This window comes from Pelecanus crispus, chromosome Z (assembly GCF_030463565.1).
Source record: "Pelecanus crispus isolate bPelCri1 chromosome Z, bPelCri1.pri, whole genome shotgun sequence".
In the NCBI taxonomy this organism is placed as follows: Eukaryota; Metazoa; Chordata; class Aves; order Pelecaniformes; family Pelecanidae; genus Pelecanus; species Pelecanus crispus.
In genome coordinates this window covers 32,022,147-32,092,832 of record NC_134676.1, presented here as the reverse complement: position 1 = coordinate 32,092,832, position 70,686 = coordinate 32,022,147, and the positions used below count along the sequence as shown (strand labels likewise).

The 70,686-nt window shown below is 45.1% G+C and overlaps 2 protein-coding genes across 5 annotated transcripts; one reads left to right on the top strand and one right to left on the bottom strand.

The window, feature by feature from the left end:
- Positions 1-23,316: 23,316 nt before the first annotated feature.
- On the top strand, positions 23,317-36,777 carry AK3 (adenylate kinase 3). 4 transcript variants are annotated; one of them, XR_012831848.1, is made up of 7 exons: positions 23,317-23,464; positions 27,753-27,872; positions 31,009-31,181; positions 33,512-33,630; positions 35,025-35,144; positions 35,424-35,519; positions 36,146-36,777. XR_012831848.1 is itself a non-coding variant. In XM_075725964.1 (6 exons), the coding sequence occupies exons 1-6, from the start codon at positions 23,317-23,319 to the stop codon at positions 35,428-35,430; spliced, it is 687 nt and encodes a 228-aa protein (XP_075582079.1). In that variant the 3' UTR covers positions 35,431-36,777. The 4 variants fall into 4 exon arrangements, 3 of the variants coding, with proteins under 3 accessions (XP_075582079.1, XP_075582081.1, XP_075582080.1); XM_075725964.1 differs by having other exon boundaries at positions 35,424-36,777; XM_075725966.1 differs by lacking the exon at positions 23,317-23,464 and adding an exon at positions 25,039-25,077 and having other exon boundaries at positions 35,424-36,777.
- A 2,413-nt stretch (positions 36,778-39,190) lies between these two features.
- Positions 39,191-47,927, bottom strand: CDC37L1 (cell division cycle 37 like 1, HSP90 cochaperone). Its single transcript, XM_075726864.1, has 7 exons — positions 47,823-47,927; positions 46,099-46,380; positions 44,604-44,694; positions 41,927-42,042; positions 41,516-41,638; positions 40,464-40,619; positions 39,191-39,609 (listed from the first exon to the last, which is right to left on the bottom strand). The coding sequence occupies exons 1-7, from the start codon at positions 47,925-47,927 to the stop codon at positions 39,508-39,510; spliced, it is 975 nt and encodes a 324-aa protein (XP_075582979.1). The 3' UTR covers positions 39,191-39,507.
- Positions 47,928-70,686: the final 22,759 nt, after the last annotated feature.

Sequence of the window (70,686 nt, the reverse complement as noted above, 5' to 3'; positions counted from 1 at the left end):
TTTGGGAAAGAGGGCTGGGAGGAGCAGGGCCCCACACAAGGCCCTTCCTGGGCCACTCGGTGGGCTTTTCCTGCTCAGCCCACACACCCATCCCTTGCCAGGGGCTGCTGGGAGAGCTGCTCCGCTGTAAAGCCCCTTCTGCTGGCCAGGTCTGACGTGGTCGTTTCCCCTGTTCCTTTGCGTCTTTCCCAGGAAGTTCAGCAAACCAGAGAGGCCATGGCTGCAACCACACAGATGTCTGACTGGGCTCTGAAAAGCGCAGGTACGGACAGAGCTCACGTCCAGGCAGGCAGGTCTCATCGCACTGGGCTCGCGCTTGGTGTTCCCGAAAGCAGGCTGTGCTGCAAACTCTGCTCTCCGAGGCAGAGGGAGGTGGGACCAAATCACGGGGCCCAAGAGCATGACTGTGGCAGAGCAGCTCCCCTGGGCTCCTGGGGAATGCAAGCGTACGGCTGGGTCATCCTCTGCTCTTCAGGCAGCGGGCCCTTGGCTTGGGTCTGCTGCCCTTCCCATGGGGGCTTGCTGTCTCCCAGCAGCCGCACACCTTCTCTTTGTGCGGCTGGGAGAGAGACGCCATGGCCGGGCATGGGGATCCCCTCCTTTGCTGGGGCGCCTGCGAAGGTGCGGTGCAGCGTGCGGGGCTGGCAGGCAGCCTTAGAAGTCGCCTGCAGCCACCAGGTCCTCCGAGCCTGGGGCCTCCTCCCGTCAGCTGCTCTCTTCTCCCTTCAGGGGCTGCCATCGACCTGCAGAGATCATCCAGCAGCTCTGCGTGGCCCTGCAGGGTGTTCTGGTTCCTGTGTGCTCCACTCCTGGATACCTTTGTGCAGGTACAGCAGCAGAAGCCATCAGTGCTGCTTCTCGTGCCTCTTGTAGGCCTGGGGGCGAGCCCTGGGGCGTCCCCCCTCAGGCCAGCGGTATTGCTGAAGGCCAGGGCACTGGTCCCGTGCCTCACGCCTGAGGTCTCACACAGGGCTTGGCTCCCTAGAAAAGAGCAGTTGCCCTCAGAAGGGGCCTGAGCTGAGCTGAGCCGAGCTGAGCTTCCTGCCCACCATCCCCGGTCAGCGCTGGGTGAAGGAGCTTCTCGCTCGGGACCCTGTTGCCTGACTGTCGCTTTCCCGATGGGGCCGTGGAGGGTCGGGGGGGAGGCTGCAGAGCTGCTGGGCAAAGAGAGGGGTTTCTTGAAAGGCCTGACTGCGGTGCGGGGTATCAGATGTTTCCCACTGGCCGGCTCTTTTCCTCTCTCCCAGGCCAAGAAGGCGTCCGGGCGCTTCTGCCCGCTTCCCAACACGCCATTCATTTTGAGCACAAGCACAGCCCACAGGCGCAGTGCCACCTGTGCTTCTGGCTGCACGGGAGCGCAGCGGCCCCCATCACACCCTGGCCTTCATCGCTCTTGCCCTCTGCTTTCAGCCGGATGCTTCCCCGGGATACTGCTGGCCTTTCCAAGGGTCTCGGAGCGAGGTGCTAATCCGGTTGCCCGCACAAATACGACCGACGGCCGTCACCATACAGCACACCTCAAAGGCAGCCTCTCCGCTGGGGACCGTCAGTAGTGCCCCCCAAGATTTCACTGTGTCTGTAAGTCTCTGCTGGGCACTGGGGGCTGGGACCTGGCCACGGGGAAGAACTGGAACAGGGACGTGCCGCTCTCTGTGCATCTGCCGAGATTCGTGTGCTCCCAAGCACCGCCGTTCCTTGAGGGGACATTTGAAGGGACACGCGGGGTGGCGTCAGCCCTCCTAAGTCTTGCTCAGCGCATTTTGGCCCAGCACCTCCGGGCCCCCGAGCAACGCGCAAGGAGGAGACGCAGCCCCACCTCGTCCTGCACCAGACGGCGTTGGAGCTGCGGGACCTGGGTGTGGATGGCGGGCCGGATCTGGCATGAGTGTTTCCTTGTGGCTGGGTCGAGCCTGACCTGCTCCCCCGTGCTTTATCTCCAAGGGACTGGATGATGAAGGCGAGGACGAAACTCTGCTGGGGACATTCACCTACGGCGTGCTGAAAGAGCCGGCCCAGAACTTCCCTCTGCAGGTACAGGGAGTGCATTGGGCAAGAGGCCAGGGCAGAAACGCCATTTTGCCAGCAAGTCGCTTGCAGAAGGAGTGTGGACGGTCCCTGCCGGGGCAGAGGCCTGACCCGGGCCGAGAGAAACGTTGGCGGGATCGGGAGGGAGAGCGGCATCCGGCAGGGTGGCAAAAGCAGAACAAAGGCCGCGTTGGCTCCCTAGCCATGTGGGTCCCCAGAGCTGCCTGGCTGCACCCGCTGGGCAGGCGGTGGCAGGGAGGATGCCCACCACCTTGCCCCGGCAGCAGGACTTTCCCCGGGCCCCGCTTCCCCGGCACCAGCAAGCCTCAGCTTTCCACAGCCGCCCGGCACACTCTCTGAGGCTGGGCGCGTGCTCTGCAGGGGCACAGGGGTCCTCTGCCGCCTGGGTGGGAGAAGGGAAGGAGGGAGAAGCTGCCTCTCCGGCCAGGGCAGGAGCCGGTCCTGGAGCAGGGGCTGGGCCGGCAGAGGAAGACGCGCGGAGCCTGCTCTCACTCTTTACACCCCAGCAGTGACGCTGCTTTTTGCCGTGGTTTCTTTGCAGAATGGGATCCGCAAAGCCTTTCGGTTTTTGAAACTTGGCATACAGAGCAACTGGGGAAAACCGGGATACACCTGCATTTATCGAGTGCAGGTGCATGGGAAGACGGTGGGAACGGATGCCATCGGCCAGACACCTGTGGAGAGCTCCCCTCAATAAGAATGAAAGAGGAAAATGGAGAAACATGCCAGAGGGATGTGGCTGTTATTGTGGTGCAGAGCAATGTTGTTTCAGAGGTCCTCTCAAAGCAGGCACCTTCTGCCTTTTGCAGGCTGAGGCCTTCCTCAGCCTTTCCGCTTCACCGCAGCACGGGCATGTCTCCTAACCGAGCAAAAGGAGACGATGCTCCCGTAGACCTCCTCGCCTAAGGTCCTCGACAAAATCCTTTGGCCTGAGGGCCGCTCCCCCATCTTGCCCCAGGAAGGAGTCACCGGAACCTGGCAGCGTTTGGCAGTCATGATCCCCAAAGCACGTGCCCATTCCATTCAGGGGACACCTTGGCTCTGGGGACTGGGTCTAGTGGGGGCCCACATGAGGTGCAGCCACGTCTGGGACCCATGAGAGCTCTCCGAGGCGTGTGAGGGGCCGAGCAGCCCAGCTGCCGGGGAGGGGACAGATCCTGGCTCAGCTCCCCCGTGCCCATGTGCGCTCCCAGGCACAGCCCTCCACTTCTGCCTTCTGCTTCTCTTTAAGAGAGCCACCGCTCCCGCAGCCTGAAGTGTAAAAAACCAGCCAGCTCCCAGCTGAATGCTGTGCACGCCAACATCTGTCTTTGTCACTGGGGATTTGCCCAGTTCGGCTCTGCATCTTCAATAGCCAGTACGCAAGCGTATGGACCTCCACCCATTCATCGCAGACTGGTGTCAACTCTGACGCCTCAAGCTGACAGTTCCACCGTCACCCCTGTTACTCTGCTCAGGATAGCAATAGGGAGGCCTGAAGACCAGCGTAATGTCCCTCTCCCTTCAGCGGGTGCAGCTCTGCGGGGAAAGCTTGGACACCTCTGCTCTCCTTCCAGGTTGCTTTCCTCATTTGCCTTTGGATCGTAGAATCGTTTAGGTTGGAAAAGACCTTTCAGATCATCCAGTCCAACCATTAACCTAACCTTACCAAGTCCACCACTAAACCAAGTAAGGGTAGAGTAGTAATTTCAGGTTTCCTGGCTTGGTGGCTGGATTACTTACAATGCAAGTGAAAACTAGGACTCATTAAGATAGGAAAGGACCTCTAAGATCATCAGTCCAATCATCAACCCAACACCACCATGCCCACTAAACCATGTCCCAAAGGGCCACATCTACCCGTTTTTTGAACCCTTCCAGGGATGGGGACTTCACCACCTCTCTGGGCAGCCTGTTCCCATGCTTGACTACCCTTTCCGTGAAGAAATTTTTCCTAATGTCCAATCTAAACCTCCCCTGATGCAGCTTGAGCCCATTTCCTCTCGTCCTAGCGCAAACTACTTGCGAGAAGAGACCAACACCCACCTCAAGACAACCTCCTTTCAGGTAGTTGTAGAGAGCCATAAGGTCTCCCCTCAGCCTTCTCTTCTCCACACTAAACAACCCCAGTTCCCTCAGCCGCTCCTCATAAGACCTGTGCTCCAGACCCTTCACCAGCTTCGTTGCCCTTCTCTGGGCACACTCCAGCACCTCAATGTCTTTCTTGTAGTGAGGGGCCCAAAACTGGACACAGTATTCCAGGTGCGGCCTCACCAGCGCCGAGTACAGGGGAACAATCACAATCACCTCCCTGCTCCTGCCGGCCACGCTCTTCCTGATACCAGCCAGGGTGCTGTTGGCCTTCTTGGCCACCTGGGCACACTGCTGGCTCATGTTCAGTCGGCTGTCAACCAACACCCCTAGGTGCTTTTTGGCCAGGCAGCTTTCCAGACATTCCTCCCCAAGGCTGTAGCGTTGCATGGGGTTGTTGTGACCCACGTGCAGGACCCAGCACTTGGCCCTGTGGAACCTCATACAGTTGGCCTCGGCCCATCCGACCAGCCTGTCCAGGTCCCTCTGCAGGGCCATCCTACCCTCCAGCAGATCGACACTCCCACCCAGTTTGGCGTCATCTGCAAACTTACTGAGGGCGCACTCAATCCCCTCATCCAGGTCGTTGATAAAGATGTGAAACAAGACTGGGCCCAAAACAGAGTCCTGGGGAACACCGCTCGTCACCGGCCGCCAGCTGGACTTCACTCCATTCGCCACAACTCTCTGGGCTCGGCCACCCAACCACTGGGTTGGGTGCAACCCACAAGAGTGCGCCCATCCAAGCCATGAGCTGCCCGCCTCCTAAGGAGAACGCTATGGGAGACGGTGTCAAAGGCTCTGCTGAAGTCCAGGTAGAAGACGTCCACAGCCTTTCCTTCATCCACCAGGCGGGTCACCAGGTCATAGAAGGAGATCAGGCTGCTCAAGCAGGACCTGCCTTTCATGAACCCACGCTGGCTGGGCCCGATGCCCTGGTGGGCCTGCACATGCCTGCTGAGCGCACTCAATATGAACCGCTCCATAATCTTTCCCGGCACCGAGGTCAGGCTGACAGGCCTGTAGTTCCCCGGATCCTCCTTCCGGCCCTTCTTGTAGATGCGCGTCACGCTGGCAAGCCTCCAGTCATCAGGGACCTCCCCTGTTAACCAGCACTGCTGATAGATGATGGAAAGTGGCTTGGCAAGCTCCTCCGCCAGCTCCCTCAGTACTCTCGGGTGGATCCCATCTGGCCCCATAGACTTGTGAGCGTCCAGGTAGGGTAGCAGGTCATTAACTGCTTCCTCCTGGACTATGGGGGCTCCATTCTGCTCCCCGTCCCCGTCTTCCAGCTCAGGGGGCTGAATAGCCTGGGGATAACTGGTCTGGCTATTAAAGACAGAGGCAAAGGCGGCATTAGGTGCCTCAGCCTTTTCCTCCTCCTTGGTGACAATGTTCCCCCACACACGTCCAATAAAGGATGGAGATAATAGGCAAGTTCAGGTGCACAGCTACGTTGTCGCAGGACAGGGTGGGGGAGGTTAGTGGGCTGCTGCCCCACACTCCCACTTCCACTGTCCTCTCTTGGCAGGGAAGTGGGATGGCATTGATACAAACACCGTTCGCCACGGAAGTCTCTGTAAGAAATGCTTGGAAGAAGAGCACCTACTCAGCTGCCTGCAAGAGGGCAGCTGTAGGCTTAGAAACATACAGTGACTGCGGTTGGAAGGGACCTGGGCGCAGCAGCCGCGGGCACCTGCCTGGGGCCACGCTGGTGGCCAGAGCTCCCCATGACGACGTGCAGCCAGAGGGGCTGAGCAAGCCAAAGCGCCACGCAGCCCCAGCCCCCAGCCCAGTGTCGCCCAGAGCCAGCGCCCCCTCCTTGCCCCGTGGGGACCCCCCAGCCGCCAGGGTTGGCCCTGCCCGGGCAGGGGGAAGGCACGGAGCCCTGCCCCAGCATCCTCCCTAAGCCTGTGCTGCTATCCCAGATGCCCAGTGCCTCGGGGCACCCTGTGCCCCTGTGCAGGGCCCTTCCTGCTCCCCCAGGAGACTACAAAACGCACAGCAAACCACCCTCCTTTCTCAAAACAGGCTGTGGCGGGTTGACCCCAGCAGACCGATGCCCAGCCAGTCCCCAAGCAATGGCCACTTTGGAAAGACCAAAGGCCCAGGCTTTATTGCGCAGCGTGACGCTACGTGGCATGGAACAGCCCTGTGCTGAGTCTGGGTCGGCTGGCCCTGCCGTGTCCCCTCCCAGCCTCTCGCCCAGCCTCGGCCTACTCGCTCGGGGACACACGGAGACAAACGGAGGAAGCCTTGGCGCTCTGCAAGCACTGTTCAGCAGCAGCTAAAACGCTGGCACGTTTTCAAAACGCTGTCTAGTCACAAATGCCAAACAGAGCGCCAGGTGGGCGGCGGGGTCGCCCCCTGCACCCCGGTAGCTCCCTCTGTGATGTCACAGCCATGATCTCACACCGTGCGGGGCCAGGCCTCTGTGAAGCCAAGGGTGGCCACCCTGCATGACGGCACTGTGGGCCACAACCTCCCGCCTGGAAGGAGCTCGCCGTGTCCTGGTGGCTGCGTGCCCGAGGCAGGCGTTCTCCTCCCAGCAGTGGGTTCGGGGCTCTCGCCCGAGAGGCCTCCCCTGGGCCGGCAACGCTCCCGTGGCGGAAGGAGGACACAGACGCTTGCAGGGGAGCTGCATTTCTCCCCAAGATGAGGAGCGGAAAGGCTCCTGCAAGAGCACAAGGTGCTGCCCTGTCAAGGGGGAAAGCCAGCAGCAAGATGCACAGATGCGCATCTGCGCACAATGAGGTCGTCGAGAACACGTACAAGGGTTTGTTCCTCCTGGAGATGTCGGCTGGCAGGTGGGACACACGGAGCCTAACGGGGGGCTGGGGGGACACGATGGAGAAGCCGGCGAGCGCTGTGGGCAGCGCCACAGTGCCAGGGCTCGGGGAACCCGCCGTGGGTGGGGAAGAGGCTCAGCTGAAAGCCCCTCTGAGCCCCCGGGCCAAACCCCGCGGTCCTGCTGCTCGGGGTCCCTCCGGGAGGCTCAGAAGTTCCCGCTGCTCTCCAGCACAAGCCATTTATGGGCGCCTGGGGCAAGCGCCATGCGGGTGTGTCTGGGCAGCCTCTGGCAGAGCCGCGGCAGAGCTCAGCCCTCACCCCGCCGGGCCTGCCCAGCAAAGCGCTGCTGCGGCTGAAAGGTCCTGGTGGGTGTCCGCTGAGGGAGAGGAGCCTTGCGGGTGTTTGGGAGAGGTCTCTGGCCCTCGTTGCCGCAGAGGCCCTGGGAAGAGGTGGGGGCTTTGGAGGAGGGCAGCTGCTCCCCTCTCCCCAGAGAGCGCCAGGCCTGAGACGCCTGCCCAGGGGCAGGTGGGTTGTACGGGGGCCGGGGGGCAGTCGGGGTCAGAAGCGGCTGTGCCGCCCCGCTCTGCTGCTGCTTCTGCCCTGTGTGGCCATGGCCGGACGTCTCCTGGGAGGCTTGCCAAAGCCTGTCTTCTGGCCAGGGCCTTGGCGTGGAGGTGGTGCAAAACAGCGCTCCTTTTTTTTCCTCCCACAGGTGCACCCCCTGTCAGGAGGACCAGGGCACCCGCCGGACAGGGCCAGCACGCTGCAGCTGCGGTGCGGGAGAAAACGAGCGTAAGTTGAGCGCTGCCTTTCACCCCGTGTTTGCACCAAGGCTGCCTGGCTCGGCCAGGACCCGCGGCCCTGCAGAACCAGCGCCACTGCCCCGCTGGAGGCCTGGGGCCACCTGCCCTACGCGACCGTGTGGAGCTGGCTAACACGTCCGTGTCTCTGTGGGGTAGTGCAGTAACCACGGGGTACCCCAGGAGGCTAGAGGCCGAGAGGCCAAAGCCTCCTCCACCCTCCCTCCCCAGGCACGCCGTCAGTGCCCTGCCCTGCCTGCGAGGGGATCCTGCCCGGCCCTCTGCCCCCCGCTCCCAGGGAGCAACCAGCTGCCCCTCTCTCCAGGGCATAACCCTGCCCCTGCCCCTGCCCCTGCCCCTGCCCCACGGGGAGGGAGTGCGTAGGACCAGCGCCCACCTCCCTGCAGGGGTCTGGCACACGCCCTGACGGGCGTCCTCAGGAACGCTCCTCAGGCTTTTCTCCCATTTCTCTGCCCAGAGCTGGTCTTCAGCATTGCTTACAGCCTGGCAATGGCCGTGCTCTCCCTCCAGAGATGGCTCAACACAGGCATCTCCAGCCTGTGAGTACAACGCGCGGTCCCGTGTGGACGGGGAGAGGGGGGTGCCCGTGGGTCAGGGTGAGCGGGGAGGAGGCTGGAGGTGCTCCCTAGCAGGAGACCCCCTGGCTCCCCTCTAAATTGCTGCTCCTCAGCTTGTAAGAGAAAATCCCCCTGCGCAGGGCGCTGCCCTGGAGCACTGCTAACAGCAGGACTTCCTCTGTTTCAGGAAAGAGATTGTTGCGCTGAAAACGGAGAGGCTCTTCACGATCCTCATCTTGATGAGCCTAGCTGCTCTCGGTGAGTATTTGCCCGCTGCCAGCAGAGGCACGGAGACGCCGGGAGTGAGCTTCAGCGTGAGGGAGAGGCACTGGAGCGCCCGTGGGGCCCTTCCGACCTCCCCCTTCTGGGGCTCAGGGATGCTCGCTGCGTGCAGGGGAAATGGGGCGTAGCTGTGGGGTGCAAAGCATGCTGTGCAGAGCCCCGAGGCCCGAGGAAAGAGTCGCTGCTTGGCGCTGCAACCGCTCTCTGGACCCCTTTGCCATGGCCTCAGCCAACATCTTGCCACCCTGGTGTGGGAGGAGACCGCCTGACTACAGGGTTTCTTAGAAACTCTAGTCAAGTGACTCTCCCTCGGTGATGCGGATTACAGCTGGTGCCTGCTGCGGGACCTGGCTGCTCCTGTGGATGCTGTGGGCGAACAACGGGTCACAGGTCAGTGCAGTGGGACAGGAAAGTTCTGCAGCGGAGCAGTGCTGGCGGTGGGTGGGCGGGTGGGTGCCCCATGTCCCAGTCCTCCGGTTCGAGGCAGTGACCCGCAGAAGCGGCAGCAGCTTCTGCTGCGCCTTCCTAGAGCCGCTGGCTCTGGAAAGCGCCGGCAGCTCTGGGACTCAGAGGCAGAGCCTTTCTTTCCCTTTCAGGTGCTGCTGGGGCAGCCTGCAGCTGAGCTGAGGTCCCTGCGGTAAGAGCCCTCTTCTCTCCCCTGACCCGCAGCACGTTTGGTGGGGTTGCGGCAGGCGCGCCCATGCTTTCGCTCCTGCCTGGGCCTTTTGCTAAACCTGGAGGGGGAGGGAAGGCCTGGCAAAGCAGGGAAAGAAAACGGGGCTCGAGCACCTCTGTCTCGGCTCCTCCTGAGCTTGGAGGCTCCAGGAGGGGCTGGGCAGCTCTCTGACAAGATCTGCTTTCCTGGCGACTGCAGGAACACACTTGCTGCGTGGCGGGAACAATCCCAAGAGATGCAGCAGCTGAGGGCTGAGGTGGCGCGGCTGGCTGCAGAGATGAGCGCTATGAAGGAGGTGATCCCGCGCTTTGGGAAAGAGGGCTGGGAGGAGCAGGGCCCCACACAAGGCCCTTCCTGGGCCACTCGGTGGGCTTTTCCTGCTCAGCCCACACACCCATCCCTTGCCAGGGGCTGCTGGGAGAGCTGCTCCGCTGTAAAGCCCCTTCTGCTGGCCAGGTCTGACGTGGTCGTTTCCCCTGTTCCTTTGCGTCTTTCCCAGGAAGTTCAGCAAACCAGAGAGGCCATGGCTGCAACCACACAGATGTCTGACTGGGCTCTGAAAAGCGCAGGTACGGACAGAGCTCACGTCCAGGCAGGCAGGTCTCATCGCACTGGGCTCGCGCTTGGTGTTCCCGAAAGCAGGCTGTGCTGCAAACTCTGCTCTCCGAGGCAGAGGGAGGTGGGACCAAATCACGGGGCCCAAGAGCATGACTGTGGCAGAGCAGCTCCCCTGGGCTCCTGGGGAATGCAAGCGTACGGCTGGGTCATCCTCTGCTCTTCAGGCAGCGGGCCCTTGGCTTGGGTCTGCTGCCCTTCCCATGGGGGCTTGCTGTCTCCCAGCAGCCGCACACCTTCTCTTTGTGCGGCTGGGAGAGAGACGCCATGGCCGGGCATGGGGATCCCCTCCTTTGCTGGGGCGCCTGCGAAGGTGCGGTGCAGCGTGCGGGGCTGGCAGGCAGCCTTAGAAGTCGCCTGCAGCCACCAGGTCCTCCGAGCCTGGGGCCTCCTCCCGTCAGCTGCTCTCTTCTCCCTTCAGGGGCTGCCATCGACCTGCAGAGATCATCCAGCAGCTCTGCGTGGCCCTGCAGGGTGTTCTGGTTCCTGTGTGCTCCACTCCTGGATACCTTTGTGCAGGTACAGCAGCAGAAGCCATCAGTGCTGCTTCTCGTGCCTCTTGTAGGCCTGGGGGCGAGCCCTGGGGCGTCCCCCCTCAGGCCAGCGGTATTGCTGAAGGCCAGGGCACTGGTCCCGTGCCCACGCCTGAGGTCTCACACAGGGCTTGGCTCCCTAGAAAAGAGCAGTTGCCCTCAGAAGGGGCCTGAGCTGAGCTGAGCCGAGCTGAGCTTCCTGCCCGCACTGGAGCGCCCGTGGGGCCCTTCCGACCTCCCCCTTCTGGGGCTCAGGGATGCTCGCTGCGTGCAGGGGAAATGGGGCGTAGCTGTGGGGTGCAAAGCATGCTGTGCAGAGCCCCGAGGTCCAAGGAAAGAGTCGCTGCTTGGCGCTGCAACCGCTCTCTGGACGCCTTTGCCATGGCCTCAGCCAACATCTTGCCACCCTGGTGTGGGAGGAGACCGCCTGACTACAGGGTTTCTTAGAAACTCTAGTCAAGTGACTCTCAAGTGACAGGTCTTATGAGGAATGGCTGAAGAAACTGGGGTTGTTTAGCCTAGAGAAGAGGAGGCTTAGGGGAGACCTTATCGCTCTCTATAACTACATGAAAGGAGGTTGTAGTGACGTGGGTGTTGGTCTCTTCTCGCAAGTAGTTAGCAATAGGATGAGAGGAAATGGGCTCAAGCTGCGCCAGGGGAGGTTTAGATTGGACATTAGGAAAAATTTCTTCACAGAAAGGGTAGTCAAGCATTGGAACAGGCTGCCCAGAGTGGTGGTGGAGTCACCATCCCTGGAAGTGTTGAAAAAAGGGGTAGATGTGGCACTTCGGGACATGGTTTAGTCTAGTCTATCCTCGATTGGCTTAGAGTAGACTTGGTAATGTAGGTCAATGGTTGGACTGGATGATCTTAATGGTCTTTTCCAACCTAAACGATTCTATGATTCTATACTATGATTTGTATGTCAAGTGGCAATAGGCAAGTTCAGGTTTTTGAGTTTTTCCCAGGTGGGAGTCTCTATGTCTCTGTGCCGTCTATGTCTCATGGTAAAAAAGTGTTTCCTGATGGTCAGAGTGGGCCTCCTGTGTTTCAGTCTGTGCCCATTGCCTCTGGCCCTGTCACTGGGCTCCACTGAAAACAGCCTGGTTCTGTCTTTTTTGCACCCTCTCTTCCAGTATTTATATATATGGATGAGGTCTCCGCTGTGCCTTCTCTTCCCTAGGCTGAACTGTCCCTGCTCTCTCAGCCTTTCCCCACAGGAGAGATGCTCCAGTCTCTTCAACATCTTACCGGACCTTTGCTGGACCCTCTCCAGTATGACCATATCTCTTTTGTACTTGGGAGCCCAGAACTGGACACAGTACTCCAGGTGTGGCCTCACCAGTGCTGAGGAGAGGGCAAGGATCACCTCCATTGACCTGCTGGCAGCACTATTATCGCAGTGCAGGATACCATCCACTGCCTTTCCTGCAAGGGCACATTGCTGGCTCATGTGCAACTTGGTGGTCACCAGGACCCTAGCGTTCTTTTTGGCAAAGCTGCTTTCCAGTGGGGTGGTCTCCAGCATGTACTGGTGCATGGGACTGTTCCTCCCCAGGTGCAGGACTTTGCATTTGCACTTGTTGAACTTCATGATGTTGAGTGTGTGTTTGTGTGTGGGATTGTGTGTGCATGCACACACATACCAATTAAAAAAGAAATCATTCCTGTCCTGTTCCTGAGGTTGGATATTTCTAGGAGTTAATGGGGAATTTCTATCTTCTAGGTCTTGTCCTAAATGCTTATATTCGAAATACAGGTGCATGAAGTACCCTGAGCAGGTAACCTCTTGCATTACCAGTCTGTTCTTTTTCTCAGTTTGCTGGCACATTGGTGAGGGACAGTGCCCTGAGTGGAACTGAGTAAAGATCAGTTGCTTATAACCTGGGGATAAAAAAGTCTCTGGGTATTCTACCTCCCCAGTGAGGGTTCAGTCATATAAGTGTTTACATTGTTTCTTGATTTGGTACTTTTGTTTATCCAGTGAATTGTGTTTTACAATTATCAGTCACCTCTGTGGGCCAGCTAACATGAAATGTCAGCTAACATGTCTCAGTTATATGTGGTGTATGAGAGAAAACCCTAAGTAATCACAATGAAAGGCTGGAGAGCAGCTTACCTTCGTTCATAATTTGTAGAACTGTAGCTGCAGTATATGCGAAATGACTGGCGCTCTTTGCTACTAAACAAGTGCAGTATCTCATGAGTCTCTCAGCTGAGCTTCAGGGGATGTCTGTGCCATGAGTTCATATTCTGCTGAATGAAAACCAGTATGTGGCTTTGATTTACGGATTTAATTTATAGAACTTTTAAGTTTCTTTGTACCCAATGTGACATCAGTGCATGGATGTTTAGGACTTTATGTTGAAAATACAGTGATTTTGACAGCCTTAAAATCTCTAGCTACGGTAAGTTGTTCAAAGCTGGAGTGATAGCTAAAAAAACAAACTGAAACCTGAGATGTGTTTGCAATTTTGAAAAAGCTATTGAAAAAAAATCATTTGCCTATAGCAATAAAACCTCTCCTCTTTCTGCAAGCCTAAAATAGAACCCATTTTGACTTCAGTACAGAACTTCAGTACTGTGGCATACTTTTTAACTACTTTTATTCTTTTTCTGTTTTTATTCCTGTTTTCAAATATTGCTGTCCAGGTCAAGAGATCTGAGAAATTTACAATCTACTATTATTATTCTTAACGAAGATGAAACCTATGTTTCAAGTGTATCCGTACTACCTAGATGACAGCCTATCTTTCTACAATATTCATATGCTTCTCAGAAATCTGTTCCTTGATGTGCCTTGAAGTGCTGATGGTTTCACTATCTACATATATTTTCCTGCTCTTCACAAATTGTCTCTACAGGCAGTGAAGAATGACTAGGACTTGCAATACTGTATCACCTTCCATAAATAAATCACAGCTTCTTTGAAAGGAGTTATAGCAGAAAGGAAAAGCCTGTCATTATATCATACAAGCTCTGTTAAGGGATGTTAAAGCTGAGAAGGTTGATAGTTCAGAAAACAAGCACTTAACATAGTACTTTAATATTGGTGTAAATTTGAAAGACAAGAAAATAAGGCAGTATGTTTTATACACAGTTCTGATTCAGGTATTTTCCTTTAAGTTCAGTCCATTATAATTTGGTTGGTTTACATCAGCTGTTCAACTGTCTGGATAGTTGCCTTTTGAAATAAGTAGTAAATGATGCTAGCTGTAAAGCACATGAAATGAACATTTGAGAATTTGGGGAAAGTTTTATGTAGCAGTCTGTCAAAATGTTTCAAGTCATTAACATGGAAGGGAGGAATACTGTAAATATAATTTTTGAGATTTTTGTACAAAAATAATGTTGTATACTAGTGCAAATTGCTTAAACCACACTCATGTGCATCCCCACATGTATACTGACCCTTGCTGAGTGATCCTCAGAGGAACACCTGAGTAATATGGCCCTGCATATTTGTTACTTACAGTAACAAACTCCAGGGAAGCACAAAAGAAGGACATCTTGGTCAGCAGAAAATTCAGAAAGATGTATGAAAATACATATCTTTACAAAAGAGAATGGACCACAATCCATACAGTTTGTCTTGAGCTAGGACATACTCAAGGTAAGTCATCTACCCAAAGTTTAGAAGTCAGTTTCCCCAAAATGTAAGTGGATGATCCTGGAGAATCCATGTAATTGCCAGTCTGAAGTACTAAATTGTCTTGGTTTTCCTCAGTTCTGTAATAAGCTTATGAAAGATGCCTTCTAAAAGGGCCTTAACTGTATAGCTTTGAAAGTTCCTGGAAAAATTACATTCTTGCTAAGGATATGAAAAAGATATCAAGGGATCAGAGGTACAGTCTTTGTGTAGCTGACAGTCACAAATTATTCCTGATATTCTGCACGTGTGGACATGTCAGCTCTGTTCTACTTGGAAAACTCAATTATACATAAGAAATTCAATTTAGTGTAACCAGAACCTCTGTCCTATAGGTAGACTACCCTCCAATACAAATACAAATGCACACTGCATACTTCTCAATGTAGAAAGTAGAAAATGTCAGGTTTTAAACTACTTGTATGCCTGCGCAAACCATGCCTAAACAATAATACTAGGTGCAGCTCTGTAGTATATTTAGGCAGAGGTTACTATGTACAAGTTACTCCTGGCATCTGGGATATTTACTGAACCAGGTTTTTCACATGGGCTCATGGCTGCCATAGAACAACACTCTTCAGCTCATTCGAATCTGGCTGCCACAGACCCTTGTGTCTGTGCTATCAGCAGCACAGAGTACTGGTTCAGGGAGCAGCTGCTGAATATTTCCTTTTTTGGAGAGTTAGTTTTCACCTGATTCAGCTCCCTGAACAAGCTTCCCATGAACTGCTGGTGCAAGAAAAGCGTTAGAGATATGTTGATGGGGTTAGGGAGAAGGATGTGACTTAGCGGTATAAGCCACTGTGGAAAAATACCTGAGTCTGAAGAACTGACATCAACGCAATTGAAAGGCTACTTTACGCTTTCCTGCAAGTACCTTCCCTGAAGTTCAGTGTGCTTTGTGGTTTTCCTGTGTAGCCATAACTTCAGGCTATGTTTCACAGTATGAAGTACTGGATGGCAACACTAGTTAAAGGTATTCCTGCCCCTCTGCCGTGGCCTCTTGCCCTCCCAGTCTTGCCAGCACAGCTATTTCTGGAGCCATGTTACAAACTCAGTGTTGAACTGATCTGCTTTGAAGTGAAGAAGGAGCATGAACAAGTCAACCTAGTATTCATGCTGATCTTTTCATGCTGTGAAGCTGTGTCCTAAAGGCAACTCCTACCAGTGTGGCTCTTGCATTCTCCCTTCTTCTTGACTTATCCTTTGCTGAGGATACAGCTAAAGCATATCGTTAGATAAATGCTGATGCCCAAGACAGTGATCCCATTCTTCTTCCATTCATTCTTCTGCTGCTCCCATCCTTCTCTTCTGTTGGTTCTGATGCTTATTTCCCCCCTTCCTTTTCATTTTTTTTCCTTTGAGTTAACTTTTTTTGCCTTCATAAGATGAACTCTTCAGCAGATCAGGTGAGTACCAGAGTTGGTACCACCTCTCTCATGAGCTATTTGACTAGGGCCAGGGCAGCCATTCTCATCAGGTACGCTTGCTTCCTGTTTTCACTGGCTACAGCCGAAATGTAGCTGTTAACCCTAAAAAAAAATTAATCCCAAGCTCCTTTATTTTTCTTCTGTATTTTCTTAACTTTGAAGTCTTATATTCTTAATTTTGAAGACATTTTAAAAGCCAAGGAGTTCCCAGGTTGGAAATCATTGCTTACTTTGCCTGAGAGATAGGGAGTGGATGGTTAAGGAAATCTATGGTTGATCTTCTTCCTTGGGGAACCAGGTGGAGAAGGCAGTGTCTTCCTTGTTCTGTGCATGTGTGGAACCTAAGTGACATACTGGCTACCCAAAACGACAGGCTGTCAATCATAGTAACAATGAAGAATATTTTATTGTAATTTTTCCTTCCCAACTTGCTGTTAAACATATAAAATCTGATTAGGCAAACAAAGAAACACCAAAGCTTAGAGAGGACGATGTATTATATGAAAAATTCAAACTTAACCTAGATGGGGATACTGGCTGCCTACATAGTGTCTGGACAGGTCAAAGAAACTGTCTCAGACAGAGCTTGGAGAATTGCTGGGAAAGGCTGGCTTTCTGGGCTGTGAGTGCACATTGCTGGCTGATGTCCAATTTTTCATATACCAGTATCTGCAAGTTGTTCTCCACTCAATCCATTCACCACCTAGTCTGTACTGATATTGCGGATTTCCCAAACCCAGGTGCAAAGGCAAAAAATCAAAACCAGAAAATTATACATTCAAATCAAAAGAACATATCTGTGCTGAAACAAAGCATAAGAAATTTTATTAACGGAAGCAGGCTGAGAAATTTGTGAAAAATGAGGATCAAAAAATGACAGCTGGAATACAGCCTTAGCTCACATGCGCAATGCCCAAGATTTCTGAGATATGGGTGAAAATGTGTAGAGCTATTCATGTACAGATGAACACATCTGTATTTTTAGAGTTTCCTGTCATGTTTTTGAGGAATCAGAGGAATGTAGCTTTCTCTGTGTGAGAAATTTGTTGCCAATTGCAGCCCTGATCTAGCACACAAAAGAAAAGAAAGTGGGTCCTGCACAGCTGAAATTCTGTTCTGCACTGAGAACTACTAAAGGAAAACTGTGAGTGGGAGGAAGGCAAAGAACATACATGTCGCACCATATCCCCTTCCACCTAATAAATCTATTTATTTATTTGTTGATAGTCCAAACTTCTCTGCACAAAAATTCTTAAAACATTCTTGATAAATCAGTGTTTGCTTTCCTGATTGCAAACAATTAAATTCAGCCAAATCTCTGCACAGTTCCTTTGGTTTTCAGAATTCGGAGGGTATTTTGGAATTCCAGAACAAACAGTGCCAAATTCATAGTAATATTTAATGGAAAAGAAGTCTGACAGTTACTGTTCCTGATTTTCAGGGAAAAATTTTGTCTCCTTTAATTTCCTTCATTCAGAGGCCTTTTAGACATAATTACAGGATAGTAGTCAAATAAGAGCTTGCTGTGAGGTTGCGGATATGGGATGTGATAGAGGATGGATGCTCCCACTGAAATCAAGAGGGTCTTATTCTGTGAAGACAACTGTGTAAAATGCTTCCAGGTGCTGCTACTGGAGCTATGTAAGTTTTCCACTGCATTGTCTGAACTCTATATCAGTGAACCCTTTGATTTGCGCAGAAAATATCTAGTCCAGTAAGTCTAGTTCAAATGAACTCTCTGCTCTGGTTCATTTCTCTTCCTTTGTGTACTCCCCTGCTCTCCCATACACTTATTTTTAGTTCTGCCTGTCTCATCCTTCTGCTGTAACTTCCGATGACTTCCTATCATCTGTTAACAATTCACAAGTATCTGTTTCAGGTCGAGGCATGTGAAAACAAAATCGGGAAAACAGTCTTCATCAAAACTGACTCACCCCATCGGCAGCCAGAATGTCCTCGTGTAACTGAGGTAAGATACTTCAGAAAAGAATTGCTAACAGATAGACTGAAAAACAGGAATTGGCTGGTATAATGTAAGTATAGATTAAGTATACAAGTAAGTATACAATGAGAGCTGTATCTGTCATAAAAGTATCTAATGACATAGAAGAGGGATTTCCTTCCCCTGGGAATGCTGACAGCTTGTTGTCCTAGGAGTTCAGGGATTTCTGGAGTCAGGACAAAGATTTTTATTAACTGCCCAGAGGTGCCACAGAAAGGCTGAATGGCAGGTTGCAGATATATAAATGTCGTGATCTGGACAGTCATTACAGTTTAATCTGATAATGTAAAGCTATTACTGGGGTGCCTTTAATACTTAGGAAAGATGTTTATTTTCATGAAATTAATGGTCGGAGAACATGACAGTCTCCTGATATTTTAATTGCTTGTTGGGATAAATAATCCAGAAAAGGTCATTACAGAAATTTCTCAGAGAGCTCTGCTTTCTGCTAATGTATGAGCCTCCAAGTGTCCAAAAAGATAACGCCGTTTTCTAAATTTCTGTTGGTTCACATATCTCCCAAGTGTTTTCACACAGGCTCAGTGTCACAATCCAAACTGGGCTGCCCAGGGAGAATCGTGGTAGTTCTGTGATTCCCTTGGGCTAAATTAAGGTGAAACGACACCAAATGATCGATTAAATACTTCATTGATGGTAGAAACAACCTGAACTTGGCAAGCATAACGGTAGGCAACCTGAACTAGGAAAGCGTAACGGTGGGCAACATGGGTTCTAACTGAAATACTTATAAGAGGAATGGAAAAAAGAGGCGGGGGGCACGGAGAGAGAGAGATCACCACTCTTGGATCCCATGATGTCGATGGCAAACATGGCAATCCTCCGGTGGTGGGCGCGCACGCGGCTCCTTGGAGTTATGTCTTTTATAGCCTAGTCCCTGCCCCTAGTTCTTGCACCCTTGAGGACTTATATGGTTCTTGTTCCAGAATGTTCTTCATCTTCTGCCCAGGCACCATTGCGGGGGGTGGTCGTGAGGGGTCTTTCGGGTGGTCGTGAGCCCCTTCCTCAAATGAACTCTGTATGACCTCTGGCCATATGTGGTGAGTTGTAAGGCACATCAGAAGGCGGGACTGCGCATCCTCCAACACACCTTCCCCGCTCTGTGCCAATCGGCTTCTCACCTGTGGCTCAGTGGTGCTATGCAGACCCGAATGTGTCGCTATGGAGACCTTAACTTGTCTCTATGCAGACCTTAACTTGTCTCTATGCAGACCTTAACTTGTCTGCCACAATGTTTGAGACATCATCGTACATTAACTCTTTCAGTCTCTCACACAGAAACACAGCTCTGTAACCTCTGTTTAACTTACTGTCTTTTCCTATTAGCTGTATTTTGAGGCATGTCTGAACAATCTGTGATGAGCGTTTTTTATAGGATGAAAGCAGGACTCCTTCATTACAGACAATAAATATATCTCAAAAGAAAGACTGGGAAGACGGAAATGTTTTGCAAACAACTAAAATACTGTATTTGATCATTATCAACTTGTAACTGTGTAGCCTTTAATAAAGTAATAAAGTATTGCCATTGCTCGTACCAGGCCGTAAGCCTTGTACTGAGCTTCCAAGGCCTCAGGACTGAAGCTTGTCAGACTTGCTCTGCCTGAACATTTTTTGGTCTGCTTGCAGCTTTACTTTGCTTCATTTAACTGTGACAGCAGTTTCCCCAGTTGATGAGTTTTCTATGGCTAATGAATTTTTCTTTTTTACCTTTTCATGGTATGATGATAGTTTTAAATAGGGAACAGTAACAAGTAGTTATGCTGTGTAGAATGGTATTTATGACTCTAATATGATGAGGTAATGTAGAGAAATGCAGCTCTGGTACAATACCAGAGCCTTGAGAAGTGGAGACATGGGATACAGCGTACATAGGCTGGTAAGAGATGGAGCATGGGTTTGGCACTGGAGACCTCACAGCTACAAACAAATTCACCAGCGGTCAGTTAGAGAAGTCATGCATTTGCTACTTTAACTATAAGGCAAACAAGTAAAGCTAACATTTCACACTACATATTTCAACCTATATGTAATTAAAAAAAGAAAAATTTGCCCCTCAAATGTTTTTCATGGTATACATTTTTGAGGGAGAATTTGCAACTCTGTTGTGTATGTACGCTAGCCTTTGTTGGATAAGTACCTGATGCCTCTTTGTTTTAAACATGATTAATGGGGTACCTTGTTTAAAAAATATAACATCACAACCTAACTCAGGTTGGGACCCAAATGTCTAGTCCAACCTGTGGCCCAAAGCAGGGTCAGACTGGGTTGCCCGGGCTTTATACAGCTGGGTCTTAAAAACCTCGAAGACTGAGACTACTACTACTTTGGCTCCGCAGCCTGACTCCATGAGTCCTGCCACACACCTTAGTAAAGAGCCTGGCCCTGCCTTCTCAGTGAACTCCCCATAGGTGTTAGAACGCTGCTATTAGGCACCCCTGAACCCTTCTCTCTCCAGGATGAACAAGCAGTGGTTCCCTCAGCCTCTGGCAGAGCCTCTTCTCCAGTCTCTGACCACTTTGGTCACTTCCTGCTAAACCTGCTCCAACAAATCAATGTCTGTCTTGTACTGGAGGGCCCAAAACTGGCCATAGTATCCATATGTGGTCTAAGGACTGCCTAATAAAGGGGGATTAATTGTTTCCCTGATGTAGTGGCTACCCTCCTGCTAGTATAGCCCAGGATGCTGCTGGCCGCCTTTGCTGCCAGGGCACGCGCTGGGTTGTGTTTAGCTTGCTGTCCGCCAGTGCCTCAGACTTCTTCAGCAGAGCTGCTACCTTGCTGATCAGTCCCCAGCCTGTACTGTTGCAAGTAGTTAGCATGTCCTGGGTGCAGGACTTTGCACCTGCCTTTGTCAAATTTTCTCAGGTTCCTGCTTGGCCCATTTCCCTACCTGACCCTACTGAACTGCAGTCTTGCCCTTGGGCCTGCCCACTAAGGTCTCACGGTTTGGTGTTACCTGTGAAGTTGATGATGGTGCACTCTGTCTCCTCCCTGCGGTTATTCACGGCTACTAACAGGACAAGGTCCCCAGGGTAGGCCCTCACAAATTACAGTCCTTAATGGCTTCTCAGTAGGGTACAAAACTTTAACTGCTACACTTTGACTTTGATTCCAGCCAGGTGTTCATCCATCTAATTGTCCACCCATCCACCCACATGAGGCACAAAAATTATGTGGGAGACCATGTCAGAAGCTCTACCAAAGTCAGTAAAATACTGTAACTTCTTTCTCACGTAAGAAACCATTTTGGTATAAAATAGAACACTTGGGAAGTAGTTACCTGACAGTACTGAAGGAATTCTGTATCAAACTCAAAAGAAAGGATTTAGATCTCCAAGGAGAAGACATGACAGGAACTCTTTTGACAATTCAAGTCTTAACAAGCCTCTTTAAGGAATTCCTTATGCTTGAAAAAATGCTGAGAAATCTGAAAAACTCCGTACTGGAAAGAACATTTGGACTTGTTTGAAACAAGATTTCAATTACTGTTCAGCCACCATGAGGGCCACTTCAATAAGCTCACTGAGCAAGAGTCAGTATTTTAACTTACACCTATATGCTACTTGTGTGAATAAGACATCTGGTCTGTAAGAAGAAAAAGGTTAATTCAGAATACAATGCAAGTTGTATTGCTGAAAAATTGGTTACTGTGCTAAGATATGAATAATTAAGTCTGAATGATGATAATCAAATGTCATGTTCCAAACATCAAAATGATGGCTGCAGAAAAAAATCATGTGCATATTTTTAAATACAAAATAGCTGTGTAAAACATTGTATATGAAGTAATGAACCAATGACCTATTTCAGTACTACAAATACTCCCATGATTTCCTTTTACACTTCTGATTATATCACAAATATTGTACAAAACCACTAGGACAAAGTTTGGACTCCAGCAAAGATGGCCAAGGAGAGGGGAACAATCATTTATTTTACTACACAATTTTTATAATGTAAGTACCCAGTTTTGTTCTGCAAAGGCCATATACTAGTAAGTGTGTGTGTGTGTGAGAAGTGCTTTTCTATCCATCCCTTTGTGTATCCTTTATGAAGTTCAGACTGGTTTCTAAGCAGTCGTCAACAGTGGGATTATTTTAGAGGTCCTCTGTGGAGTTTTTCTGAGCTGCTCAATAGGGCCTGTAGAGAAGCTCAGCCTCAGGCTCCCTCTTTAACAGGCAGATAAATTATTTCTGCTTTTTGTACATGGTGACTTTGGAGATAAGGGTTAATGATCTCTCTGACAAATCTAGTTATTTGTTGTATATTTATTTCATATAATACATTCCATTTTTCCACAGATTTGCTTTAGCAACACTCAGATGTTGTCTACACACTTTGTGGACTTCCACCTTTCAGAAGTCTGTGAACTGTGGAGCTTAAAACGAACAGCATGGCTTCTAACATTTAAATGGCTTTTTGTTGCCAAATGTTGTTTAAGGCTGTGGTGCTTTGGCTGACTGAGATGTTGCCCTGGGAACATTGATAAAACCCTGAATGTTTCACTCTTTCTGTCCTACTGCATTCTAGAATAAAGGTATTACTAGGTTCAGTTATGGAGGTTCACATTGCTCAGTGTAGTAAGATTCATGCTCATACTAAGATTTCTGTGCTAAGCCAGTGCCTTCCTACTTAATTGTTAAGGCAATTTATTTTGTTGACTGGGCAGTGTGGGGGCTACATTCCTCCCATTTTCATTCTGTTGTTGAGTACCACATGTCCATTTGAATGCTTTCTTGTTGCTGTTGCAAATCTCTTGAAAACCATTGCAATTAAACAAGGTTTTAAAATGGCATGCTGAATTTCATTAACATTTTGGCTTTAGCTCTGCTTTCTGTCAGATCACGTTTTCACTGCGGCCCTTCTAGCTCACAGTGGTTGAGATCCGCCAGCATCTCCAGAACCTTTAGCAGGAAGACTTGCTTCTGCTGCTGTGGACATGACTGTGAATTCTCAGTAAGTGGTACAATCTTCTGTTTTGGTGAAAACACTGTGTCCTGCTGCAGCTGAGAATCGCTGAATCATACCTGTGGGAAGGGACCTCTCATTTGGAAGAACACTGCTCAAAACAAGGCTGACCTGCAGCAGTTCACATTCAAGTACCTTAAACAAAGCTCAGACCCAGCTTTTTAAAAATGTAGCTGCCTGCTACCATGCAGTTGGAGCTTATTTGTCAGAGACCAGCAAGAGCAGGGCTGCTGCATGGGGGGTGGGGTGGGGTGGATGAGCCAGGAGCAGAGCACAGCGGAGTCCTCACCCGACACCCACGGCCTCAGCACCCCGGCAGGCAGTGACAGCAACAGGATGTGTCAACAGCCCAGCAGCCATCAGGTGACAGCCAGGTAAGGAGCCACGTCCCGGGTCCGTCTGGGAAATCCTCACGATAGTTCAGGACCGAGAGTGGGAAGAGGCTCGGGCAGGGGCAGCCGAAATGGGCAGGAGGGTGCGGGGAGGTTGGTCAGGGCCACTTAGGGCAGCGGCGCGCTAATGCTCGCTGCTGCTTTACTTTCTAAAATGCGATTTGCTTTAGTTATATATATATTTTTTTTTCCCCTCCCCGGTGCTTATACGTAAAGGATCTTTCCTTCCTGCCCCTGACTGACAGCCAGAAAAGCTGCCACTGTTTTTCCCTCGGAGGACCGGCCTCGGCTTCCCACTCCCCCCCCCTCCCCGCCTCCCCGGTCCTACGGAGGGCGGCCGAGGCGGTGCTCCCCGGGAAGGCGGTGCTCCTCCCGAGCGGCCCGCGGCCCCTGCCCGTCCCCTTTCCCGTCCCCTGCCCGTCCCTGGTCCGTCGCCTGCCCGTCTCTTTGCCCGCAGCAGCAGCATGGTGGTGCCGCCGCTGCTGCGCGCCGTCATCATGGGCCCCCCGGGCTCCGGGAAAGGCACCGTCTCCGCTCGGATTATCAAACATTTCGGGATGAAGCACCTCTCCAGCGGCGACCTACTGAGGGAAAACATGCAGAAGAAGACAGGTGGGAACGGCGACGGTCCAAGGTTGGGGGGGAGGAGGGGCGGCCCCACCGCCCCCCCCCTCCCCGCGGGAACCGGCCCCACGCAGCTCGGCAGGAAGCTCTCGCGTGACACAGCCCCGCTCCGCCGGGGTGGGGGGGTGGGGGCGCTCCTTCCCCCGCCCCGTTCCTTCCCTTTCTCCCACCCACCCACCGCTCCCCGTCCAGGAAGCCCCTGGAGGCTTCTTGAAGGGCGCTTGCTCCCCCCCCCTCCCCTCCCCCCCCCCGGTTGGGCGTCTTCTGGCAGCTTTTCCTGCAGGCCAGAGGCCACCGAAGTGGGCCTCAAGGCTTCAGCCGAGGATCCTCTAAAAGCTGTCACTTGGCATCCTCTTTGTAAGAGTGAACGGGGCATACCTGGGGGTTATCCCGTTTTCCTTGTTTGGTTAACACCTAATTGTTTCTTCGTCTTGGTGCTTTTCATAAGCACCCAGCGTTTTCTGTGGTGTGCCTGATAGTCTTCCAGCTGAAACATCTTGGAAGGGAAAAACACATTTTTAACAGACGGGGCAAGAGTAGGAGTTCTGGGCAATCAGACTTTTTCAGATCTCTGTTAGATTGCTAGAAGTAGTGGCACCTAGAATTACCAGCTATTGCGAAATTAGGCGGCCTTGTCCCAGGCTGCCAGGCGTAACTGTAGTGGTGCTTTCCAAAAACAATGGGCAAAATTTTCAAACGGCTTACTGTGTGCTTTTTAAATTGTTATCTTACAACAAGTTCACATCATGCTTAGGTTCCAGCATGGTCTCCGTTCGCATACAGAGTCGCTTGTATTAGTTAATGAATTATACTTACTATATAGTCCTAGCTTGACTTCTGGCTCTCTGTTGAGGTGCCACAACCCCTCTCTCCGGTGGATTTTTGTAATGATGAAAGGTCCCCTCCTGACTTCCTCATCTGCTTTTCTTCATGGTGGGGTCGAAAACCTGGTAAGAACCATTTCAGGTTGCATGTGACAAACTGAGAGTATTGTTATTTCCAGCACTTTGAAGCTGCGGAGGACTACATTCACTTGCAAGTATCACTGCAACATTATGGTTAGGTAAATGGCAGGCCTGGTTTTGGAAGCTTAGAAGCATGTTTGAAGGTGAAAAATTATCTGTATTATGAAATCAGTTGTGATGTGATTTCCACAGCTCTTTTCACATAAATTCTGTTTGCTCTGTAAGAACAACGACTTCGGGTTAGTTGACTGACTTATGACAGTTGATATCTACAAGTTAAACATTTGCTAGGAGCACCGCCTGTGCAGGCGTATCTGATCACATTCAGGCTTTTTCTGTTTGGTTGCACAAGCCTGACTTTTCATTTACAGAGGGTCACAAACCCAAAATTGTTGCTCTTAAGAACTTTCAGTGTAAGTGACACCTAGTGAGAAAGGAAGGCATTCCAGAAGATGAAGGAAATACTTTAGGCTTTCTGCTCTTTCTGTATGTCTTGGAAGCAATATCAAAGAGCACCAGAATCAAGCTGAAGGGTGTGTGAGAAGAGGAAATTGCAAGTGGAAATACCCCATTGCTTGATTTGAAGAGGGAGCCATGAAGTAGTGGAAAGAAAAGTGATTCGGCAAAGTGTTCTAGGTGGGTTGGACAGATGAAAGAATGTGAAGGAGAACAAAGATGTGAAATGAAAGTGTAGCAGACACGTTAAAACCCTGGATGTGAGGAGAGAAGCCACTGGAGGGGGTAAGAGATGATGAAGTTGCTCTGAATTAGCTAGTGTAGAACTTACAGGAATCTGCTACAGAGTTTTTCATTCACTAATTAACCCAGATGAAGCTCTGTTTTAATTTTATTGCAAGTGAATCACTCATTGCAGAAATGGCCTCCAAAGGTTTGAGAGGCTACTGAGGTAGCAAGAGTAAGCAGTACACTGAAGATGGGGGCGGGACTGAGAGGCAACTCAGCGAGATTTGACAGGTTTAGTCGAGGCAGAGTTTATGAGTTTTGATTATAATAGAGGAGTCCTGCAATTCCCCATTCCTTGGGAACCATGTTAGGCTAAGTTAGGCCGTTAAAACACTTGGAAAATTAACTATAATTAACAATAGTTACACAGTGCCATTTTTGGCATTTGCTGTCTTTTGAAAATGGACTTTGTTGAAAAGTCCTGTTGAACATGTGAGCGTCCTTAGCAATTTGCAGCTGTTACCATGGTCTGCTGCTTTGGAGATTGGAGAGTCTGTGACCGCCTCTCTAGTGCTAAGCAACCTGTTGTCTGAATATGGCTGGAGCTTGTTTGCTGTAATGTGGTTAGGACATGCCAATCTTTTGCAAAACCATGAAACATGGATACCTGTTATCACCTAGGCAGGAAAGAAACCTGTGTTGCCTTTAATTCCAAAGATTGCCATGCCTGTAGTGGTTTCAGATGCAAACTGAAAAAAAAAAGAACAAGGTAAAACCAACAAAACCTCAGGAAATCCCACCCGCAACAACAGGGACGGGGGGTGGGGGGAGGGGAAGGGGAAGCTGTGATCTAGTATGCAACCTTTTTGTCCTAACATATAACTATTTGGTATTTGGGTACAGTTGTGCCTATTTTTTTCTTCTGTAATAGTGACTTCCTAAACGACCTGAGGTTTGTAGAGAGAGGCAGCATGTTTCCAGCTGTGTTGGTCTAGTAATAGGACCTTACAGCTTGCCGTACTCAAAACCTCTCTGGGCCCAAAAGCTCATCTGTCTTTCCAAAGTATCTTAGTACCATTCTCTATCAACTTTGCCTTGTACATATGTGATCATTGTGGCTAGAGCAATGCTGCAGTGTAAATCAGTAACAGATCCAAGCATCAAGTACACATTAAGCTCTCTAGATGTAATTTATTCCTCCTCCCAGCCTCCTTTTGCAGGGTACATAGTTCAAGGTGCACTAGAATAATAAAAGAGGTATGACTTGCTGACCATGAAGAAGGGAGGTAAGGAAAAGAATAGACACTTTGTACCCAGGCAGACTGTCACTTTCTTTCCAGTTTGTGATGTGCTGGAGGACTCAAGCACCAGAGTCTGACTCTTTTCCACATTGTGAGGATTTTTTGAAGTCTGACCAAGGTGCATAGTGCCTATTTCTAAATGGTCTTCAGACTGTTCAAAGCCTGACTATAGATGTGAACACCCAATAAGGGGAAATTTTCCCTTTATTATTTCCCCCCGCCCCCAGCACCAAAGCTACTGTTTGCATTACTTGAGGGCATCTGTTGCTTTTCAGTTGCTTTGTCTGAAGAAGGGCCTCTGTACTATTGGACATTGCAATACTGCATCAAGTGATGGGACTGGCCATTGCTTTCTGCTGGAAGTAGTTATATCTTGTGTTGGTATGTCAGCCCATCCCATTTTCTCTTCTGTTTAGTTTATTGTAACTAGATCTGAATTGGCTGCACGTAAAGGCTTCTGCAGATCCACAGTAAAACCAATCTAGCTGCTATTCTGGGTGACTTACGTAACTGGGTAATTGTTTTATAAACAAAGGCTATGGAGACTTCATGCCTAGGACACAACCCAGGCAAATGAATTTCTTCCTGGCTATAGCCATGCTTTGGGTGAATGACAGCATGCTGCTGCCTGTCATGTAGGAGCGTGGTGTGATATCCGGAACTGTGATGCATGGATGGCATTTTAGTGAGCCAGTGGGCTGAATGACTGGTATCCATGGGAAAATACTGGTGTCTATGTACTCCCATAAATAGTTTACAACATCTATAAACATCCTCTTGTAACTCTAGTAATCATAAAAATACACATCTGGCAAGTGTGTCCCACTGCATACTTCTCTCAATTACCAAAGGCGTTTCTCTTCATAGTGAAGTCATAAGTTAATAACTAGCCACTAAACCGAGAAAATAACTTTCTTGACAGGAAATCTGAGGACTGATATCTTAATGAGCTTGTGTCCTTTACATTTCATCTTTTGAAGACTCCTCTACCTAATGGCCTCTCCTGATTTTAGTTTTTGGAACCTAGTATTTCAAATACTTACTAGTAAAATTATTTGGAGGGTGAGGGGATAGCGGTGTGCTGAATGCCCTGTTGCCATCCTTGGAATTACAGACCAATCAAATCAGTCTGTTACATATTTGCATGATCAGATCCCAGCTGATTGTCTGGTTTTGAATTTCAGCAAGCATACTGTCTGTCTTGTTTACAGCTTTACTGTTCTGCGCCGTCCTGATCAAAACAAATTTTTTGCAGGCTTGTGGGCTTTTTTTTTTCATTTGCTGGAGGTCAGAGATAGTGTAATGCAACTTCTCTTACTTTCGCAGAAGTTGGAATCCTTGCCAAGTCCTACATTGATCAAGGGTGGCTTATTCCAGATGACATCATGACACGACTAATGCTGAATGAGCTAAAAGGTCTAGATCGGTACAACTGGCTATTGGATGGTAAGTTAGCATATTGGATATCACTGCATATGGAGAGAAAATCTGCACTGGAAAGCTTGGAGTGCTTTTGTCACTTGTGGGTAGCTACACTCCAGTAGCCATCCTTGAGTCGTAGTAACTGGACAGTATTTGTTGCCAGCTTGTTGTGAAACCTTCAGCAGCTAGTCTGCCCCAGTTTCTTTGACTGTAACATGCTTTGGGTGCATCCCGCCTTCAAAGTGTTACAGGGATGTTTAATTCATGTTGAAAAGGCTATTTCAACACTCCAGTAAAATTTCAAAATTGGTGTATCTGGTAATCCTTATACTTTATTTCCCCTTTAAAATATGTATTGAAAAGTTTCTGTTTTTAAAGCCTTTTCTTGTTAAAGTCCTTGGGGAATGGAACACTTTTGAAGAACGGGGATGAGGAATTATTTAAATAGAAAGGTAGGTATGTGATGCAGCAACAGGGTAAGTATGGAAAGTGAGTACTGCAGCAGTGCAGTGTGTAATAAATCACTAACAAAACCACTGCTTAAGTACTCTAAAAGGCTTCATTTGCTCTTTGGTTCTGTTCTCTAGAGTGAATTGTTTTGCAATTCTGCAGTGTAAGCTCATTGCTTCAGCATTCACAGTAGAGAGAAAATGCATTTGCTGCTGTCTTCATGAACTGAATGGCTCGTTACCCCACCCATAGGAGTACGGTTGGATGTGCAGCACCAGTTGGATGGCTAGGCTGGATGTGTGTGGTTTTGGATGCTGGTCTCAACATGTCTCAGTAGATAAAACTAAAAAGTTGTTGGTGTGGCTTTTTGTTTAGAGGGAGTGAAAAATCCACAGTGCTCTCTGTCCCTTGGTGCTTTATTATAATTGCTTCTAGTACAGTGATCTGTTCTGGTGGCTTTAGTCACAGTTATATTCCTCTTTAGTGAAGACAAAGGCTTAATTCCCACAGTGAACAGCACAATGAAACCTAATCAACAAAGGAAAGAGCTGCAGACTTTTTTTTCTTTTTCTTTAGTTCCAGCTCCTGTGTACACACAGTTCCAGCCTTGTGGATCTGGATGTGTAGCAGTATAGCTGGGCACACTGGCAACTCTTAACAGGATGGTGTGGAGACTGTAAGAGAATAAATCAATTTCTGCTGCATGTTAACGTGCTGCCTTCTTTAAACTTTTGGAGCAGAAATTTTGTCTGCATCAGCATTTGTAATAATACTCAGTGAATTACACTAGGGATAGCTCTGGCATAATCGGCTGTGTAGGAACAATACTGTTCTGTTGAAATATGTTAACCAGAAAGTCTTTAGTTTGGTAACTGCAACTCAGAACAAACAGCTGAGGTCAGCTAGGTGAAACTAAATTGAGTTGCTTAGCTGCTTGTATGCTCACTTAGCCAAATACCCATTTCCACTCCCTTAGATAGGTTGGTGGTTTCTAGAGTCATAGCAGATGTAGCAGTCTGAGTTGTGTGTGTGTGGGTATGATCTGCTTAGATTTATGTGCTTTATAATTAGGGTACTTTTTTCTGTGTTCCTGGATTATTCATAATTCATCATGTTTTGTCAATTATTTTTTCTGTATCGAGAAAACACTGTATGCAGGAAATGCCGGTTCAGTTTCAATGAAATGCTTTTGTAAAGGCACTTTAATTGGTTGAGGAAGTTTCTCATTACTAAGTCCCAAAGCAAACTAATTTTCCAGCTGCATAACTAAGATGTGTGGTGGCTGAGTAGCTTGTCAATGCTAAGAAGGAACAGCAGTTCTGGAGTCCTGGCTCTCCCTCTGCTCTTAACATTTAGAAGCACTTTCATGAGATAATGTGAATGTGACAGAAATAGGATGAGGGCAGTTGATGACTGTGATGCAAACCAGGTGCATCAGACTTAATGCACAAGCAAGAACTTGGTCTGAGTTAATTAAGTCTTTCCTTTTGTGATGTGTTAGACAAGACACAGGAGCCTTAAGACCATAAAATATTTTTTTTTCTGTGGTAAGGCTAGTTCTTGGCTGGTTCCTTACTCAGGCAATGGACTCATCAACCAATGTTATGCAAAGAGTTTCTTAAGTTTGTACTTGTCAGTACTTGCCTTTATGGAGAAGTTTACTTGTGTAGTATCATGAAAATCTAAAAGCTACTGAAGAACATGAGACTGTGCAAGAGCTTTGTGGTTAGAGGTATTATTCCATTGAACCTGTGGTGCAGTAGCATGTTCTGCAGTAGCTTTGACTGCTAAAGTACTTGTGGTCAATTTCTCATTTTAAATTATTTGTGGAGACTTTGGTTTTCTTGTTCTCTGTTCCCTGCCACCCCCACCCCGCTCCCCCTTCCTTCTTAAGTTCCACTGGATTTCTCTAGTGGTAACATGTGCCTTTGAGGGCATGCTACCGGAACCATAGAGTTCATGGGGCAAAACACAGTGTCTTTTAAGTGAAGAGACAGATTCCTGTTCAGCCTGAGTGTTCTCACAGTCATCATCCCTGAGGATAGTTTGATACATTATACTTTCCAGAACACTTTCTAAAGCTACTCTTTTATGTAAAATTAATCCTGGACTGCCTCTGGTAGATTCACTAGGCTTACTGCAACTGAATAAAATAGGTTTGTAATGGTCACCTCCTTAAGCCAGACTTACACAACTGTGGAAGTAAGATTTGTCACAGATGTTTCTAGGTTGTTCCAGACCTCTGAGTAAACTGCCTGTAGCTTTCATTGTTTGAAATGTATATACAATGCTTTTTCTCAGTATAGTGATACATAGTACATATGAGTATGGGGTCTTTTTGCATTTATTTAGAATCATAGAATCATAGAATGCTTTAGGTTGGAAGGGACCTTGAGAGATCATCAAGCCCAACCCCCCCTGCAGTGAGCAGGGATTGAACCTGTGAACTTGGTGGTGTTAGCACCATGTTCTAACCAACTGAGCTATGATTAACTGAAATGAGGAGATGGAAGCTGGGAGGCGTTTAACAAGTTAAAGTGCCATGACACACTGAAAAGTACTTTGAAAATCCGATGGCTCTTCAACCTTTATAGTATGATGATGTTTTTTTTTCTTCTGTCTGACAATTACTTCCTCTAATGACTGAATCCAGGTAATTCTCGCTATAACTCTGCCTTTGGATTTTTATGGAGTTGTTTCCTTTAAAAAGGTTTCCCCAGAACGGTTGCTCAGGCAGAAGCCCTGGATAAACAATGTCAAATAGACACCGTGATTGACCTAGATGTGCCATTTGAGACCATAAAATGTCGGCTCACAGCACGTTGGATCCACCCTGCTAGTGGCAGAGTCTACAATCTTGAATTCAGTCCTCCCAAAGTGCAGGTAAGCAATACACGTCAGTGTGGGCACTAAATAAATCATAGAATCAGGGAATCGTTTAGGTTGGAAAAGACCTTTAAGATCATCAAGTCCAACCGTTAAATGTTCCATTGCATTTGGTAATTGTAGTAAAATACTGTTTGTGTATGTTGTTGCAAAACACAGTAGCTCAGAAGAAAAAGGCTTGTTTCATCTCTTAGGAGCACAGAACCTTTCTGGTAACACCCTGCCTCTGAGGGTATGTCAGTGACCTAGTAGAAGCTCAAGCTGATGAAAGATGCGTTTGTCCCCTGCAGAATAAAACAACACAGTGTTTTGTAAGCTCTTGTTAAAGCTGTTCACTGCAGCCTGTACAGTCCAAAATGTAGTTTCCTTTTCCTTCCTCCAGAAGACTCATTCTTTGTATCTAGGAAGCACACCAAATCATCAGTCAGAAGAATCCACTTAATGCTTTCCCTGTGATTATATTTAAACAGAACAGGTATTTTCAAGGGAACAGGTGTCATATTGCAAAATTAGATGTAGAAACTTGCCAGTCAGGGAAGCTTCTCAACAGATCAAAGAGGTTATGGCTTGAGATATCCTAAAAAGGAATAGTAAACTTGAAGATAATGGTTGTATATTGTTACCTTGAGATTTCTGAGGAACTCGGATATGCCTCAGTGCAACTCAGCTTAAGTTCTATTTCATTCTTAACTCTAAATAACTTACCTGTTGTGGTATCACATTTCACCTGGAAGCTCTAAGTTACATCAGAAGCATAGCAGGCCTTGTAGTTTTTGGATGTCAGTGTTACAGTAAGAGGCCAGCACTGGAAGTGAGTAACTGGAAATACTGGGTTTGTATTGTTTAAAATGTGGTGTCTTAAGTCATGGTTATTTTTAATTGTAGAAGAGCATAGGCAAGCTGCAACAGAGAATTATCAGACCTACCAAAGAGTGGGCTTCAGCTGCAACAGCTTTGCTATTAGAACACTCCACTCTACCTTCCACTAATTAGCAGGCATGTCACAACATAGTAGATTGCAGTATTTAAGTGAAACCACATAATGGAGCTGAACAGCTGAAATACAGTTCTCTCTGTTATCTAATAGACCTGCAAAATGTTTACTTATTCAACGGAATGAAAAGATTATGGCTTTAAAGTTAATGCAAGGCTGAAGGCTCAGTATTTGATAGGTACAATTTGATAGGTACAATTAAGGCATTGATAGGTACAATTATGGCTGCCTGCACAGATGCTAGAAAGAAACACTTGAGTGTTTTAAATGATTGTATTATGTAAACAAGGTAAGTTTGACCATATAGATCCAGCTCTAATATGATACAGATGTTCTGGAACAGATTTTCTTCACACCTTCATGAACAGAGAAACTTACTGAACAGTAATGGTCGTTGATTTTGTGAAGCTGACTGCCCGAATGCAAGCAGGAAGGGAGAACATTTTTGTGGTCTAATTGGCTTTGAACTTGCAAGATGACTTATGTTTCCACTCCAAATGTCAGATTAAACTTGACTTTAGGGAAAATGAAAATTCTTGAGGATTTAATTAATATGTACAAAGGAGCAAAGAGTCCTTTATATCTGTGGTGGGGTCATGTTCTGTCCTTAGATGCACAATGATTCAGGGCACCTAAGAAGGAGCCAACTTTCATGCCACTAGCTAGTCCCTCATAAGATATGCCAGTGGTCAATAATTTATTCAGTTGTTGCTGGTTTCCAGGCTTTAAAAGCTCCATAATCACTTAAAGCACTTCAGTAAATTGGAGGTGAAATGTGCAGTGAAGTATGAGGTGTCATAGTTCACACATAAGGTCCCTACCTCTGTTTACTGAATCCTAGAAAAACTTCAGCTGGCTTTTATGCCATTTTTTGTACAGCTGTTGCTAAATGATAACTCTTCCACTTTGCAACTTAAAATCAAAGGGTCATTAACTCCTTTCCCCATTTCAGTATTGTCAAACAAAGATCCAATTGGTCTCTTGATTGTTTCCTATTATGCAGGAACATATTACCAACAATATCGTTTTCCCTCATATAAGAGGGTTTTGTCTACATATTTCCCATATTCAATGAATGTTCCAGAGGACAAATTAGCCAAGTTACTATGACCTGATGTTCATTGCCAATACTGAGAAAATATTTTTAACTGATGGACTGTTTTACCGGAAAGCCAACATCTTATATTCCAGATAAAATATGGGCAATAGCCTTTCTCTTTAAAAGCAGAAATCTGCACCTTGACTAACTGGAAACTGATCATAATTTAAATAGAAAATTACACAAAACAGAAATAAGAAATATACACCAGTGTTTGCTTTTAACCATGATTAGGGCATTGATGATATTACTGGAGAGCCACTTGTTCAGCGTGATGATGATAAGCCAGAGACGGTTACCAAGAGGCTGCAGGCTTATGATGCACAAACAAAACCTGTTCTAGAATATTACCGGTAAGTAGTAAAATCTATTCTTCCACATTCTAAAAGCTTATTCCACATTAGCATAGTGAGGAACAGATCTCTTCAGTTATAGAGATACTGCAACAGTGAACGTGGTGTAAGTAGCAGCATATCTTTCATCAACTCAGTAAGGAATCAACCCAGCAAAATGAGTATGTTTTCCGCTGTTGTGTGAAACCTCTTCAGGAGCCTGCTTAGCAAAAGAGCCTTTCACTGCAGTTATATTTAGCTTTAAAAAGAGCGCTGTGCATTATTCAATATGTTACAGTACTGTTCTGAGCAATGTAGCTCTGGTTAGTAAGGTAACAGAGACAGTTCCTTTTTCTGGAAGATTTAACAGTATTTTCTCTTCTGGATGTCTAAGCAGAAGTCCTCCTAACAAGGGCAAGGGGTCAAGAAGTGATACACAAATAGAAAAACTGTTAACTGTTAAAAGTGGCTGTTCTAAGAACAGGACTGTGATGGGCACAGCTAGCAAGACTCTTTGGGAGTAAGTAGGTATTTGGGAATACTGCCATTTGCATTGTGGAATGATAACAAATTATTAGATTGTTTTAAGAGCGAAAAATATACACAAAGTTTCTCTTAATGTAAAGCTGCAAATATCACATTGCTAATGGATAGATAATAGTAGGTCACCATGTAGAGCTTTGTAGCCTTATCTTGCCTAGACAAAGAAATCAGACTCTCTTTGACAACATCCTGAAGTGACTGTCCTTCCTCTGTCTCAATATACGCTACCCTTCATTATACTCTACCAAAACTGTTGAGCTGTTGAGCAGAAGACTAGAAGTCCATCTTTGGGGTGGTTAAGTTTTAAAGAAGGAGCTTTTCTGCATTGACAGTGATTTTCCTGACTTTGGTAGCTTTCTGAAGTGAAAATGCCTCAAAGCGCCACAGTAAGACATAGGCCTAAGCTATTATTATCACTGATAATAACATACTTTACAGATAAAACTAGCTACTAAAACTAATTCAGAATAACATGATTCTGCCTGGTTCACTTGCTTGTTCTGATGCACCTTCTTTGATCCTCAAGGTGTAACTTTACAATACCTGGGCTAGTCACAGTTGTTTGGATGACTGCTGTATGGCATCTGCTGTATCACTGCATTGCTGCTTCTTTTTTTACCCTTCAGTTTGTTATTCAGTACTCTGTGGACAGGTGTCAGTTTTATGAACTGATGTGGCCAATAGCTCACTGTTTGAGGAAGAGAGTAATGCACATCCAACCTGCATTCCCAACATTATGGCTGTTCTTGGTGTTAAATGACTTGCATATTCACACACTCCTGCCAGGTCAATCTTAAAAAAGTGAGGTGGAGATCCTGGAACAATTAAACAATTTGACTTCTGCAATGCTTTCTTCTTTTTTTTTTTCTTAGGAAAAAAGGGTTATTGAAATCCTTCTCTGGAACAGAAACCAATAAGATCTGGCCACAGATCTATGCTTTCCTCCACACCAAGTTGCCAGATGTGAGCCAGAAAGACACTGCCACTCCCAGGTGAAAATAGGTCTAACTTCTGCTCACCTGTCATAGCTCACACTTGATTACGTAAGATTCAGCAAGCAAGGATTTCTCAAAATAGTCTACCAGATTGATCAATAATTAAAGTCTAATGTTTCCTTAACTTACATTATGATAAGACTTAGTTGCCTGTGGTTCTCACTTTAATGCTGTATTTTTTATATTAAATATAACTAATTTTTATAATATATAGTAACCGACTTTAACAAAAGCAGCTACTCTTGTGTCTCTTATTCAGAAAATATTTGTTTGCAGATATTGACTGGTGAAGAAAGCATGTTTCAGAATACAGCTTAATTACAAAACACATTGATTGATTTACTTACTCATGAAATGTAGTGCAAAGCAATGGTAAGGACAGGAAAGCATGTTTCTTGAATGTGTCATTAGTTGGGGCTAGCCAGAAGCTATGGGGAACCATGACCACCATTCTGCAAAAAGCCATTTCAGACCAGAACTGGCATATATATGTATGTTGATCTCATGGAAGACAGTCACCCTCTTTTAGCTTTGCTTGCCCAGATTAACATCACCCAGGTGATTTTCCTGGGCTTAAATTACCCTTAACACTTGCTTGGATGATTGGCCTTATTACTATGTTTATGCTTCTGCCTTCAGAGCAGCTATCTTGCAGGCATGAGAAATGGAGTTTCAATGATGTGTAACACATTTGGTAAAGCCTCTGTCTTTCTGCAGCTGTATAAGACTTTATTAGTAAAAAGACAGCAGATACTGAACAGATTAACTGTAATCTGGTAAAACTGCAGCTAGATGATCTTGACTAGTGAATGTGTCTTTTCTACTGTCTTTGAAAAAACAACTGCTCATTGATGCCAGTGCCAGGATTTCCAGTGGTCAAACTATTAACTTTGTCATATTACTGTAGCAAGTTTTATTGTAGCAATTGGACTGGTTTTCATGAGTTCAGACTACTAATTCATGTCTCTGACCAGCTCTTGTATTTATTTATTCACTAGGTAACTGGAGTTACAAACTTCCACAGGCCACACTTTTTAAACGTCCGAGTAATGCAGACGTTGCTATTTTTCATTGAACTGTCCTAGCCCTTTTTTTATGCTCACCAGATCAAGACTTTCAAGAAGAGTCAGCAAAACCTGAGGAACAAACAAGTCTGTCTAGGCAACGTTGGAAGCAGCGGTGTTCTACTAATACAGGTCCCAATCTCCTTTTGCAGTGATTGTAACAGCTACAGAGCTGTGGTGCTAATGTACCCAGGACTACATTTGCATGTCTAGTTTTAGCATTATCAATATTAAGACACATTTGAGTCTAAAAAAGATGGTCATTGTAGAATTTGTAAAGCTTTCCTATTACTATAAACAAACAATATGGGCAGCAGCTATCACTGCAAGCAGCTTTCCTTACATTTTAAAGAAAACTTGCCAAAGGCTGACCACTTGTGCTTTCATCTTCAGAAATGTCTATATGGAGGCTGTAGACTCGGTGAGTTTAGAGATGCACTTCCTTAAAAAAGCTAGAGTTAGAAAACATTAGCTACCAAATTACAACAAGAAACCCTGATGTGCTGCCTACTTCCATTTACGCATTTTGATTTCAATAAAAAGCAGCTATGCTTGTTTTTTTGCCAGCCTACAGAACTTTCAGTTAGCCAAAGGGGGAGGGAATCTCCTTATGATTTGACACTTATTCCCACACCATCCAATTTTAGCCCCATAGAAATTTTAAAAACAACTTTCAGTATATCACAGGTTGCTAGATCAATGTGGCTCTACTGCTAATGGTAGCAATTGCAAGTCACTGTGCTACACTGCCCTTACTACCCTTGTACGTAACATTCAGTTAAAAAAAACAACCTGAAGTTATTAGTTTCCCTTAATAATTAATTAATTATTGAGGAGGCAGTGTTTACTTATCCTCTCTGGAGTATCTGTCAGACTTTAAAAACCAAGAAAACCCCATCAAACTCTACTACTGAAGCTGGCTATCTCTCATTTGCATCTGGGAAAGAGCTGCTGCTTGCTCCTTTATCCTCAGTCTGTCTGTAAAAGAACTGCTAGAGAACAGAAGGCACATGAAAAGCTACTTCTATCAGTGGATCTGGAGTTCCCACTTTTGCTACTGCATTTCTACTAATACTCAATCTAGTATACACACTGCAGACTTAAGACTTTTCCCTATCTCTGCTATAGCCAAAGCTGAAAATTACTGGATCTCAGCACAGCTTTTGCCTGAATTAGCAACTGCAGGTAGACTCTGTTCATCAAACTACTGAAATCTAGATACCTTCCAGATCTTACATACAATCAGAACAATACAGTAAAGGACCAAGAGTTCCTGCACTTGGGTCACAACAAGCCCATGCAACGCTACAGCCTTGGGGAAGAGTGGCTGGAAAGCTGCCCAGCGGAAAAGGACCTGGGGGTGTTGGTTGACAGGCGGCTGAACATGAGCCAGCAGTGTGCCCAGGTGGCCAAGAAGGCCAACAGCACCCTGGCTTGTATCAGGAATAGTGTGGCCAGCAGGAGCAGGGAAGTGATTGTCCCCCTGTACTCAGCACTGGTGAGGCTGCACCTGGAATACTGTGTCCAGTTTTGGGCCCCTCACTACAAGAAAGACATTGAGGTGCTGGAGCATGTCCATAGAAGGGCAACAAAGCTGGTGAAGGGTCTGGAGCACAGGTCTTATAAGGAGCAGCTGAGGGAACTGGGATTGTTTAGTGTGGAGAAGAATAGGCTGAGGGGAGACCTTATGGCTCCCTACAACTACCTGAAAGGAGATTGTAGTGAGGTGGGTGTTGGTCTGTTCTCCCAAGTAGTTAGCAATAGGTTGAGAGGAAATGGGCTCAAGCTGCATCAGGGGAGGTTTAGATTGGACATTAGGAAAAGTTTCTTCATGGAAAGAGTGGTCAAGTATTGGAACAGGCTGCTCAGAGAGGTGGTGGAGTCAGCATCTCTGGAAGTGTTCAACAAACGGGTAGATGTGGCCTTTTGGGATACGGTTTAGTGGGCATGGTGGTGTTGCGTTGATAACTGGACTGATGATCTTAGAGGTCCTTTCCAATCTGAATGATTCGTAGTTTTTAATTTCATTAAAAAATAATCCAGCCACCAAGCCAGGAAACGTGAAATTGCTAGTCTACCCTTAATTGGTTTAGTGGTGGACTTGGTAATGTTAGGTTAATGGTTGGACTGGATGATTTTAAAGGTCTTTTCCAACCTAAACGATTCTATGATTCTATTCTATGATTCTACCGGTACCATTATTTGAGGTATGAGCTGTCTTCACTAGAGTCTTCCAACTGCAGTATGTGTTATATAGTATATAGAAAAGCACAGTAGAATTTTGGATTGCAGAGGTTCTGTGGAAGGCCTTGTCTATAAATAGTATTTGGATTTTCAGCTCCTCAAACAGGAAGCTTTTAATGATTTTCCACTTGAATTGTTTCAGTTGGCAATGTCAGAACTTTAGTGTAGTAGCATATGAAATACCTTTCAAACCCTGCATGACACCTTGCCCTATATGCACTGTGACAAAGCTTTCTGTTTAAACTTAAGCCTTAGCCTAACCCTTCTACCTCACATTCCCTCCATCCCCTCCATCAAATACTACTCCTCATAATGAGACTTGGTTTAAAAAAAATCTGAAGTTAGCCTTATGAACAAGAAGAGAGTCAGACTTTCAGAAATCATACAATCCAGCACTCATACGTAGACAACTGTTGCCTACATTTTAGGACAAAAACAAGTTATGTTTAATGAAAGCACAATGTAACATTTAAATCCCCTTAGTAGAGGTAGAAAGCCAGTGTTTTAATCTAATCCATTTAGATCTGAAATACTGATACCAGATATTGATTTATTGCTATTAGTGATAATCAAATTTGAGAGCTTATAATGTCAGCAAGGTAGCATGAATACAGTCGTGATCTCCAATATTCAGAGTAAAACATGTCCACATCTGTAGTAAGACAATAGCAGATTCTACCAAGAATCTACCGCTTCTTGTAAACATTGTATTTGTGCAGATTTTTTTTTAGGCAAGGTTAGTAGCAGAAAACACATCCAGTTTCACATTCGGCAATATGAGAACCCTGCTCTTCAAGGACAACCAAAAACCTAGCAGCACATTTTCAAACAATATTACAAGTTTTTCTGAATTACCCACCCTTCAAAATCCCTTCCCCCCTCAACCCAAACAACAACAACAACAAAAATCTGACACCAAAAATAAAGTGCAGTACCCAGAAAAATAAGTGTCAAGAAAATAGCCATGTTTGTTTCTTTGGAGGGGGGGGTGGAACCAAAGAAATAAGAAGAAAAAAAAAGAAAAAGAGTACTTGGCCTCAGTCTTAAGATTACTATACTGTGTCCATCATTTTGGATTCTTCTTCATCTCTTTGTATCACAGAGTTTAAACTGCAGACATTTGTGTTTATGGAACCTTGTAGATCACCTGTGGTCTGCAACAGATGAAAAATTGACAGCTTAATTCTCCATAACTGTATATATGGGGGGGGAGAAAAACACAGATATTTTAGCTTAAGTTGGACTCTTTCTGTTGTGTATCTTAAGATGAGACAAATTTGCAATAGTAAGGAAATAAGCTCTGAAAAATTCATCAACCAATATTATCTCACTGCGTCAAGAATTCTTAAATGGCTGGCATAGCTTGTATTTGGTCTCAATATTTCTAGCACTTGACTGCACACTTACTTAAAATTCAGCTGTTGGATCTTACTTGAGAGGTACTTTAATCAAATTATTTCAAATAAGTAGTTTCAATTGTGACTCCTTCCCTAATACCTAATTTTTGACAATCTTTTAAGTTGCTTCTTCATTCCAGAATGTGGCCATCAACTAGTACTGTAACAAAAGACCTAAGTACCCTCAATTTCCTTTTATCACAACAGGAGACTTTCCTTAGGCTTGACTTACCTGAATGATCCCATGAATAGGATGAGTCATTTTACACTGAAAGCTCGTTTCACTACTTGTGGTAAAGACTGTGAATACAATTCTAGCATCTTGTCAGTTTTATGTTGCAGTGTTTATTTTAAGCATGAAAATGTAAGGGCACTGAACTAACATATGCTTTTGACCTTATGCTGATGCTTTCTGAATTCCAGCAAGTAAAATGAAAGCCCATATATGCCTTGCATATCGGTAATACTGCATGTTATATCCTGAGCACTAGCAGTTCTAGGAATAATCCCCTTTGTATTTCAGAAAGGTACAATTTCAGAAAGGTACAGCTTCTCAAAGCAGGACCTAATCCTACTTCAGTTAAATTAATTTCTAGAAATAATAAACCTACCTGTGAAAAAGATGTCAGCTCTCCTATAAGACCAGGATTGACACTGAGATCATGTAGTAACATAGTTTGAAAGCCATGTGATTGTGACCAGATTCTCACTCTTGTCTTGAATGCCTCAAGTTCATTTTTAAAAGCCTCAAAATAGCCTTCTCCTGTCTGCAAAGAGAAAAATGAGCTATTTGCACTTCAGCCAGATTTACTTTTGAGTTGTAAGCATACAGAATGCTGAAAAAAAACATGCAGTAATGCATATTATACTCTTTGGGGAACAACAACTGTGAACAACTCAAGAATAATATTAGTCAATTTAAAATTAAATTTCAGGTAGATCTCTTTTAGACAATCTGTAGTATTTATACATAGAAGCAAAGTAACTGATTTATCTAAGGACATGTAAAATTAAATCTGATTTTAGCCTTTCCTTTATTCCAACTCAGAAGCCAGTACCCTTAGAAGAACAGGTGCTTGTTGTAGCACTCCGGTTAAAAGTAAAGCACAAGTTGACTTGCACTTCAACTGAACTTTTTTAGGCAATACTGAGAGACATCAGTCTTGAATAACTGAATACAGTCTACAGCAAACCACAGTTTCAGTCTTCCTGCATTCCTTCTGCATAGCTCTGGATTGCTCTGTTTCAGTAATGAGAAAGGGACACTATTTTGGGCCCACTGTGAACTGCAGATGAAATGGAAAGTTGTGACAATACATAGGTACACTGTGAAAACACAAGCGTCATTAGCCAAAATCAGTCTTTAAACTGGTCTATGTTTGCTGCTGTTACTTAGTTTTACTTGTCTGTAGCACCCCTATTGTCTCCCTGCTGTATCTTGCTTTCCCCCTGGGATAAGCAAAATCCACTAAACTTTCATTTTCAGAATTGGAATTACACCAAAACATTCTGTCTAGAAAAGAATTGCTAACAAAACACTCCCATAAGCCTAAGTCAGTCAATAAAATATTTAGCCTCTTACAGTTAGGAAGAAACATTCTCTAAAACATTTGTCCCTTGTACAGCATCAAGAGTTTCGCCATCATTACCCGAGTTGACTTACTTTAGCTTTTTGGAAAAAGAGACGAAAACAACCTCTTGGATCCACATTGCAGCTTCTGGCAATTTCTATAATAAACTGCATTACAACTGCTTGGTGTGCTACTTGCTCCATTAGAGCTCTTTTCTGGAAAAAAGTTAAAGTTATGATTTAAGGGTATTTCCTGTGATTATATTTCTAAAATTTCCTAATTGTTCTACTTCCTAAAGAGATGAGAACTGATGCTTACAGAAGCAAGGGGATTGATAATTAGCTATAACTAAATATACATGTGACAATGCACTACAGTTTTTCTTCAGTAAAGTAGAGAGAGGGTGGGAAGAACAGTTAAATAGCTAATTAAGTTGGTCAGGTTTTCTGCAATGCAAGTGGGAAACTGTATGCTTTCAAGCAATTTAAACATCATCTTCATACCTGTTCAGCTTCTAGATGAAAACACCACAACATTAGATATCTAGATGTTTCTTCACATACAAGATATGGGTGCTCAGACAAAAATCTTTGACTATCATCCCATCTGCTCAGCATACCTAATAAGAGAAACACAGTTAAGATATTCTAAATGGATAAATGATTTAATGCAGCAAGGAACTTACTTGCATTGATATGCCAGTATATATAACATCTTTGCAATTCACTAACCTCGGAATGACAGCACGTGGCTAAATTTGGGGGTTTTATTTATATATTTAACCAACGCTGAAAGAGCATTACCAGAAGGTATAATCAGACTTTGAAGATACTAAAAGTCGATTTTAACAGTCACAATTGCCTATATTTTAATGCATCTCTAGCATCGTTGATAAGTTATTTGTAATCAGTTCTCACATGCACTAACAAAGTGGTGTAGGTATCTATTAGTTACATCATCAAATAGTTTAAAAAGTTGATGCGTAGAGACTTATATTCAGTGATTCTGACAAACACAAATCCTCTAAATGTTTGCAAATAAGAATGCAAAGAAAAGAATGTGTAATCTGTCAAAAATGAAAAGTGCTTCTAACACATGATTTGCTAGGTTTTTAGGAAATTTGAATTTAATTACAGGAATAGCTTGGTCTCAAAAAGCAAACTCTACATTAGTACTGGAAAGTTAACTAGAAGGTTGAATTGTGATAGTGTGAAGCTACCTTCATGTAAAGAGATGAGTTTAAAAATCAGAACTCAATACTCAGACCACTTCTTAAAATTGTCCTTGATGTATCACTGACAGTCAAGTCATCACTGGCAACAGGTACCAGATGTACAGCTTTACCCGTCTATCAGCATATAATTATAACTGGGCTAAAGATAATTCAGTGGTAATGACCTAAGATAATCTTAATTCTAGCAAACAAATGCCTAAAGAGAAAGCAATGGCTAATATTTCTTTTGGCTGTTTTCAAGAGAGCTATTGTGATTAAGTTCTTTATTGCTTGGAAGCCAGAGCAGGATCCAGAAACAGGACTCATGCAATATGGCTAGTGAAGTCCACACTGCCCCCTGGCAGCAGGTAGCACAGAATAAGAGACTTGAAAGAGCATTAAATGTACTGTCCCTTTTTACAATGGACTTAAGTATTTTGAATTACAGTAACAACAGGGCTTTGAATTTCATAGAATCATAGAATTGTTTAGGTTGGAAGAGACCTTTCAGATCATCCAGTCCAACCATTAACCTAACATTACCAAGTCCACACTAAACCAATCAAGGGTAGACTAGACTAAACCATGTCCCAAAGTGCCACATCTACCCGTTTTTTGAACCTTCCAGGGATGGTGACTCCACCACCTCTCTGGGAAGCCTGTTCCAATGCTTGACCACCCTTTCCGTGAAGAAATTTTTCCTAATTTCCAACCTAAACCTCCCCTGGTGCAGCTTGAGGCCATTTCCTCTCATCCTGTTGCTAACTACATGGGAGAAGGGACCAACACCCACCTCACTACAACCTCCTTTCAGACTAAACCTCTTCTCTAGGCTAAACAACTCCAGTTCCCTCAGCTGCTCCTCATAAGGCCTGTGCTTCAGACACAATTTAGGAGATAAGAAAAAAAATTGATGACCTTCTGTAATAAGGTTGTTTCTGTTAGAGGTTAATCTGAATTTAGACAACAAAGGAGTTTCGCCCAGATCTTAACTATGAAGCCTGCAAGAAAGCCTCTTTTTTTTCCTGCTGAAATGCACAACAGGGGAGGCATCTTCTGATTCTGCTATCATTACACTTAGCAGTTAAGGTATTTGAGAGAACCTGTGCCTATCACTGCTATTTGCATACCCTGACAGTGTTGTGCCTCAACTTGGTACTTGCAAGGCTTGCCGAGGCTAACAGGACTAGAAACCCTTTCTTTAAAACAGTTTAAGATCCTTAGAAGCCAAATAGCTTAGTAAAAACGAGTTTATACAAAGAATGGAATTTTGCCAACTCCATCCTGTTCTTGATTGTTCTGGAATTCCACATGTGGCTATACTATACCACAGTCTGAAACCAGCCTGTAACTAAGAATGGAAAGCACTTCAGAGAACCATCAAAATTTCAGTTTACTTTACAAGATCAGTTTTGTGCTTAATTGGGGTCAACAATTATGACAGAGCTAAAGTGACACCTAGTGGATAATGAAATATAATTGTAAGAAACACACCATTCCATGCACACATACTCTCAGTAGGCGTTTACAGACATTTCCCTTTAATCAGTCATTACCCTTGTAGCTTAACAGCCACAGGAAAAATATTTATTAAAAGGAGAGAGCTATGGACAATTCCACGCACTTTTATATGCACGACTTGTATTTCCATGAATGTCCTTGCCCCTTCCCACTGAACAGAAGAAAATGTTGCTAGAACTTTAGTTTTCATGGCTTAAGCTCATTTGAGTATTAATTTTTACTTTTTTAAAAAAAATCTAAGTTCTTATTGGTCACAGGAACTAACAAGCTTCTACAGTTTACACCTTATTTTGCTTTGAAATTATTATCTGTCCTGATAAAATAAAGCTGAAGAGTCTGTTGGCCAGGTCTTGTATTTGTTAGCATTCATTCTGTACAGTAAGAAGCAAACCTACGCAACCTCTGTAGAAGCCTGAACTACAAAATGTTGGAAAAAGCACACTCACCGAAGTGTCTAATCTTTTGTTCATGTTTTTGCATAAGTGGTTCAGACACATCTTCTTCTTCTATTTCTTTTCTTTTTTGATTAATAAAACTCTGAGGAAGAGAAAAATTGTACTGTCACAGAAATTCCAGACATACCTTTTTATGATATACAGGAGTACTGTATTTTAATATGTGACTATTTAAAGGGCTATGTTCTAATTTTAGACTCATGTCATATACTTGAGAAGGTTTTCTTTAAAGAAGTGCATTACCTAATAATAGAGTTTAAAAGTCTCATTATAGTCTACTGACCAAAGAACTCTGAGAAACTACTGTCCTCAGGCAGGAACTTACTGATCTGTCACCAATGAGAATCATGTACATTGCAGCCTGGATGCAGCTACATCAGTGAAATTAGGAGATGCACTAGTGGTTCAAATTAAATTGTGGAATCAAAGCTGGTATTATACTATAAAAAAAGTTTGTGCTAAATAATCTGTATCACAGTAGTCATTATTAGAAGCAAACCAATAGTTTCACATTTTAAGAATTTGGCACAGTAGAGAAGCACACTCTTCATGTGAAGAAACTATTCAGCACATTTGGCAACATTTGCACTATGTAGAACTGTAGAGTGGTTTGGGTTGGAAGGGACATTTAAAGATCATGTAGTTCTAACCCTCCCTGCTGTAGGCACAGATGTCTTTCACTAGATCAGGTTGCTCAAAGCCCTTTCCAACCTGACCTCTATTGCTTCCAGGGAGGTTGCATCCACAACTTCTCTGGGCAACCTGTTTGAGTGTCTCACCACCCTCATTGTAAAAAATTTCTTCCTTATGTCTGATCTAAACCTACCCTCTTTCAGTTTAAAACTGTTGCCCCTTGTCCTGTCAGTACAGGTCCTGGTAGGAAGTCTCCCTTGGTCTTTCTTATAAGCCCCCTTTGAGTATTGAAAGGCCACAATAAGGTCTCCTTGGAGCCTTCTCTTCTCCAGGCTGAACAACCCCAACTGTCAGAGCCTTTCCTCAAAGGAGAGGTGTTCCCTCCCCCTGATCATTTTTGTGGCCCTCCTCTGGACCTGCTCCAACAGGTCCATGTCTTTCCTGTATTGAGGACCCCGGATCTGAACGCAGTGCTCCAGGTGAGGTCTCACCAGAGCGGAGTAGAGGGGCAGAATCACCTCCCTTGACCTGCTGGCTATGCTTCTTTTGATGCAGCCCAGTATTCGGTTGGCTTTCTGGGCTGCAAGTCCACATTGCTGCCTCATATCTAATACCCAGATGACCTGCGCAAATTCTGATCTGCACTTCTAGTAGAGAAATGTCATCCAGATTTGTAGTATGAGTGCAGCTTGCTCCCTTTTGTGAGGCAAAGTAAGGAAAAAAAACCCAACCCAATTTAACACATACTGTGGTTTTGTGTTGTACTGGACACAGAAGACACTCAAGACTAGTAACAAGTGGAATGAAAAACAAGAGGCTAACATTTGTTTTCATGCACAGATATGTGTCATACCTTATTAAATACGTCCTTACTAACAGGATCTGTGTTCCATAGATTCTGTCTTTCACTCTGGTTTAGTGCTTCTTCTTTTCTTCTCCACTCTTCCTCTCTCCATCTCAACTCTGCAGCTTCAGTCTTTGCTTGAGCAGATTCTTGATCGTGGGATTCTGAATTATGCAGTGCTAAGCTACCAAGTTTTTGCTGGGCTTCTGCTAGGTTCCACGTGCATTCTACAGAGTGCTTCATGAACTCTCTTTCTTTTTGGCAGGCCAATTCAATCCCTTGGCTGTATGTCTGTGAGGAAAATCACACGCGCTATTTATGGAGGAAAAATTGACAGTTTACAGTTTGTATAGGAGCAGACAGGCCTAAATCCCAAAGATAATGCACCTGGAAAGCCCCTTAGATATGCAGCATTATATTCGCAGGAGTGATGACACATGGTATTGTACAGCTAGATGCTTTTTGGAAAAAGATTTCTAATTCAAGCTGCCTTAACTTTGTTAAGTGCATTTGCAAAATTGTGGATCACGTACTGCTATCAGTAGTAGTCTCCAGACTGTAAAAATACTTTTGACACAGCTGAAACCCCTCTGGCTATCTTTGGGCTGCAATGCTAGTAACAGCCAAGCCTGAGAATAGTCTGAATATATACTTCTGAGAAGAAAGTATCAGTTCTGTGATGTCAGATCACAACAGTAAAGTAACTGCTGCTGCCTGCATTCCAATATGGATTAGTAGCTAACAGATGGCCAACATCTTCCCTTGAGCTGACAGTGAAAGTGGAATTCAAGTTATGAAGCGGCTGAGGCCCAGCACAAGCATATGCTCCTTTTTGGTCAAATCTATTGAGGAGGTCACCACACATAGCTGGGAGAGAAAAGTGACCTCTTAAGCAACAGTGCTTATATTACTTCCAGGTGCATGCTGGGAACTCACACTCAGTAATGTAAGAAATTATCCTCTAAAGCATATGCCGTGCCTTCCCACCAAAAGTGGAGAAAAAACATCCATATGTGTTAGTTCCTCAGCCTTCCAGTGCCACGTTATGAAATTTGTGGTGCTGATAACCTCTGGCACAGGGACAGGAAGGACCACAGAAGTTATGAAAGATGATTTGAAGGGAACTTTAATGCCGGTAGATCAAAGTTCTGGTGCCAACTTTGTTTGGGAATTGCAGTGTTTTTCTTTTTTTTTTAAATAATAAGATGACAATTTCACTGTTCGGAAAACTAAAGCAATGGCAGCTTCTTGCAAGGACACACAGAATTCCTGACAACGTATTTGTAAAACGCCGACTTGCCCTAGCCAACAGAGAAACGCAGCGCTCGTATATCTGCTTTTTAGACACAAGGACGGTGGGATAATGGGCTTACTTCAGCCCAGCTCCTTCCACATCGCCTGTCAAACGTGGGGCTGTTTCTCACGGGTGGCGGCAGCCGCCAGACCCCCCCCCGCGGCAGCAGCGCATCTGCCCCCCCCCCCCGGGCGTGATCCAGGGTCGGCGGAGCGGCCCCGCCGGGGAGCGGACACTTCCGCACACCCCCAACCCCGACACGCACCGGGCTCCGCCGCGACCCACGTCCCCCCGCGGCCGGGTCGGGCGGCGGCCGCGGGGCAGCCGAGGTGTCCGCAGCACCGACCCGCTCCGCGCCGGCCGGGAGAAGCTGCGCCACGGGGGGCGGGAAGCTGGGGCGAGGTGCCGGAGCGGCGGGGGGTGGGGGGCAGGGATGTACCTGCACTTCCGGCAGGCGCCGGCGGGAGGCGGGAGCCTGCCCCCGCTCCTCGTCCTCCTCCGACGGAGGGCCGCCGTCCCGAGAGCGCGGGAGCCACAGCGCCATCCCCGCCGCCGAGCCCCCGCCGATCGCCGTCCCCGGCCGCCCGCGGCGCTTACACACCTCCCCGGAAGTGAGGCGGCGCACCACTTCCGGCAATCTAAGCGGGCCGCCGCGCTCCCGCCCCCGGCGCCGTCGGGCGGGGCCTGCGGCCAGCCGCGCCGGGCGGGGGCGGGGCGGGGCGGGCCGCTGGGCCTGCGCCTGCTCCGGCGCCTGCCCCGCGGGGGGCTCGCCGCCGTGCACGCCGCCCGCCGCAGCGAGGAAGCGCCGCAGCCCCCCGCCAGGCCCGGCCGCCGGTAGCAGCGGTTATGGCGCCGAGGCGCGTGTCCCTGCTTGGAGTACCGTGTGTCGGGCCTCTTCCGTGCCGGCGGAGGGCCGGCCACCTCCCTGGAGGCTACCGCAGGACGCTGACAAATTACGTCTGTGTATATACAGCATATATGTGTTCCAAAAAACAAACACAAAAAAATTAAAAGACGACGCGCCCGCGGGCGCGTGCGCAGGGGCGCCGTCGTCAGGGGCGCCACCGCCCCAGGGGGCGGGGCGGGGCCGGGCCGCGCGCCGCGGCAGTTGGGGGGGGGGGGGGGGGGCTGCGGTCGCCGTGGCAACGCGGGCCTGGCCGCCGTCCCGGCCCCGGCCCCGGCCCCGCGGAAGGCGGTCGTCGAGCTGCGGGCCCCCGCGGTGAGTCTGCGGGCAGAGCGGGGTGTCCGGGGCGGCAGGGAGGGAGGCAGGAGCGGCGGGGCGCCCCAGGCAGCCCGTGGGGGAGAGCGGCGGGGGACGCGGGGCGGTAGGCGCTGGTCGCCGTGGTTATTCCGGGACCCTGAGGCGCCGCGCCATGCAACAGAACTACACCTGTACGAACAGACGTGCACCCCTATATCTACCGTATACGTGTGTACGTGTGCGTACGGATATGTTCGCGTACGGCTGTGTTTGAGTAATTGTGTATGTACATCTGTGAACGCACCTTCCGTTCTAAGAGCCGCTGGGGAGCTGCTGGGTTTTTAACAGCTTGGTTCTCATCTGGGAATGGAAGTTAACGGGGTCGTACCTTTGCAGTCATAATACCCCTGTGAAGTCTAAAACGTGCCCTCGTTGTAGCAGTAGTTTCTCATCCATGGGTTATTTAGCTCTTCCTCCAAACAGGAGGCACTGACGGGTTCTTTGGGGTTGCAGGCATGAAGTCTGCTAGAGAGACCGTGCAAGGAAAAGGTCAGATTAAATGTGGAGTTTTTCATGCTGTGTGATGTTTATTTAATGAAGGAGATTACCGCTGTTTTGCAAATGGATAATTCTAATATGTTGCTCATAACAGGTCTTCTCATCACATGTAAGAAAAAAAAAAAAAAAGGTGTTTTTCACTCATTTGTTTCCTTTTAGGTATCAAATGTTTCTGTTGTGTGTAATGCTAAGGTCTATGAAATCAGTCCCTGTTACATGATCTGATAAAAAAGTCCAAAATACAAAATGAGGGAACTCCCAATGATAGATCTTAATCTGGCACCCCTTTTGAGATTATCAGTAATAAAGCCAAGGGCCTACTGAGTCTCTTCTGAGATAGAGTTCTGCAGACTTGGACTGATGCGTGTGTGTAAGAGTGGACTAAGGCGTCTCATGTGAATGTATTTTTTTCTTTCCTAAGGTTACATGTCCTGGCGTATTTCTGCCTGAGGAACATTTTTCTCAGTGTGTGCATCTTGGGTCAACACCAAGAGAGAGAATGCCTTCCTCCTGTTTTCCCTCTCTTGTTTCATGAGAAGATGTGCTTTGAAAAGGTGACTTTCACTTGTTAGATGCCTGGGGCTAGAAGGTCTAATGACTCAAGCCTTGTGCAAGTTGTAATTCATGCATAATCTTACTTTTCTTTACCACTGAAAGGTTATTCTTGTTTCACGTATATTTCAACATAATAAGATGAAGTATTAGGCCCATTCCTGGAATGGAATAGATTTTAACATTTCTTTAAGATTTGATGGTCTGGAGCTTTGACAGCAGTGGTTATGAGAGGTCATCTGTCACATGGACAGTTCTTACCTAATCTCAGTGATGGCAACAGTGGATGTGAGGGTAATTGAATTTATTCTGTTTCAGATATGATTGTTCTGGAAGCAATGTGATACCTCAATTGGTATCATCTATTCAAGATTTTTGTCATTACAGTAGACATGGTGTAAATGAAGATCCAAATAAATGATAGACACGTGGTTTTGCTGCCATTTTATGTGCCACGCTAACACCTGGAACTAGTGAGAACAGGAACATTCAGTGTGGTTTTCCTGTACTCTACCGTATGCTCATTGGTTATGGTTCTGGTGAACGGTATTTTGTGTTTGTGTGCAAATTGTTTTTAAAAAAAATGGTGTAAGACAGAATGGCTATGTCTGTTGACAAGCAAAACCATGCAGAAGTCATTGCAAAACAGAAACAGATGAAGTTTAGAGGAACAGTATCTTTCTCATCTATTTCTTTCAGGCTCTTTTCCATTCTTTTTCAAACCACTCTCTCTCCCTGTCTCTTTCTCTAAAATTCTTTGCATGTGGCCCACAAGAGGCCTTTCCTTGAGGGACATGATTACTTTACCTTTCCCCATGTGGTTATTATTGACACCAGTGAAAAGTGACATAGTTAACACATCTGAAGGCTACAAAGTATAATTTTCATTAAGGCCTTCACCCTGTCTCAAGGCCAGCAGCTCTGAACTCTCGACTCTTCAGTCTCTCTGCAATAAGTCCATAGCCACGTTCTGACCAGAAGTAGCCCACTTCTATAGAAGAGTAGTTTCTCATACATTTACCTAGTCATAAGAGGAGCACCAAGGTAATTATCATGAGGTAGATGTTGTTAGCTAAATTCATCTTTTGTCTTACCTAACAGTAATGTGTTTTTGTGCCTGTGACCTTCATTAGTAGGTGTTAACTAGCATGAAGCAACACATTTTATTAGGGAAAAACATGACTCTGCACAGCCCTCTCAAGAAAAGACTATTGCTAAAATATTGTCTGAAAACACTGATAGTGTTTGAAGAAGGATGTTGGCACATTTGAAAGAAACAAAAAAGCAGCAAATATTGATAACTGGGATGCAGCTGAGGGCAGCTTCTTTACATAGTTAGGATGCCCAGCATGAATGCCCAAATAAAATCAGTGGTCAAGTTCCCATTTACTTTGAAGGGGTCAGAATTTCGTTCCAAGGCATGAGAAGAGTATCTCTGAATAAGACATAATTCATTGCGGTAAAATAGACAAGAGCTAAATACAGACAAATGCATTTGAATTTGTTTCTTAAAAGACATTTCATAGTTGATATTTTAATTCATTTTATTTTTATAAGATATTCGGACAATCTTTACCAAATACATGGGAACATACAGGAAAACTTCCTCACACCTTCTCATTTGTCTGTAATCCCTGTGGAATATTACCCGTGCTTTAATGTGCTTGCAGTTAGGGCTTTTAATTTTTTCTTTTGAGATGTGTCCTGTAGGATTGGCCAAGAATTCAAGTGTTTTCCAAACATAAATTTCCTAATTGTACTTGTGGTTGTGCTGTTTTACAATTCATAAAATTGCACTTACGGTACTGTAAACATGATAATTTTTCCTACGAAGTACAGACTGTTGTGAAGTTGTTGCAGACATGGATGAATATGCAATTTCAGGTTTAAAGCATTTTTTTCAAAATATCACCTAACTTTAAAAATGTAAATGACATCTTAAAGTACACAAACACAGATATATAGTATTAATTAAGTTTGATTTTGCTTAGTGGCAGCTTGACAAAGAATAAGGGAATTATTCTGAGTAGGTATTAAATTGTTCCTGTGAATGCTAGATTGTTAAATTAGTTGATGTTATAATGAATTTTGCTTACTTACTGTTTTCCGGAAGGTGTTTGAAAGTGCCATAGATCCTGCTGCAGTAACTGAAATGCTTGAAAGTAAGTATAATTTTTAAAATGCTTCAATAGTTGAAAAACTAAAAATGAAGTTAGGTGCATGTATTCACAGAGTCTGTCTGTCTGCTTGTCTGACTGTCTCTCTAAAGCACATGATCTAGTAAACGTTGTTCCCCTTATACATTGCTCTGAACTGAGCCATTTGAGTGTCAGCCTCTGCTACCTCCCCTCGAGTCAATTACATGATTTGTCCGTTCTTAGGCCAGGCTGTGTTCTGACACCTAGTGTAACACTAGGCTCACCTGACAGGACTGCTTTTTATTTTTTCCATTAGCAATGCTTTATTTTGAAGTCTGTGACAAGTCATGAATTTAATGACTAAGCAGTCTTTTAAAAGCCAAAATCTTATTTATTGTTTGTAGGAGGGCGGGGGGAGAGAAAAAAATGATTTATAACAATGGACTGTCTACATTCTGTTTCGCCATTGCAAGTAATCTTTGGCCAGACTTTTTCAGTCATACGTACAGGAGCAGGTGTTGTATTAATTTAAAAAGCTTTCATCCCTTAGCTTTAATTCAGTTAGCATTCCTCTGTCTTTGCTGAGTCTCAAGTTTTCGTCCTTCTGGAGCAAACCACTCCTTTACAGAGTCAACAGAGGGTCAAGCCAGAAGCCACTGGCTGTCCCATTGTCCTATAAATCCAACAGGTGTCAACCACAGAGAGTTACCTTGTGCTGATACTTCTTTCTTGTGTATTTCTATTCTAATATTAATAATATTAGAATAAACATTGCAGGAACCAAAGTAGAATATTATCAATTATAATGGGCTAGCTCTACATCTATCTTCTTTCTCCTCTTTCTTTTGTCCGCTCTTCTGTTTCCTTTGCTGTCCTTCTTCTATCCCTTCCTGTAAGGTTAGTTTTTGATTAGTGTCCCAGGAGTAAACAGTGTATCTATTCCAATTATTCAACCACAGTGCTATAATTTATTTTTCATCTTCCAGGTAATGAAACAAAGTTTGAATTAACTCAGCTTGTGTCTTCAGGTAATAGGCAAGTAAATAGTTTTCCCCATGCTAGTTAATTTGAGACTGGAAAGGGTATTAGTGGGTGTTAGTTTTATGCTGTGCCCTCCAGCTTTCTCTCCCTCATAAATTTCAGGACCTCCTCCCATGCTATTTCCTTCTACTCCATCACTTCCCATATATTCTTGGGTGCACACCTGAGGTGAAAAAATTCCCTCTTCTGACTACACTCATTGAATAATCTGTTAGGATCAGTCACGTTGCTTTAGTTTCTTTACCCTGATTTTCTTATTTCTAATATTAATCTAGTTTGCTAGTAAGGTTCAAATAGAGCATGAATTACAATGTAGAGTTCATCTTGGCAGATAATACTGTTGGTCTTCTACAGGCTTCATATTGTGTGTTTTTATAACATGAGAAAAAAGGCAAATGAATGCTGGGTGGCAGATGAGTGCTATTGTTAAGGTCACTGATTATGGAGCATTTGTATATATTCTAAAACTGCAGGCAGTTTGTTAAAATTCGTTATTGTTCTGTTATGGCAAATTCAGAATATACTTTATGTTCCCTGTGTAATAAATATCGCTTGCACATTTTGTATTTATTTTTCAAAATGGCTTTGCTTCAGATATTCACCCTTTCCTTTCTTCTTTGCTTTTTGCTTTTAGGGGTTGCTGATATAATAAAGGGTTATTTGTGATGTCATTCGAGATTCAAAAACATTCAGAGTTACTGGAAAAAGGATATGCAAAGACTCAGATGAGAGAATCTGTTATTATCTCTACATAAAAGTATAAACAAGGCCAAAAAAAAAAGTGTGATCTGTGTTAGTCTGGATAGTGCTCATCTTCTCATATGATTACTTTCATGCAAGCTTTGTGGGTATCATGCTGTCATGTAGCTAGGTGTAGTATAAAATGCTTATTTGTCCGCTGGGCATAGCAGATTTTTTCTGTGCATGTTAGGACAGAAAAGACTGTTCAGTGATAATTCTTAAAGGGATGAGACTGTTTTAAAAAATGCTAGAGGATTTAATAGTCTCCTCAGCATATTCTGGCCCTGTAGAACACCTGTTCTTTATTCTGTATAGTACCTACATGACTTTCATGACCCAAACTTTAGGTGTTTTCCCTTTTCTTTTGACTCTGCAAAAATACGCAGCTTAGAGATTTTGCTTACTTTTTGTACAGTAGGATATGTTGTCCTCTTTCAAATTCCCAAATTAAAAAATTATTGAGAAAAACTAAGTATATTCCTCATGAGAGGAACCAGTGCCTGCCTGTGTCCTTACTACATCAGAAACCAGACCTCACATGGCAAAACTGGCTATTTGCTTCCTTTCTGTAGTGTCAAAAGCTCCCAAAAGAGTTCCTGGTGGCTGTAAAGCTGGGATCCATTAGAAGGACAGTCCTTGCAAGCAACGTGACTAGAAAAGATGAAACTTTGAATAGGATCAAGAGTTATTGTCCTCATTTTCATCATCTTTTTCTGAAAATTTTCTTCCTTGTTTTGTCTAGAAATCACTAAATTGCAGGGCTTGTTTTTAGTCTGATTAGAAGTGAGCATGTGTCCATGCCCCTGTGAAGACACAGAATCCATCCAAGTGAAGACAGTAGCAGCTTTTATAGCATAGTATCCACTGTGAACAGCTTAGTGTCTCATTTGAGGAAGTCAAAACCCTTGCTATAGTTTCTAAGCTGGGCACTTGACAGTGTACCTTGTAGTTTCCCTCCTGTGGTGGGAGCTTATGAAAGTATATTCTGTCTATGGCTGTGCTACCTATACAGAGCAGTGCTGACCTTCTCCATTCACTCAGGACACAGTTAATGGGGTTCTGAAGGAAGAGAAGAACGAGAGCTAAGTGTGGTGTAACGTGCAAGAAGACTACAGTAACCCAGAACAGTTCATCTCCCCATCTGAGTATGCAGAGTCCCAAGCACATCTTATATCTCGTTACAGTAACGTGGGGTAGTTCACTTCTTCCCATCTGAATATGCAGAGTACCAAGCATGTTTTATCTTGTTGTGATGGTAACCCAGGATAGTTCGCTTCCCCCCTCACCTTTGCACAGGCACCAATGTGATGGCCAGCTGCAGATCTCGGAGTTTGGACAACAGCACCTGCATTACATCAGCGAGTTTGCTAGTGAGCAAAACTGGACATTGCATATATATGGTATGTTAATCAGTGCAAGTTTATTATCCACCCTTGAAGTGTTTTCCTTTGTGCTTCACTCCCAAAACAGGGTTCCACTGCATCAGGTCCCCATTTGATCAGTGTCGGTGTACCGGGGCTCCCACCATGGTGATGCCATGCTTTCATTAAAGCCAAAGCTTTCAGTTGCTGAGTGTTGTGCCTTGTCCCTGAGGGATCCACACCTGCTTTTCACTTGTAATACATGGATACTTACACCCTCAGTTAGTAGGACACTGGTCTCATGCTATGTGGTTGGATGGCCAAATTACATGATGTTTGTTTACTAGATACTGGCTTTCTGGAGGGAATACATTTCAAAAGTCATAGTGACTGTCTTTCAATACCATTTTATGATGACACATTTGCTGAACAAATATTGTAATGTTGTAATCTCATATCAACCTTTTTTGTTTTATTCTTCCAGGCAGCTGATTAGAATAATTAGTTGTTTGCCCGGTGAGGTGACTCCTGGTCATACTGAAAGCACTGAGAAATCAGCTGGACCAAGATTTAGCATGCTGGGTATAAACACATGCATTATACATACTTTGCAAAACATGCATTATACATCATCTGTATACATTCTCCGTCCCAGCTTTGGACAGTCTCTACACTGTAACTAGGTAGTCTGCCTTCAAGCCTTGCAGTCATCTCCATCCCCAAAATATTTCAGGGCACTTGTGACGGTTGGAAAGTTAATGACAGCATCAAATTCCAGTGCTGCTCTGCTAAGCCAAATCTTTGAAAACTAATAAAAACGTAAGTGGTTTCCCTCCCTTTTGCCCTTTTCATTACATGTTCAGAAGACAAAGTAATCAAATACGGCATAGTCAGGGCACTGGAGATAAAGTGAATAAACCATTTGCTGGAGAAGCAGTTACTCTCTCAGTCAAGCAGGAAAAAAAATATCTGATGTTGCTATGTTCTTTCTTGTATACAAATACAGAACCAAATGGTTTGGGTTTGCTGTTTTTCTGTGGTTTTGTTCGCTGTGGCCCTCAAGAATGTGAACTGAAATGTTCCCTGACACAGAGGAGGACAGGATACTAAAAAGGAACTGCTGTCTTAAACATTTCCAATGTCAAGTAATTCTAAATGATGCTGAGCGTGTGCCATTCCTGTACCACTCTTCCTAGGCCCACTAATGTCCCAACCACCGCTTATTACTGACAGCATCTTTATGCGTGACAGGGGCAGCATTCTGTGAAGGATATTCATAATTTACTGTGTTTTCATTGCACAGCTATTAATGAAAATTTCATGTAACAACCTTGAGAGGTATTTTTCAGTGGGGTGTTTTTTTTGTTCTTTCAGTACGGGATGATCTTGCATTTTATGAAGAGAATACATGAGACTTTCTGTTCCCAGAGCACAAGGTAACTCCTGCATATCCTGGTGTGGATAGAGAATTACTGATGAAAACTTCTCCTCATTTCCCTATAAGTTGCCTGAAACTGGTACTTAAGGTATGTGTCTGAAGAAGGAAGGAATTCAGCTGCTTAGTAGCAACTTTGTGAGGGCTGAAGTTTGACTGTCCCTTTGGTCCTCTTGAGCAGAGCGGGATGCTCATGTACTCTTTTGAACATGGAAGTGCCTCAGAGAACGTACTGGGTATGTGCTAGCCTAACAATTAAACCTCTTAGTCACAGACAGTAAGAATAATCTCTCTAAATAGGCAGGCTAGAAGCCCTAATAACAACATTTTACATTCAGGTACAAAATTATGTACCTCCATCCACAGATTATGTGAAAGGGCCAGGTGCTTAAAAAAATTTCAAGTTTCTTTGTACCAATTGCCTTTGAGGATGCCAGCTTTCTGTCCATTTTCTTTCTTTCATGTACAGGTTTTCAGTCTGCCTGTTCTTACTCATCTCTTGGGGGTCTTTCATTTTTGTATCTTTGTAAATCCTTCCAGTGCCTGTTCTTGCTAGGGTTCATTGTTTCCTGAAGCAGCAATAGCAGCCTAAAATGATTACATTTTCATCCCTCTCACTGCATTATGGATTGGATTATGCAAAAGAAGCAATAAAACTGACTTGAATTTTATTAATCTGAGTCCATTGGAGCTTAGAATAGCTTTGAACAGAGAGGAGCATCCTTCCTGCAGACTCAGTTTTGCATTGATTCATTCAGAAAGTTCTTCTAATTACTCTACAAAGTAGGAATGCCATTATTTCATGTGAAACGCTGGGGGTTTGTGCATAAATTGCAGGTATAGAAAATACTAGACTTAAGAAAAACTAACTGTTAGAAAGTTCCGCCTAATACAAGAATACTTGCTGTACATTAGACCAGAAATTTAGAAATACATGCGCTGGTTAACCAAATTTATATTGTATGATTCTTTAACTTGGACCTTAAGAACCAACTGAAGCCAAAAGAAGGTGATGACATACCGGTAAAGGAATAGGTGATTTGGGGGTACCCTCAGACTAGCTCAGATCCAGCCAGAGAAGTGACAGCATCACCTCACTTCTCTGGCTGGATCTGGGCCAGTCAGATGCTGCTGTCAAATCACCTATTTTTTTACCAGTATGTCATCACCTTCTTTACTTTCAGATGGAGAGCTCATTTCTTTGCTTCTTCATTGCTATTGCTTCTGTACTTCTCCTCTTTGCATGAGGGTAGGAGCAAATACAGTTTGAAGGTATTGTACTGTGATTTCTCTGTCACTCTTGTAGAAGAAAGAGGAACTGCTAGAAATGCACAATTCAAATTGGAAGGTAAGTGAACAGATTTTTTTTTTTTTTTATTAGAGATCATTAGTGTCTTTTACAGTGTTTGTCATGGCATTACCTGCCTTGAAAGGCAAACTGGAATTCCTTTCTCACACCATTTTGGAAAGTGTCCTTTGGGGCACCCTGATCCACTAGTGTGCAAATGGAGCTGCTAATCAAACAGTACAGAGCTGCATATATTCTCTGTAGTTCAAAGGAATCTTCTCATCTTTCTTCACAATATTGGCTTTATGAGGAAATGCTCTGGGGCAGTGCTAGTGCCTCAAGCATGTGTTTTGATCTTGCTGGCCTTGTGCATCATGTTTCCATTCTTGCACAGTTTATACCTGTTAAGAAAGCAGACTGAAATCAAATTACTGCTTTTCATAGCAAAATTGCTTTACAGCTGTGCCTTGTTGGTGAGTTTGCCTGTCATGGTTTAGCCCCAGCCAGTAACTAAGCACCACACAGCCGCTCGCTCACTCCCCCTACCCCGATGGGATGGGGGAGAGAATCAGAGGAGTAAGAGTGAGAAACACTCCTGGGTTGAGATAAGAACAGTTTCATAATTGAAATAAACTAAAATAGTAATGATAATACAACAATATAATAATGATAATAATAATAACAATATACAAAGCAAGTGATGCACAATGTAATTGCTCACCACCCGCTGACCGATATCCAGACAGTTCCCGAGCAGCAATTGCTGCTCCCCGGCCAACCCCCCCCCCCCCAGTTTATATACTGAGCATGACATCATATGGTATGGAATAGCCCTTTGGTCAGTCTGGATCAACTATTCTGGCTGTGCCCCCTCCCAGTTTCTTGTGTACCTGGCAGAGCATGGGAAGCTGAAAAGGCCTTGACTAGCATAGGCAGTACTCAGCAACAACTAAAAACATCAGTGTGTTATCAACATTCTTCTCATCCTAAATCCAAAACACAGCACTATGCCTGCTGCTAGGAAGAAAATTGACTCTATCCTAGCCAAAACCATGACAGCCACAAGTCTTTTTTAGCTGCAGTGCCTCTTTTAGTCACTTTTGATTCTGCAGTTGCAACGAAGGACTGGAAGTGTTCTGATTGTAAGGAGGATGTACATGCAGTAATTATGTTTTTAATCCTTTCCCCTTAACTGCTATTTTTAAGGGAATAGCACCAAAAATAGACTTCTCCACATGAACAACCATTACAGAGCTTGCACTTCAGTACAGAAGAAAGAATTATGTAAGTATTTATGGTAAGGATGCAGACCTAGTTACAATTTTGTAACCTTTGACTGAGTCTATTTGAGTCTAGCTTTACTGTTGCCTTTGTATCTAGATACCTTAGGGAGCAATGTTAGGTAAGGTTTAAGGCCATGCTAGGGGTCCTAGATTTTGTTGTAACAACAGCAAATCTGACTGACTGAACCAAAGCCATCCATTTCACAGTTTGTTATCTGCTATCCCAGGTACTCTCATTTCCTGATTATTAAGCAATTTATTCCAGGGAAAGCCCATGAAACCAAATAATCCTTGCATTGCTTTCTACTGAAGGTAAGATTTGACCAGATAATGATCTCTTGATTTGATGGCATTTCACTGCCTCCTGTCTTTTGCTGACAGTGGTTTATATCTAGCTTTTACAAATGTTTGTCTTTGCATACTTTTGCTTAGTGAATTCATGCTTCCCCTATTCATCATTGCATCCTCTGATCCGAACTGAATTGCAACCAGTTAGTCCTCCTCTGAGAAAGCGCTATCAGTGTTTTCTGTGCTTTGTTTAGTGGCTATGTATCTAATAGGTTATCTATTAGATAATATCCTGTGGGGCCAAAATTCTGCCCTCCCTGCTGGAACAAAACACTCACAGCAGATAAAGTACTTCTGTTTGAGTAACAGCTGCTGAATTTGGCCCCCATAAATTGTCTCTTGACCTGAAATACTTACAAGGTTTACTTGACTAAGCTCCCACAGAAGTCAGGATTTCAAGATTTTAACCAAAGTTCTGAATATTCTAAGCTCACAAGTCCTTTTTTGAAGTATTTCATCCTTCTCCAAGCTCTGTGACAGCCAGGGAACAATCTTTCAGGATTGAGCCCTACATGAGAGGTTATACAACTGAGATAATGTGGAAGGAGATAGGATATATGAGCCCACGCTGACTTCTTTGTGGTTTTGACTTTGCCACGCTCCAACACAGAATCATAGATTCTTCCATTTTTTTACATACAAGGATCCAAATTCTGCTACCATATGGTCAATTCCTATTGGAGTAATTTCTGCTTAGAGCTCAGTCTTATTTGCAGGGAGTTGCAAATGGCTTGTACCTGTTTTGACTTAGGTAATTTCTCTGCCAGGGCCAAAACAGAACAAGGATTCAAGGATCTTCATCTGCATCTGCATCACCAAAACAAAGAAACAATCATTGTTTATCCTGTCTTGAACTACTAGATCAGTAGAAGACTGAAGAAATTTAGCAACAAATTTGAAAATACAAATAGAAATGGGTTTTTGTTCAGTATGTAATTGGCCTGTCAAACTCACTGACAACTGGTGGAAATCAGGTCAGTCAGTTAACAACATTCAGGAAAGGAAAAGATACTACAAACAAAGAATTCAAAGACACATTTAGCTATGATAAAATGTAATACATTTTAATCCTCCTCTTTTGGACATAAACCAATCTGTACATTTGTGTACTTGGTAAGGAGTCCATGGGCAGTTTATTTCATATTTTTGAGATAGTATTTCTTCTTCCTTCTGAAATGTCTGGGACTGGTTGTACTTACTGACAGGCCAGTAAACTGAGGTACCTGCTGATATGGCAGTGACCGTCAGTCCCCATGGTTCTACTTAGATCCGTCAAAGCCTTTTGTTAGTCACTGAAGTTGGTGGAAAGTGTTTCTGGGGTTTCATCAATAAACCTTTGTGTTCAGCCAGTAGGGTGTTCCATCTGAATGCTTCAAAGCACTAAATTACTAGGACAGTGTTGTTCTGACTGTTTGTTTGGTTTACGGAGAGGGAAACTGTTTCTCAGGTGATCAGTACTTCCAGACTAAAGTGACAGCTATCTAGAGTAGCTTAGGTTTGCCTAGGTCCTGGTCTTGTATTCCACAGTCCTATTCTAGTGTGCATATATTTTACCAGCCCTATATTTAACAGTCATGTGTATTTTAAGTGTTAGCAGAAATATGTTACTGTGACAGGTTACATTCTTTAAATCCAGCTTTGCATGAGAATCAGGAAGTCATTCAGCTTAAGATGGACCTCTAGAGGTCACCTAGTCCAAACGCCATGTAAAGCAGGTGCAGTTAGATTAAGGTGCTTAAGGCCTTGTGCGGTTGAGTTTTTCGTATTTCCAAGGTCAGAGATTTCATAGCCTATTTGGGCTGACCACCCTCATGGTAAAAAAAGTTGTCCTTGTATCTAACTGGAACTTATGCCATTTGTTGTCGTTGTCCTTCCACTAGGTATCTCTGAAAAGAGTCTGGCTCAGTCTTCTCTACATCCTTGCATTGGATAGTCATAGACAACAATACAATCACAGAATCACAGAACTGGTTGGAAGACACCTCATGAAACCATCTGATCCAACCCCCCTGCTCAAGGAGGGTCAGCTAGAGCATGTTGCCCAGGACCGTGTCCAGTTGGATGTTGAATATCTCTGTGGATGGAGACTCCTCAACCTCCCTGGACAGCGTGTTTGACCAGCCTCACAGTAGAGCCATGTTTCCTTGTGTTCAGGTGGAATTTCATGGTTTTCAATTTGTGCCCATTGCGTCTTGTCTTGTATCTGGGCATGACTGAGAGGAGTCTGTCTCTGTACTCTTCATTCCCACCCATCAGGTATTTATACACATGAATAAGATGTCCCCTGAGCCTTCTCTTTTCCACGCTGAACAGTCCCAGCTCTTTCAGCCTTTCTTCATATGAAAGATGCTCCAGTCCCCTAATCATCTTTGTCACCCTTTGCTGGACTTGGTCCAGTAAGTCCATCTCTTTCTTGTACTGGGCAACCCAGAACTGGACCACCCTCCACATGCTTGCAATGCCCATCTTAATGCAGCAGGAGGCTGTTGGCTGCCTTTGCCATGAGGTTGCATTGCTAGCTCATAGTCAGCCTGTTGTTCACCAGGACTCTAAGGTCCTTCTCTGCAGAGCTGATCTCCAGCCAGTCAGCCCACAGCATGTACTGGTGCCTGGAGTTATTCCTCCCCAGATGCAGGAATTTGCATTCATCCCTGTTAACCTTCATGAGATTTCTCTTAGACGTCCTTTTTTCTGTCTGAGTCCCTCTGAATGGCAGTACAACCATCTTATGGATCAGCTACTCCTCCCAGTTTTGTACTGTCTGTGTACTCACTGAGGGTATGCTCTGGGTCATTGGTGAAGATGTTAAACAGTATTGGCCCCAGTATTGACACCTGGGATAGACCACTAGTGACTTGCCTCTAAGCCAGTGATCACAACCCTCTGGGCCTGGCTGTTCAGGCTATTTTAATCCATCTCACTGTGTCCTTATCTAACCTGTACTTTGTCAGCTTTTCTGTGAGGGTGTTACGGGAGACAGTATCAAAAGCCTTACTAAAGTTGAGGTAAACAACATCCACCTCTCTCCCCTCATCCACCAAGCCATTCACCTCATTGTAGAAAGTTATCAGATTGGTTAAGCATGGCTTCCTCTTCATAAATCCATGCTGACGATTCCTGACTACTGTCTTGCACTTCACATGTTTGGAAAATGACTTCAAGGATTAGTTGCTCCTTTATCTTCCCAGGGATTGTGGTGAAGCTGGCCAGCCTGTAGTTGCCTGGATCTTTCCTCTTGCCCTTCCTGAAGTAGGAGTGACATTTGCTTTCCTCCAGTCTTCAGGAATCTCTCCCAGTTGCCATGACATTTCAAAGATAACCAAGAGTGATGCAGATCCCTCAGCACTTGTGGGTACGACCTCTTATGCCCCATGAACTTACATATGTCCAGTTTGTTTAAGTTCTCTTTAATCTGGTCTTCCTTCCATGGAGGGTAGGTCATGTTGGAACAGACTTTCCCTCTGGTTTCTGGGGCTTGGGATTCCTCAAGGACAATTTTACTGGTAAAGACTGAGGCAAAGAAGGCATTGAGTATCTCAGACTTTTCCATATCCTTCATTATCAGCACCACTTCCTGATTCAGCAGGGACCCGTATTTTCTGTGGTTTCCCTTTTGCTGTTTATGTAACTTGCAGAATCCCTTCTTGTTCCCCTTCACATCCAGAAATGTTGCCAGATTGAACTCCAGGTTGTCCTTGGCTTTCCTAGTGGTATACCTGCAGGATCAGATGGCAACTGTATACTCCTCCTGGGTCACCTGTCCCAGCTTCCACTTCTTACACACTTCCTTTTTATGTCTGAGTTCCGTTAGGAGCTCCTTACTCCCTTGTGCCAGTCTCCTGCTGCCTTTCTTTGATCTTCTACCTGTTGGGATGGAGCTTCTTGATCTTGGAGGAGGTGATCCTTGAATATCAATGTGCTCTCATGGAGCCCTCTTCTTTTCCGAACCATAGTCCGTGGGATTTTTCCAAGCAGATTCCTGAAGATGCCAAAGTCTGCTCTCCTGAAATCCAGGGTCATGGTCTTGGTTTTTGCCTTGATATTGCCTCTCAAGGTCCTGAACTCCAGTGTCTCATGGTCACTGCAGCCAAGGCTGCCCCTGACCTTCACGTCCACAACCAGTTTTTCCCAGTTTGTACGTATCAGGTCTAGGAGAGCACCTTTACTTGTTGGCTCCTTGATCACCTGTGCCAGGAAGTTGTGATCAACGCAGTTTAGAGATCTCCTAGGTTGCTTGAATTTTCCTTACAGCAGGTATCAGGGCGGCTCAAGTCAGTCCCCAGGGAGGACCAGGGCCTGTGAATGTCTGGCTTCTTCCTGTTGTTTGAAGAAGTCCTCATCTGTTTTTCTCAGCCTCTCCAGTTCTCTTAGCCTTTCTTTGCAAGTCACATGCTTCAGCCCGCTGACCCCTGCCGGTGCACCTCTGCTGTCCTATCACATATGCCACTATTTGTCTTACACTGGGGTGCCTAAAATTGGACCAAGGCCTCCAGATGTGCTCTTACAAGTGCTGAACAGAGTTAAAGAACGACTTTCTTCAACCCGCTGGCTGCACTTTAACAGCGCAGGACGTGGCTGGGCTTCTTTGCTGGAAGGTCATACTGGTGGCTGAGGTTCAACGTATTCACCAGACCTCCCAAGTCAATACAAAGCTGCTTTGTAGCCAGTTAACGCTCAGCTTCTATATGGGATTCTTCCATCCCCAATGCATGACTTTTCGTTTACCTTTCTTGAACTCCGTAAGGTTCCTGACAGCCCTTTTGTGCAGCCTTTTAAAGTCTCTTTGAATAGAAGCCCTGCCCTCCGGCATATCAAAAGCTCCTCCCAGCTTGGTAGAGTCTATCAACTTGCTGGGGGTGCACTTTCCCCTATTGTCTAGGTCATTTACAAAGACAGTGGATGTTATCTGCTTCAGATTGATCCCTGCGATGTGCCTCTAGGTAACTGGCCGATAGTCAGACTTCGAACTGTGGATAACAACTCTTTGATCCTGGTGACCTAACCAACTTCCCACACACCTCACAGTCCGCTTACACTACCCGTATCTCACCAGTTCGGCCATAAGGCTATTGCACGCTGTGTCAAAGGCTTGCTAAATGATGTCCGCTGACAGCTTTCCCATCATCCATTGACAAATACCATCATAGAAAGTTGCCGGGTTAATCGAGCACAGTTTGTTCTCGGTAGATCCATGCTTACTGTTGCTAAATGTCTTCTAGTTCTTTGTATGTCTGGATGAGTTTTCCAGGAGGATTTGGTCCATAAACTTGCCAGGGACTGAAGGCAGGTGACTGCTCTGTAATTCTCTGTGTCCTCCTTCTTGCCTTTCTTGAAGACGGGTGTGACATTTGCTTTCTTCTGTCAGGACTCTCCACCAAGTTGCCGTCACCTTTCAAAGAAAACGGGAACTACCATGCAAACAGTATCAGCCAGCTCCCTGAGTATCCTCAGATGCATTTCATCCAGACCCACTGTACTTCTTGATATTAAGCGTCCCTACGTGATCCCTAACTGTGTCTTCGTCTACTGTGGGTACTGCTTCACTCCCCTGGACCCTGCTAACAGGGTCAGGGGCCTGAGAGGAGACTTGCCAGTGAAAACCGAGACACAGATTTCAGTCAGTTCCTCAGTCTTTTCTGTGTCCTTTGCCACGGTTCTCTGCCCGTGAAGCTGCAGGGTCATATTTACCTTAGCCTTAGTTTTCCTAGTAATGTACTTACAGAATCCCTTCAAGTTGTCCTTCTCTTCTCTTGGAAGTTTTAAGTTCAGCTGAGCTTTGGGTTGTCTACTGTCATTCTTGCAGCCCCTATCTGGCATTGGGGAACACTACCAGTCCTTCGAGGGGATTCATATTTTAGCGTGGTAAGCAGAGAAAGTGTAGTGACTGGCTATTGGGAATATTGGCCTGGCACTAAGGGGCTGTCTATTGATGTAATCAGTGCTCGGAAGCAGGAAAAAGCAGGCTCTTTCCTACCTGGGAGCAGGGATCAAGTGAACAGGAACTGGGACCCGAGGATGTGTTTCTCTGAGGAAGAAAGAACCTACCTGTCACAGTAGCAACTCGTATTGCTTCTTTCATGGCACTGTTTCTTAACTCTTAAAAGAAGACATCTTGCTTTACAATGATTTTCACTTCAGAGAGTTGAGGGCCAGTGAGGGAAACTGAGAGTAGAAAAGTTGTTCTCGCTTCCAGAAGTAATGTGTCACTTCATATTCCTAAAACTTGTGCATGTTTCTTGCTGTACATTTTGTCCTGAAACTTCAGGTTGTGTGGGAAGTCTCTAGTTATGAAATTAAATCCAAAAAGCAGAGCAAACTGTGTTTTTAGAGGAGGTGACTTTACAAAAAATGTTTGCATTATGCCGTGTATGTACTTTTGCACTTTTGAGGAGGAAAAAAAAAAAAAGAATAAAAAGGGGGGAATGAACGAGGTTTTTATTTTCTGTGAAGGCTGGAGGTGCTTTACATTAGGCCGAGTTTTTGTATGTTAAGAACTGCATCTTCCCATTACTTCTTCATTTTTAGGTGGACAGTTGTAAATTATTCAGTGAAGGGGTTACTTGGGAGTTACTTGCCGTTACCTTACCGTAAGGTGAAGCAAAGTGTGAGATCAGCGAGGGATTCTCTTAAATTCCATGTGAAACAAGGTACTTATGATTTGCTGCTAGTAATAACAGAACAGGACTAATACCGCTGTTGATATTACCACCTCTCTCAAACAAATCTTTTTAAAACTATATGCAGGCTTGTGCTGTTTTTCAGTTCAGATGAACTGTTCACAAAACAGAACACTGTTTGGGATGGACAGGTAGCAATAGCTGGCTAGAAGGGGCAGAAGGTGAACACATAGGTGGGAGTTCCAGCAAGTGATTCCCCCTTGTTAAGCAGCATACGCCTCTGAAGAAAACCGATCCTGAAGTCATTTCAGGAAAAGGGGATGCCGATGTCTTTCTTCTTCACCGACTAAGGCTGTATGTCTTACTCCAGTTGTTTGTTGTTTCAGTGAGGACCTCTAAAGGTCCTCATCCAAAGTCCCTTCACATGACTGAGAAATACTTACAGGGGGGTAGCCGAATCTCTGCGTCAGTATGATGATGTACCAATTTTCATGTGTCATCTGTTCTGCCCCTTCTCCTGTGCAAACTATTCATCATCCAATCAGCATACTGGGAAACGACAAAGAAGTCATACGGTCCAGGAAGATCTGTGCACTTCTGTTCTGAGAAGTAGCTTGGTACAAATCAGTCCTTCTTATTCATGCATATTTCTTTAGAGTACCCAGAAGTTTAAGAGGCATTATCTAATGCAGGCAATTTCACAGTGGTAGTTTCTCCAGATGGAAAGACTGTAACACCAGTACACAATGTATTTGAGATTACAGAGAGCATTTCCTGTAAGACACATTTTGTGTGGTATCTTTTTTACTTCAGGGCTAATGTACTGAAAGTACCAGTGTAAGATTAATTGCGAATAATAGTCGCTGAAATAATACTTCTTTTTTTTTTTTTTTAGCTTCATCTTTTGATAACTGTGAAGCACCAAATACCTCAGTTAAGGCAATTAAAAACAAGTGGAAAAATTGTGTCTCTTCCATTACTATGCTTTCTAACGGAACGGTTCCACGAGGAGGCTTGATGGTTCAGAAGACAGTAATGGGTAATTGTAGTTATCTGTCATGGAGAAAATGTGAGGGACATGATACTTTGGCACAGGGAAGACAAAAGCCCCACAGAAATAAGCAATGGTATTTTAAAAAAAAAAAAAAAAAAATTCACCCCAGATCCTTAGTATCGCAAAAAAAAATAGTGATAGACTATGCTGAAGTTTCCCTGCCCGACTTTACTGTTTACAACTGTTTAGAACTTTACAGACCACATTTTAATAAAAACCGTAGAGAAGTCTAGCTTCTAAGTGGCCTACAGCTAGGCCAAAATGGAGAAGACCAAGAGGCTCTTTGCCAACGCCTGCATTTAATTTGGAGGTGTAGCAAGTAAAAACATACTCATGTCAGCACTAGTCTAACTGGCTTGACTATTAGCAGCAGCAAAACCAATGTAATATGATCTTGAATGGGAGTTTCTTGTGCAAATACAACCTTTGGTCTAGGATTCCTTGTACAGTTGCTGAAGTAAGTCAGTGCTAGCACACTAAAAGACCTGAACTGACTTGAGACCAGGTCAGCATTTTGTCATATGCCGCATTGCTACGTCGGACTGCACGGCAGTTGCACCCAAGAAGTGGTAACTGCGTCAAATGTGCAGAAGTCTTTGGCAGAAAAAAAGCTGTAGCTGGGACACATCATTATAGCAACATGAGAGAGGGTTGCTTTGCTCTCAGTCATGAATTCAAACCTACCTTAGATTAGCAGCAGCAGCAGCAAGTAATTAGTATTGATAAGAAAAGGCTCTAGAGCCATTGCTCTGCATCTGCAGGTGCAGCCATGTGCTGAAAGGGTTTGTGTCCTGACCATCTCTGCCAACTACTGCTCAACCAAAATACCAGTCTTGTAGTGGAAAAGAATGCTTGCTCTTCACGTGTGTTAGTCTTGGTCATTCTCTGCCTGTCATTCATTGACTGTCCTCTAGGTTCAGTCAGACTCCAGCCTTTGTAGCAAGGGACTGGTAGAGCCAAATATAATAGTATTTCATCTGGTTTTAATGCCTGTTCGTTAATAATTGAACCGGCATCTGCAGTAACATCAGAAAGAACATTGAAGGGACAACAGTGAAGTAGCAATAATCTAAGGTAATTACAGCCAAAAAAAAGGTCCGGCATCTAGTCCGAGCTAAACATCTCAGCTCTTTCCGTGGACAGTGGAAAGGTGGTGATTTGTTCTTTCATAAAATCACCATCTAAGGCAACTGGGGCATATCATATACTAGCAGTTCTTGCCCCTCTTCATTGATTACCTAAAATGGATGACTAGTCAACACCAGATGCCAAGCTTTCATGTGGCCAATGTTAAGTGAGAGGAGCAGCACACATACTAAGCTGCAGTCAGTATTATCAGAGGAGCCAGATTAATTTTGAAGTGAACCATACCCCATCTCATCACCTGTTCTAGACACTGGAGTTTGCCTTCAGCCATTTTCTTTATCCTCCTCTGAGTAAAGGATCCCTGAAAGGCCTAAGATATGTGTGTGATGAATGGCAGGTTTGCAAAAGTAGTTATGGAGACACAGTTTTAGGCCCTATCAATTAATGCCGTTGTTTTTCTCTCAAATATCAGGTATGCTACTAATTATGTCTGATATCAAAGATGAGATCAAACGGTCTTTCAGTATCTCCCGGCTCTTCACTGAACCAAACCGCTTTCATCACAGAGCGGGCTCCCACTCTGTTTATTTTTCGTTGTTTAGTCACAATCCACTTGAACTACCACTTTGCAAATGAAGGTGAAAATGCACATTTTGTAAAAACCTTTCCCAGGGCGCTTGTGTGGCACGTTTTTCCTGATTCCCTCGTGTGTCAAGGGCCAGCACAACTAGTAGGGAGGGATGCTCATTAGCCTACTGCAGCAAAGTAAGCTTTTGTACGTGAAGACAGGAGCAGCTTGCTTGTGTTTCCTGTGGTGTCCTACCCTTTTACGCATGAGATAGTATCTGGCTAAAATAATGGGTTTGATTAGCTTTTGTCAGCCACTCATCAGCATGAGGAATTTTGTGTATTTTTGTTAACTATGGGCCATAGTTTTAAGGGCTTCCATTTCACGTGCCTCACAGTGGGTTTGCCTACCTGGTTTACGTTTGGCATTATGAATTTTCAGCTTACCTCTAATATCGCCCTTATTCTTCCTTTCCATGAAGGGGATGGCAACTCCTCCCTTCCTTTCTTTCCCCAGTCGCTTTCTTTTGCTATGTCATGGGTCAATTCTAGTTATGGAAATTTGCTTCCTTATTCCCCAGACGATGAAGGAACCATCTGAACAGGCTACTTCTGAACATGATTCATCATCTCTTGGAACAGATGGACCTGCGAGTTGCTGGCATTACCCTCCCCGTCAGAGGGATTCAGCTTTTCACCGTGCAGCTTCGTCTGCTACCTCCCACACCTCAAATCACCAAGTCCTGTTGGGAGTCCCTCTGCTTTTCAAAACAGGTTACTAATTCTTAATCAGATCAGTTACCTGAGTGACTTTGCGCTGTGAGAAGGCAAGCTGAATGACCAGAAAGAGTCACTTTCTGACCTGTTGGGCAAGCTGAACTTACAATTCTCAGATAAACTTCAGTAGAAAAATTGTGGCAACTCTTCAGGAAATGCTTTCTTCGTAGGGATGTAGAGAAAAGCCATGGTTCACCTAGCGAGTCTCCTTCAGTGGCTAGGACCGGACGCTTCAGAGGGGGGCATGAAAACCCACGTAGAATACAACTGCATGAAGAAATACCCCGAAGAAAGTTTTTGTCACCCCTGTCAATTGATAGTTGGCTTTATGCCCTGAAATGTGAGATTTATGTTCCATGCAAATTCTTTATTTCTCTTTGTGGTACGCTTTCATTATCATGAAATAATTTTCTGCAGTTCCCTGGAGAGTTCTGCAGTTGAATGATGCCTCAGGCAGACAAATACAACGGATGTATTCCCTTCCATTGGTTTCACATTTATTGCTCCTGAATTTCACAGTGTGTGCTCACGATCCTTACCTGGAGAGGAACTGAGATTCAGTTGACCTCCTCTCTAGCGTACAGCCACCTGTGTCCTTCTGTTTGAACTGGATGACCCTCTCCTTCAATTCATGTAGGAAGAACCGCACACGCTCCATTCATGAATGCTCATTTAGGTCAGGAATTTTTTTGTGGGATGAGCCTATGGGGTTAGGATTAGTCTCTGAGGAGCATGAGCAACCATTCTCGGTGTTTGGAGGGCCATTCCCTAGCTTTGCGTTGGAGGACGTGCAGCGTCTATCCTGTGCCCTTCTTCAGGCCCAGCTCTCAAGCCAGACAGAGTGACTCTGAGCAGTGAAATACTAGACACGCCTGGCCATCAGCTTTGGGGAGGAAAAGTGGGTAGACTCCCACTTCTACACAGAGTCGCTTCCTTCTCACATAAGTAGGGCAGCTCTGTTTTGCTGTTTCCTTGCAGGACCTTTGGAGATCAATGCGCAATGCTATGCCGTGGAATGCAAGTTTACGCCAGTTTCTCTGAGCAGATGTTCAGGTTAGGTATCCATCCTCTACCAATGTCGCTGAGTGAGAGAGCGCTTTTCTCCGTGGCAGGTCTTTCTTAATAGGCAGACAGATATAATAATGTTGCTGACTTTCTGCAACCGTATTCTGTCCCTTCCAGTTTAGCTCCTGCCATGAAATAACAGTGAAATAAGAGGACAACTCATGGGACTAATCACAGTAAGTGCTTTGCTG

What these genes read in the sequence shown, in the direction of transcription:
- AK3 (XM_075725964.1), top strand. Translation starts at nt 23,317, where the DNA reads ATGGTGGTGCCGCCGCTGCTGCGCGCCGTCATCATGGGCCCCCCGGGC. An exon ending in GTACAACTGGCTATTGGATG is followed by an intron (nt 27,873 to 31,008) that starts GTAAGTTAGCAT and finishes TCCTTTAAAAAG; the next exon opens with GTTTCCCCAGAACGGTTGCT. An exon ending in TCAGTCCTCCCAAAGTGCAG is followed by an intron (nt 31,182 to 33,511) that starts GTAAGCAATACA and finishes AACCATGATTAG; the next exon opens with GGCATTGATGATATTACTGG.
- CDC37L1 (XM_075726864.1), bottom strand. Translation starts at nt 47,927, where the DNA reads ATGGCGCTGTGGCTCCCGCGCTCTCGGGACGGCGGCCCTCCGTCGGAG. An exon ending in GGCGCCTGCCGGAAGTGCAG is followed by an intron (nt 46,381 to 47,822) that starts GTACATCCCTGC and finishes TTTTCCTCACAG; the next exon opens with ACATACAGCCAAGGGATTGA. An exon ending in TCTTTTTCCAAAAAGCTAAA is followed by an intron (nt 40,620 to 41,515) that starts GTAAGTCAACTC and finishes TTCTCTTTGCAG; the next exon opens with ACAGGAGAAGGCTATTTTGA.